Consider the following 71,822-nt stretch of genomic DNA (forward strand, 5'->3'; position numbering starts at 1 on the left):
TGGTTTTGTAAACACTAAGTAAACCTCAACTGCAATAAAATCGAATGACAAACACGACCAGTGCTGCGTCTGACTGTTACTCTTCTGCCCGCTGTGTTCGGCTGTTCCGTGTGGCCACATAATGGCCTCAGTGGTCGCAGAGCTGCACTTCATTAATATATGGAATCACAATGTTGTATATTTCTTTTATTATGCTGCCGCGACAGATGTGTCTGTAGGCACGTTTTCAGATGTTCCGTCCGTTCGTCTGTCCCATTCTCGTGAACTCTTCCGAACACGTTGAGCTAATTTCTTTGAATTTGGCACAAACTTGGACTCAAGGATGAACTGATTAGAATGATGCTTGACCTCACAAATCACATTTTTGGCTAAGTATTCATGTGCTAATCATGATAAATTCACACAAAATGAAAGCGATGACATTTTGAACAGACATTGATACAAACTCAAACTTGACTGTTTTGTGGAGGCAAAAGTAAAGCATTTTATTTTTCCAAAGCTATTTTTATCAAATCATTTTTAATTATCCAACAATCTGAGGAACAACTGCAATGGATAGGGGAACTAAGCAGGGAAGTTGTCTTGATTACAACAATACATGTAGTTCTGTCTGTTTTCCTCTCTGCTTTGCTTTTCAGTGTAGGACTTGGAAGTGAAATCCCCAACATCTGTACGATGCACTTCCTGCCAGGGTCACACCAAAGGCACTTTGATAACAGTCCCCACAGTGGGGCCCTTGCCTCCAACAATATCTTTCTTGAGAACTGTTCAGGACCTCGTAGCAGCTCCAGGCCCCCCTGAATCATTCAGATTCAAGCTATCCTCGCTGGCTATTCCACTATGCATTGCTGTATTCCGCAGGTAGAGGCAACCATCAATGAGCACAACACTAGACCCATTGGAATCACTAAATCAGAAGATGTGGTCGTCAGTTCAGAGGTCTGTCACCAGGCTAAAGAGATTGAGGTTCACAATATAACTGTTCAACTATTTTTTTAAGTTACGGCCGGGCTCATTCGCCTGTACAGTAAACAAAGAAATTAGGTTTTCCATTACTCAAATCATCAAAGTTTGTTTATCGAAGGTGGGATTCCCTTTTTATTTTTGCTCTAACAAGGAAACAAGTAATGCAATAGCAAGTAATGTTTCGCTAAATACACTCCGTTGTCTACAAAATGTCACTCAAAGAGAAAAACGTGCCAACTGGGAAGAGACTCAAAATGACCACAAAGATACATAAAACAACTTTGAAGAGACAAAACAACTGCAGAGACACAATATGACTACAAAGAGATAAAAAACAAACCAAAAGAGACACAAAATAACTACAAAGACACACAAAACAACCACAAAGAGACACAAAAGCACTAAAAAGAGACAAAACAACTACAATGAGACAATACGACTTAAAAAACAAAACAAAACAAATGTAAAGTTAAACTACATAAACTACAAAGAGGCAAAAAGCTGCAAAGAGACGCAAACAACTACGAAAAGGGGCAAAACAACACAACATGAATAAAGACAGACAAAACAAACACAAAGAGAAAAATTAACCACAAAAAGACGCAGAATGACTACAAAGAGAGACAACACAACTACAAAAAGATACAAAACTACTACAAAAAGACCAAAAGAATTACAAAGTGACACAAATTGTCCACAAAAAAGAGGCTACGTTTGTGTGTCTTGCTCTTATTTAGGTGAGGTGGTGGAGCCTTTTAAACCTGTGCCATGGGGCCCTATCTCATAGTGATGTCAGTTGCCACTTTATCAAGGTTCACCTAACTAATGTAATGGTAAAACAACTATAAATCCTACTAAATGTTCAGTTTTAGACTGACAGATTTAGAGAGATGTTGATTCCATTGTATGGTTTGTGGTGCTGCTGTCTCGTGCAGAACTTCATGTCTTTCTATATAGACAGAGCTTTCCCAATATGAGGCTTGCAGCAGCTGAGCTCTTTTCATTGAAAATGAATCGTTTAAATCGGCCACTTGGTAAAATGCTCTCAGATGTGACTCTGCCACAACCCTGCTGGTGGTGGAGATGAAAGGCACATGAAGTGAGCACCCATGATGTGACTCCATTGGAGGGCCGAACTGTGAATGTGCAGGAGTGTGTATCTCTGCAACGCAGCTTGGTGCTACATTTAAAATGACTCTCAGAGTGCAGATCTCCGCCAAGTGTGTCTGAAACGACCACTGCTGCTGTTGAGTTTTGATTGAATGAATACAAGTCTATTTTTTACAAAACACATGTCCAATAAAAAGGCACAGAATAATTGCATCTCTGGCCACGGATCAGCAGCTGAGTTTCTGCGATGCGCATGTAGTTCCATTAGCTGTTAGCTCGTAGCCAAACACACCGTCCAAAACAATAAAAGTGAGCAAAATTGTTTCCTCCACTGTGTCTCTGGCCATAGAGCAGCGGCTGGGCAGCCGCAATGAAGCATGGGACAATATAAAAAATCATGTCACAATTATCCTAGCAAAAATCATTGAGATTTACAATATTATTTGTGATAATAATCAAAATATGCTTAGAACTTTTAGAATAAAACTAAAACATAGTGGAATCACTTTCTTATATTTTGTAAAGAAATAAATGTTTTGATTGCATTACAGATGGAACTCATCTTTTTTTGTGTCAAACAATCTTAAATAAGGTCATCATAAATCATAAGGTCCCCCTCATAAATAAAGGAGAAATACATCTAAAAAATAAAAGCAACATTGTGTGAGTCTGTTCTTTTTTGACATGATAATTCCTGTATTTTTAAAATCAGGCTCTATTTTTCACCCCATTACCATAATAGCGAGCTCGGCAGCTTTTTCGTGTCACTCTGGAGAATATTTACGATTATCACAATTATGGAAATTCCCCACGATCAACTTATTGTTAGTGTTTTTATCGTGATCTGTGATAAAATCCTTTATCGCCCCATAGCAGCGATGCACTCAGCTGTTTCATCACCATCTGCCCCTACTGGCTGGGGGCCGGTTAGGAGTAGTGAGTTAGGAGTCAGCAGGCAGTCAATGGCAGTATAAAACAGGTAATAAAAGGTGTTTTGAAAAAGTGTGAGTCACTGCAACAACGAGAGGCCCTTGAGCATGCAGCCATGACTGACCATCTAAAATAGTTTGCATTTTGGTGCAGCAGAATGCGAGATTGGCCGTGGACAGACACAGAAATGCACACACAAATGACCGATCTCATTATCTCCTGGCAGAGATAATAAATGGAAGATCACCTATATTTTACTCAGCTTGTCCAGAATCTTAGCTAAGTAACACCTGGTGATCATCTACATAAGGCTACCTAATCTGCATAGATAAATTGTTTTAAATACAAGAACTTCCTCATATTATTCCCAAAATATTTCATGAGTCAGTCTTGAGATCACATCATTAATAATTTGTGGACTCAACAAAAGACTTTTTCCTCGTCATGTTATTTTGTGATCAAAGGGAAAGTGAAAGCAGGCATGTCAGTCTGATATGGAAAGGCCAGACATGACACACTTGTGGGAATATTTTGTCACAGCCTTACTTTTCACCATGACTATTAAAGAGTTGTTCCGCAATAGATTGGTTTTGACAGAATGAAAAGACAAGTTTTCTAATGTGGACACAGAGTGACCGAATTGCCAATACTTACAACTTGAAAGTTTTGCTTCATGAGAGGGATAACAACGGGACAGTTCTATTGACTTACTATTTTGGGGAATGGTATTAAAACCTACAGCATATGAAAAAACAACGGTTATAGTAGGCAGCAGTATCCATTACTAGAGGCAACACAGTGAGTGAACTTAAGTAGGCTTTGGCCCCAGTCAGTGGATCCATAATGCGTCGATGGACGCCCCGCCCCTTTCAGCATGAATAAATAATCTACAGGTCGACGTATCTATTGGCTGTCTCCGTCTGTCATCCGGCTCTGAGTTCACTCTTCAGCAAGACAAGCTGCGTAAAGATAGAATGAATGAAATAGACTGAAACGGGAAGTTATGAGATTATTCTTTCAAAATAAAAGCGTGAGATGTAACAAATTAAAATGGTTTCGTCATTAACTTTTTATTACGTTTTATGTGTCCATTAAAGGAAGATACCCCAGGCAAAAACTGTTTTTTCATGCACTGGTCAATTTTGAGATTGGACTATTTGGCTTCCATAACATGTTGTATTTTAGACTAGCAGAAGGAAACATCCTATACAATTATTCTTTGCTAGTTTGTCTATTTGTATATGTAGCTTCTCCTGTAGCCTATTCACCAAACTTGTAATACAGACATCTTTTTTAATGGAAATAATTAAATGGGGAAGTTTCCTGGTGATATTTATTAAGAGTTTCTTACCCGATTCTCCTGTAGTGTCTTCAAAATGTAATTTTACAAAACATATCTTTTAAGCCATTTTCTTTAAAATTAGTTTTTCCTCAGACTGATCCAGAAATCTCCACTTCAGTAGCTCTTACATACATCAAACTTTACAGTTTCATCCCTCTCTATGTTGTGAAGGTTGTTGCAGAGGGGTTTGTTTGTATATCATTCATAGCCTGAACTACATTTTATTCCAAAAAACATGGCAAACATTTTTTTAATGACCGTTGACAGTATTTTCAGATTTATGGAGTTATACAAATGTGATATCCAAAATGCACTCTGTAAAAATGTGTGACTCTAAGATGTCAACAAAAACAAGACATTTGAACCCTGCGTTATCCAATCTTCAAATTTATGTTCTGGGACTTTATGCAAATAGCATATTTTCAAACATAAATCTGTACAGTTGATCCAGCTACTTCACTCCAAAATTTGACCCTAAAACAAATTTCGTGCGCATATATTTTATTTAGAACTATTTTACCGGATATGCTGTAGTTTTGTTTTCGCTAACTTTCCAGTGGAAGTCGGACAGCTTTAGAGCTTGAACTCATCAACAAGCCGTCTCAGGCTGGCCCATCACGGCCAGTTGTTCTTTTCTCTTTCCTCTCCCTCGTTTTTTTTGGGGAGTCCTTCTGTTTTTTCTCGCTCTCTGCCTGCAGTCACAGTGGGAGTGGGTGTGTCGATGCGGGCCAGTGCAGCCTAGTCGCTGCTTGTGCGCACTCTGAAAAAGAGGAAAAAGTTGATGATGACTTTAGTGTGAAAGCGGCCCGCCTCGGAGCAGGCTAACCGTCTAGGAATGGCAGTTTGGACCAGAGCGGACAAAAACGGTCAACTCGACCTTCTGCTCCGCGACCGCTGGATGCGAGTGGCCGCCGAACTCACCCGAGAAACGCTGACTTTAACGGCCGAGGCGGAGGCACCCGGACAGGGGGGAAATCACTGGGACTACAACAACTCTTCGACAGGCCTACGAAATGGCATGTCGAACGGAAATGACCCGGGAACGAGTCCGGGGAACCCTGGCCGCGGTCCGTCCTCGGGTCCAGACCAACTCCAGAACCAGAACCACGGAGGTAGGGGGCGCAGTGGCAGCCCGGGGCGCGGGGGTGTCAGTCGAGGTCAATACGACGCGAACTACGGTCCGAACAGCCCTGGAAAGTACCAGAATAATGGCACAAACTCTGAATTTGGAAGCCCTGGATCCAGCTACGGCAGTCCCGGGTCCAGCTTCGGGTCGAAACAAGGCGACATTCCCCTCAACCTGGACGGCTCCTCGGAAGCTGTGCGGAAAGTCAGAGTTGTCAAACAGGAGTCTGGCGGGCTGGGGATCAGTATCAAAGGTGGGCGCGAGAACCGGATGCCCATCCTCATCTCCAAGATCTTCCCGGGTCTCGCCGCCGACCAGAGCCGGGCTCTCCGGGTGGGGGACGCGATCCTGTCGGTGAATGGGAACGACCTCCGGGAGGCAACGCACGACCTGGCGGTCCAGGCGCTGAAGAAGGCGGGGAAAGAAGTAACGCTGGAGGGTAAGTTGGCCCACGCGAGGGCGAGGACTTGCAAAGGCCGAGATTAGACTCCTGTGGTTCCGGCTACACACCTCTGTACATTACTATCTTTTTATAGAAGTTATTGGCGGGTGCGTCATTTGGGTTTGGTACTTTTACTTTTATAATTAATATATATATAAATTCATATCTGCACGAGTCTAGTCTAGCCTGAACCTGAACCTCAGACTCAGAATTCAGTCTGACTCAAACTTTAAAAAAAAGAAAAATATTATATACATATACATATACTAGTTGCTTTGTCCCCAGAACTGTATGTGTAAAAGTACTTTAAATAAAAGAATAGCTGAAGGGGCTATACTAACAAGAGAAGGTATTCATCAGCACCACTCCATTGGTTCCTTATAAATAAGACTAGTACACTGCCATCTCTAAAGCTTTGTGAACTTCCTAGATTCTCCACATTTTCTGTGGGTTTTAACTTTCACCACACAAAATAACCATTACTGCAAGACCTTCATGATTCAACAGCATCCATACTGCCATAAACCAAAGAGCTCCCAGCTGATCTATGACTAGAGGAGGGGGGGGCAGGGCCTGAAATCAAATCAACTGAACAGAAAGCCTTTGATTCGTGTAAACAGGAGAGTAACCACAGTTGTGGTCACAGTCCGGGGTTAGATACATTGTACTCTGTCTGTTTGAATGGCTGCGGGTTGCTGAAGATAAGAGGTCACTGTAAACGGACGCAGATGAGATTTGTCTCCGTGAGACAACACTGATTCTGTCCAGGAGAGACACAGAGGGAGCCAAAAACATGCAAATGATCTGTGGGGAAATCCTCATGTTGCACCAACATAGAACAGAATATACAACCAATTATAGTATAATGCAGAAGTGAGTTAAAGTTAAACTGTATGAGCATGTCCAAAACAGTAGCATGTAAGGACATGAATAATCAGACCACGTAATGATGTGTTGAATATTTGAAAAGATAAGTTTATTATTGTGGGCTTTTAAATTAAAACCACTTAATGATCTTAAATCATTGGCGGCCAAACTATGGCTCGGGGGCCAACTGCGGGCAGCTTCCCGTGTTCAAATGGCCAGCGGTGATTGTTTTTTAAGATAAACTAGGATATGGTTTGAGCATATTTCTGATATATTTCTATTGAACTCTAGTGTTCGCTTCCATTTTGAACAACGACTCGACCTACATTGATTACTTGTCGGTGAAAATATTTACCTCAGTTAATCAGGTGGAGCCGAAAAGATGAAGGATAGCGAGCGAGTGCCGAGAATTTCAGAAACGTTGGGAAAGTTAGTCGTTTTTTTACAGACGTAATGGGGAAGTTTGTTTGCTTAATTTGCGAGGAATCCGTTGGGGTGATGAATGAGTATAATGTTTGAACATCTGTCCCACACTTTGTCTACTGGCACGTTAGGTTATCTGGTCTAGAAACACAGATTGCAAACTCCGCATTCACTATTGTTTGGCCCTGTGACTCCTGCTATTTTTCTGCATATGGCAAACCCGATTAAACCCTGCCTGAAATAGATCCAAGCATCCAGGCTTTGAATCAAATGACAGTGTGTGACGTGAAAGCAGCCAGCAGGTGAAGAACACCGAACATCTAGCTGCTAAAGAGCCAGATGTTTTTCTCAGGAGTTGGTGGAGACCAAAGCGGAGCTGAAAGGAGGGTTGATATTGGACTTCCGTTTGTCACGTCACCACAAACTTCAAGTGAATGCTGCTCTGTATCTGCTGCATGTGAGAAGTGGCGGCATATTTCTTTTATGTTTTCTGACAGACAATGAATTAATGCAGCTCATAAACTTTATACACTTAAAAAACAATAACTGTTATCATTTGATATGAGAGGTAGATTACTTATTTATTGTCACCGTCAAAAAGCTTTAGAGTGTGCTAAACTTTAGATGGAAGGACCATAATATAGAGAGTGACATATAGGTGCTGTAGATGGAGGTAGATTAATATGTTAGCTAGGAGTACTGGCTTCGTTCTGAGACTGCACAGAGCTCCATAGAAATGAGTTGGGATCCTAAACTGCGCCGATTTATAGAACAGTTCCATCTTTAGAAAAGTGGTTAAAAGAGTGAATCTGAGGGAGAGAGTTGCACAGAGCCCTTGGGGGGGTTTCGGAAACTTCAGGCCAGGAACAGCTAAATGCAGCGTTTAATGGTTCGGAAAGGAACGCCGGATGAATACTGACAAGCAGGAATTGTAGTAACGAATCAATGTATGGCACATTTACGCTCGAGTCAAAAACAGGGCCTGTTTCTGCACCTTCAAAGATACACCAAGGTGAAATGTCCTAGAATCTTTAAGCCCTCCACTGTGCTGAGAAGCTCTGCATAAAATGTTCAGGTTTTCACCCAACCAGAAATGACCCAAAATATTGTGTTGTTACAGTTTTTCAGCAGCTTGTTGATGGAGTTCTCTAGATATGCAGACACGAACACATCATGTTTCACAGTAGAAGTGTATCATTTTAAAACTGCTGGAGGAATTTGTCCTTTTGAAACTGACATCGGTACGGAACACAAACATTCACAGCGACTCTCAGGCGCAGACGGGAGGACGGGGCCCTCCGTTTCGGAAGAATGTGTCAGCTGCCTGTCACTGTTTGTCAGTTTGAGACAGGAGGCGAGCTCTGCTGTTTGTGGACCGGCTCTCCCTCCCAGTCCCTCCCCTCTCCCCCATCTGTCTCTGCCTCCGCTCCCACAGCTCTGAGAAGAGCTACAACAGAACGAGGCTGGAGGTTTTCCAGACCGCTGTGCCGCGTACACGACACATAACCCCCCCCCCCCCCCCCCCCCCCCCGCAGATATTCTCACAATTAGCTTAGGTGCCCCACATTCCTGACCTTCGCTTGCATGTGCATATTTAGGGCAAAGGTCAACAGCGGCGGCTTGGATGGTTCCACACTTGCAACATACTTTCAGGGATTTTTATTGCTGGTTCTTGCATGAGGGGAGAGAGAAACACATAAGTGAGAAGGTGATGGATGCACTGAACATTTCATTAAGAAGCATGTGCCTGAATAGGTTGTCAATGTAGTTCTGTCCCAAATATACTGTGTATATATACGGCTAAAGACAAATATCCAGCATAAGATCATTTGTCTTTTTCGACACTGTAAATCAACTTCCTGGTCTCATGTCTGATTATTCTCAGTTAAAGCTACACGACACAAAGCTCGATTCCAGAGATTCACGTTATCTTCTTTAGTTTGATTCAATCTTATTTGTTTGTACCCAAGATGGATATTCTTATCAAGCCCCTCTAGATTATTAAGCTTGTTTCAAGAAAGTTTTACTAATATCTGAGACGTTCATAAAGAGAAAACTAGATCAATAAATCATTCAATCAAGTTTGATTTATATAGTCAAATGCCATTCAAAGTGCTTTACAAATGATTGACAATACGACAACATGACCAAAACAGAGGGAACATTTTGTCTAATACACACTAAATTAAGTTCAGAAAAATAATTAAATAAATATAATACAACACTGAGTAAAAGATTAGAGCCAAATAAAATCTAATAAATATACGTCTTGGTTCAAGTTCAGTCATTCTAGTACTGACTCGTACTAGAAAAGTGCTCAAACAAATGGTCCCATTTTACTTATAGTTAATCAAAGATGATGGATCATGATGATGGATTATATATATTATTTTTCTTGCCATAGATGAACTTTTCTTGCATTGAAAGCATGTAGGCTTAATCTTGTGGCTGTCAGAGTTAAGGCTGAACAATATATCAATATTATAGTGATATGGGACCAGATACCGTTTTAAAATTTGGATATCGTAATATGGCGTAAGTGTGTTTTTCCCCCCCTGGTTTTAAAGGCTGAATTACAGTATAATCATGTTATTTATTTATTTTTATGTTATTTATTTATATATCAAAAATCTCATTGTGACCACTCTACAATAATCCCTGCAATATCAATATTGAGGTAGCTGGTCAAAAATATCATCATCGCATCGCCCGGCCCTAGTTAGAATTAAGGTTTGTTGGCTAAAGGAATGATGGAATATTAGTTCTTCTGCCCGATTAACACATGACATATCCCAGACTGGCACGGCTGGTTAATCCCCCATCCCCCCCCTCCCATGCCAGCTGACTGACATAATATCACATATGTCCAAATGATTAGTTGTAAGCTTGTGTCTTATTGGGTTAACCCGGGCGGTCAGTGGAAGGAGCCCTTTTGTGTGGGTAATTGGACAAACAGCACATACCAGCTATTGATGAAAACAGGGACAGTTCTGATGAGGAACGCGTCGTTTCTTTTGTTGCGAGGCCAACACCGGCCCACCGTCCACTCACCATGTCGCTGGCTGTCCTCGCAGGGCGAGATCCCCGTGAGTCTGCACAGCCTGAAATGGGCCACTTCAGCTCTGTATGAGCTCCGATGCCTATGATGTTCATCTGCTGATATTTTCTCTGGTGTCCAGCCAGATAATTCTAAATGGACTCCTGAAATGTGACAGACACTGACTAGTTTGCACTAGTTTTGCTGACACCAAAACAATTAGCTTTTTAGATGTTAGTACTAAATATATTCACTCATGTAAAGACATAGTTATTGCTCCATGGATTCAGCTAATGAGAGACATTTTAATGCTGTCTGAGGATGGCAACAAAAATACCCACACAAATTCAACAGCATTAAAATATGCTAAATTGAAATGATTTCAAACAACAATTATCTTTAAACACAAGTCTTACTTAAAGGGTCTCTTCACCAATTTACATAAACACTGAGGTTGTGTTTAAAGTCGTATACTAACGTACTGCATACTCAATGAGTATGTATTGTAAACAGCCTGTTAAATGAAGTATGCCATTACCAGCAGACTGCTCAATACGTCTTGTCTGCATCACGTGACTGTATCGATTACCGGTTTAAGCTAACGTTGAATGTAAATTATTTATCACAAATGTAAAGCAACATGGACTCTAACACTCAGTATAATATCTTCCAGTATTATTTAAGGGAAATTTTAATTCTTAAATACTTTAGTGTTAAATATAAAGTCTATTTTCTGCAGTACATTATATATGTGACCTCCTTAGTTTTAACTTTGAATTGTGCTCTAACGTTGCTCGCTATCATTTGCAATTCTTTTATTCAATGGGTTAATTATTTTAACTGTCTGCCTCGAGAGCCGCAATGGATTTTGGTGCAGTTAAATATGTCAAGTAAGCTCACAATCTCATAATTACAACTGAAAAGACTGTCTCCCATAGACTAACATTGGAAAAGAGACATCTTTAACTTAGCAGATTTTTTTTCCTTCTTTTTATTGAATCAACTTCCCAGCACAACAACTTAAATAGCCTTTACTTTATTATCGCCGGGTGATCTGGGTAATTTTATACTTAGGTGTCGGGATTGTTTTGTTTTTCACCACTGAGCAACTTTCATAGAAATGAAATAAGCTGAATCCAGTTCTCTTAATACAGCCATGCTTAGATATTCTTGCAAATCTAGTACACATCTGGCCATTTCACACGTATACAAAATCTACATACTATGCAGCGTGGATGCACTACATACTCAATTTGGCATCATACTTAGTGAGTATTGTAAAGTGACTATATATTTGTTGGCAAAAACACAACTCCAAATGCTAATGTTCCTCTGTATCTGCTTTAGATGTATTGTTTGCGAACACAACATGTCAAACAAGCTTGTTGTGGAGTTATACTTCCACCTAGAAAAGAAACAAACTTATCAGAACTGTTTATTTTGCCAGAGTATGTTGCACATACAAGGAATTTTACTTGGTGGATGGTGCATAACATCAAAACAGTCAACACAGTGCCCTGTTAACTTTGTGTATAAGGTCTGTTAACCTTAGTCCCCACGTCCTGTGTCAGGTAGGAAGGTGAGTCTAATCGAGTCTCCTGGTTTGTAAAACCTGACAGGGCTTGACATTAAGGATCTTCCGGCAAGGAGCTGACATGTTTTACCGGCCAGATAGCAAAACTTACTTGCCCAAAATGGAAAACGCACAATTCAATAGAGTAGCAATGTAGTAGTTAGTTAGGTACCATTAGTCTTATAAGCTGCTTATAGCTTGTGTTAGGAAGTTAAACAGGTCATAATTACCTTTCTAATATCAATTGTATTTTGCTGAGACTTGTCCAAAACTACATTTTACAGGATTACATTTGAAAACCTCAAGATAACATTAACCATCGCCCAATACTCACTTAACTGTTTGGAGCGTGAAGACCATAATATAACTAAAAGGAACCTCCGTACTTTAGCTTTTAGCTCCATTATAGGCAGAGAAGAGACTCTGTGCTGTCTGCAGAAGAGCTGGTCACTGCGGAAACTCTGTGCAGCACGATGGGAATGAATTACAATATAATACGTGTCTGATTAAGTTAGTTGTCCGAAATGCTGCTATCTCGGTTATTTAGCCAAGTATGACCGTGCTGCCAACCAGCTGCTAACAGCTATCGCTTACTAACTATCGTTAGCTCTCCTTTTGCCGTTTTAAACGGATTTGTTGTTCACAATGTAGCATTATGGAGGAATGGGCTACTAGAAAGCATTAATGCCAATCTCTTGATTGCGTATTTTTAGTGAAGCCCTGCTCCACCATAGCAGAAAGCATCCAGCTTTTCCTCCCTGTGGGGACATTTGTAATCTTTAACAGCCACTACAGTAGAGAATGATGATTGTGATTATTTTTGGTCCATAATCTCTTTTATCCTTTGTAGAAAGTTGGCACACATATTCAAATACACATACACTGAATGCGCTGGCCGTTAGAAAACTGACTTATGTAATTTCATGGTGTTGCAGATAAACACACTCTTGTGTTTACACTTCAACAGCGTGATTTCCCAAAAGCTTTTCCTCTGATCCAGGTGAGAGGACAACAAAGAGGAGGGGGCAGGTGTGACTCTGTGTTTGAGGGATCAAGGGAATACTTCCTCTTGCTGTGATCTGTGTGTCTATAATAGAGTGCTGCAGGGTGATGTATTTTTGGAGGCCAACCAGGAAGTCAGCATCACACTCGTTCCCTTCACAAGCAGCCAGTGAGATTCTTCCATTGGATTTTGGACTATTGCAGAAAATAAGCTCTGTGGCAAATAAACGTTTATGAAACTTACCCAATTTGTTCTGCGAGATAATCTTCACAATTCAACACTACTTTTCTGATTTTTGAAGCGTGAATGCAATCGGCAGAATTCAAGAACTAACGTTAGGCTATAAAGGAACTCCACCACGGTCACATGACTTCACGTCACCACCACTAAGCTAAACTTAGACGTGTTCTAGTGATGACGTTTAGTCGTCTCATTTAACTATAAGGATATATACTGACGTATTTTGTATAGTAGAACAAAATGTTAAAATCTCTTCAGTTTGTTAACCACAGACTTTAATCCAGGTATCTAACCAAAAGCACATTGGCTTTGAGACATGCGAACAGGAAGTGCCAAAAGTCTGGCTCATGTCCAGGTTTTAGGACTCATGTGTGCGATTATACTGCGCAACAAATTTTGAGAGATCCAGATTACCATTGTTGTCCTGATTATCTGAATCCAATTATATTAAGGATTTCTCAATACAGAAGTTTATATTTAATCTGAAGTAGGCTCTCATTAAAATGTGTGTAAAATAAAAATGTAATATAAATATAATTTTATTTTTGATACCAGTAATAGTGATAGTTGTTGCCGGGCAAAGCGGTAGGAAGGAGATATATGACTCTAAAATGTTCCGTTTGTACTTAAAAACATGTGGAACTAACATTACTAGAGCATGTTAGCACATCATTAACTAGCGTTAGCACGTCTATGCTACGCTAGAATCTCTACACATACTGCTTTAGACTTTTAATGATTGAAAGAGTGAATAAAGGCCTACGTAGCTTTACACTGCTGTTCCTTCATTTCATTGTCCTCTGTCTCGATCACCAGGTGATGTGGTGGTTCACTTTTACACTGTGATCTGTAGCTTTAGCTTCTAGCTTTATCTTTTGAACCTGTTTTCACTGCTACTCAGTTTGACATCCTGGATTTATCTTTCAAACACATTGTAGACCAAAGGTAGCCAACACGGTGCCCACGGGCATGGACCAGCCGCGAGCGCACCCCGTCGTCAGGTCCGTCAGTCAGTCCTCGGAACAAGCCGCGGGGCAACAACTCGTGGGTGGCGGGGGTATAGGCGAGGCATCGCAATCCGACCTAAAAGGCCCAGACTTGAGGTTTGAACGCGGGCGCCTGAAGATGTGCGGGCGCCTCGGAGGGTTGGATCACCCCTCGGCTATAGACAATAGTTTTTACTAGTTTCTTCGTGGAGAAAAAGGTACCATTAGAAAAGCTGGTGTCGGTGACAACAGACGGGGCTCCTGCCATGACAGGCCGGCATTCAGGATTTATTGCGCAATGCAAAGGTGACCCAAACTTCCCAACATTTTGTGATTAGTACTAGTACAAGTAATAGGATTCATTTAAAAATGTGAAATTTTTATTTTACATAACTGATAATTTGTATAAACATGGGACAGAGTTCATGATTTGTTCAAAAATGTTACAAAGATAGTGGTTAGTACAAATGAGACATGATGTGAAGATATGACAGTTAATGATTTCTTAAAAAAATGTTAGAAGTGATAATTTGTACAAAGATATAGTAAGGTGATCTGTGCAACTGTTATTCAGGAAGTTTGTATCAAACAAGTAGCCCTTCGTACGACTCAGTACCCTTGAAGTAGCTCTCAGTTTCAAAAAGGTTGGTGACCTAGACCCTCCTGTCTGCTTCTCTCTGAAATCGCTTTCGTTTTCCAAAAATGAGAGATATTTATACAGGGGGTGCAGTTAGTGACAGTATGGGCAACGTAGCTCTGACAGCTTGAGGGAGTATCAGCAAGGAGCGGGACTTAGCCATGGCTCAATTTGACCGTACTCCAAGCCCTTCTGACTGTTGACACTGATCACTTTTGCATTGTGCTATCGATCCGCCCCCTATCATTGTCTTTGATAGGTAGACTTTTTTGTCTTTGGTAGTATCAAAAAGTTAGATAAATAAAAGTCCTTTTAACTCAATAGCTAACTATAAAGTACAACTATTTCATTGTTTAAACCAGCGAAATGAACAGTAAAAGCCTTAAACATGTTCACAATGCTATTGTGAATGTGGATACCGGAGGAGGGACCCCATGAGGACATCTATTCCACCACACACACACACATTCTGACACATTGTTCTCATTAGGTTTCTGGCACAAAAGGACTTCGAGAGAGGGAGGGAGGGAGGGAGAAAGAAAGAAAGAAAGAAAGAAAGAAAGAACGAAAGAACGAAAGAGAGAGAGGGAGCAGACAAGATTAAGAAGGAAAAGACAGAGGTAAGACTTTATGAGAGGTAAGGGAAAGGATGGAGGACAGGGATGAAGAACAGGAGGGAGTGGGAGACAGCTAAAGAGACGGAGGCCTGTAAATAGAGAGAGGAGGGATGGAAGAGAAGAAAGGAGGGAGGAGATCGAGAGAAGAGTGAGAGAGAAGCGAGCGAGGAGAGAGCAGCAGGCCAAACCACAGGGGAATTTCTTTTGGGGGGGAAATACAGAGGCTGGGGTCTGACTGCCTTACTCGCTGCTCTGCAAGCTATTATTTTGTTATTTCGGCCATACCGTGAGGTAGGTGTGTGTGTGTGTGTGTGTGTGTGTGTGTGTGTGTGTGTGTGTGTGTGTGTGTGTGTGTGTGTGTGTGTGTGTGTGTGTGTGTGTGTGTGTGTGTGTGTGTGTGTGTGTGTGTGTGTGTGTGTGTGTGTGTGTGTGCGCGCGCGCGCGTGTGCGCGCGCGCGTGCGTGCGTGCGTGCGCGCGCGCCTGTGTGTGGTGAGAAAGAAGAGTGAAAGGCGGGTAGTTTCACGGATAGCTTTTCGCCACAACTAACGCCACAACCAAATATGTGTCGAGTCAGACTCTTCTGCCTTTTGCACTCCTCCTCGTCTACGTATTATCCTTTTTTTTTCTGTCCATCCTCTTACTGGTTTTCCTCTCCCCTTGTGTTGCTGCAGGCGGAGAGGTGTGAAGGGTATTGGGTCTTTATTATGCAGTCAAGCAGAACATTTTTGAGAGTTAAACTTTCCAAACTGCAATGACATTTTTTTCTAATTGCAAGCGAAATAAATTTGTCATTAAAATGTATTAAAGCGAATCCAAAGTTTTAGTTTGCTGTCACTCGTGGGCGGGACCTACGCTGAAAGATGCAAGACACATTGGCCAGTCTAAATTGGAGTGACAGCTTGGCTCTCCACTGCCATTGCGCAGCTTGGTTGAATGCTCGATTCTGATTGGTCAATTATGACAGTCTACCGTTAATATGGATGCAGGTCTGATCATGGACTCTGGAGGATCACGCCAGCTTCATTAAAAAAATTAATTAAAATCATTTTTTTATTCAGAAAATCATTGTAAATATATATATATTGCGTGAAATTATTGATTTATTTAGCAATTATTTTTTGGCAACTTTTAGATTTGCAAGCAAAAAAATGTTTTTTTTATAAATTTAGAATAAAATGGTGATTGAAATGTATTAATGCTAATCCAAAAGTTTTGTTGTTGAGCTGAATCCCATGGGCGGTGTGGGACATCTCACTATTGGCCAGTCATTTTTACGTTAGTAAAATCATTTTAAAATCAATATTTTAATTTCTTTTACATGTAACTTCTGTCCACTTTTGGATTCGCATTAATACATTTTTAGCACATACGTATATTCTCTACTTGTAATACAATGTTATTTTGATTGCAGTGTTGATAATTTTACTATACAAACTTTTACTTCAGTGTGGAATGTTTTGCACTCAAACCTATTGTTTGGTTGCATAATAAAGACACAGAGGTAAAGAAGGGAGGCGGTTGAGCTGGCCTCATGGGATGTTGGTTGGCATGTCTGGGGAATCTCCTTTTCACACATTTTTGTAGATGCATACACAGAGGCAAAAGTGTGTGAACACACACACACACAGGTTGAGCTGGTAGTCCTCTGTGTACAGACCTAATTAGAAGCAGAAGTGGAGCTGACAGAACTGAGTTCCTTTTACAGCACCAAAGTAGAAAGAGATAGACTAACAGACATGTGATGCAATCAGAAAGCACTAAATCTGTCTCTAATGATGGAAATATCAAAAAAACATTTGACAGAAAAGCCCCAAATGCCACTGTAAACGTCCTCTAATGAGCTGCTGGTATTTCTTATATTCCCATAATTGTTTTCTAGGGCTTGGTAGGGCTGAAGAATCACTTCTGGAAGCGACAATGTAGCTGGTAGAAATGGCACAATGGATAAACCTGTGGTGTGTGGAGCATCTCAGCTGTTTAGAGAGGCTACATCCCATGACCAAGGATCTAATTTCTGTGGCATCATCAAAGACTGCGACCGCTCACAGCCCTTTTCATTTAGCCAAACAAAAACTTGAATAGGAGCAGATATACAGTGGTCCACACTGCCAGCATATTACACAACGGAGCATTCACGTGCTTCACGGCAGCAGAGCGTTTTCTCAACCGAGATTCAAGAAGCGTTGGTCGTGAAGTTATCTGACAACTTAATCTGAAAGATGTGTCAATACATTTATTATACATATTGTATTACAATCAAAGAGCCAGATAAATGGAGAATATTATGGACAAGTTTGTCAGCACCTTATTTATGGCGTCACATTTAGAGATGTTCCAATACCCTTTTTTCCTTCCTGATTCCAATTCCAATACCTGAACTTGCTAACCAGCCCATAATGAGTACCGTTCTGATACCAGTGTATTAAGAAACAAACAATTTAAAGGGGTCATAATTAACTCTCTTAATTAAATCTATTTTATATTACTGTGAATACTTCTTAAAAAATGAATGGATTTATTCAGGTTTTCCACCAAAAACTAAATTTTACAAGATTACATTTGAACACATGATAACGTTATAAAGTACTTTGCCAAATGGAGCTTGAATGCATCTTAATGTAACTCAGTGGAATCAACGTTAGCTGTTAGCTCCGTTATTTAGCCAAGCAGGACTGTGCTGCTCACCAACTGCTAACAGCTAACGCAAACTAGCTCTCCTGATTGTTTGTTCACAATGTAGCATTATCAAGGAAAAATTACATTGCATGAGAGTGTTTAACCATATATGTGTAGCAAGCGACCAAGTAGCAAATGATACCGTTGTTGTTGTTGTTGTTGTTCCTGTTTAGCTTAAATGGGGATAAATTATATATAGTGATATCGGATCGATACAGCATTTTAGACTTTATCAGTGGCATTTCATTCTGATACTGGTACCAGAATTAAAACAAGTCTTGTCTATGAAGGCAAATCACTGTCAAAATCCGAGAGCGCAAATAAGATCCATGCGTGCGCGTTTTTTACTTTGACTAGCGCTTTTATATCACTCCGCGAGCAAAAGTCGCTCGAGAAGCTTAAACCTGTTCGCTCGCGAAACTTTATTCTGCTCGCTCGTGAGTCTTTTTTCTGCTCGCTCGCGAGTAGATTTTCTTTTTGACAGTAAGTGGGCGGAACCAGTCTCCATTGTATCTCTACATCTAATTGGTTACAATCCTTGTCTTTGGATAAACCGGATATCACTGACACAGACGCCAGGGGGAGATTTTCAGATTGCACTACAGGTCAGGGGCAAATAATGTACATTTTACTGCACGGGTACTTTTACTTTCAACTTAAAGTACATTTTGCTGATAATAACATACTTGACTAAGGTTTTAATGCAGGTATTTTACTCGTAGTGGATTATTGTTTCATCAGTATGGTATTAGTACGTTTACTGCAGTGAGGATCTGAATACTTTTTCATCCACTAACTACTTGAGCAGGTCCAAATTGTTGCTCATATTATATACAACTACATTATATCTCTTCTGTAAACACAACAGTATGATTAAATATGATCGCATCATGTTTTAATCAATTAAGATCAAAGAGTGTCTTTGAGCTGTTTGTCACAGTTTGACTGTCAAACACACATTGTCTGTAATAGAATGATGGAGTGAATTCAAAGCAAATGTAGTGGAGTAGTGTTTAGTGGTGGATTGATAACCACCTCTAACAGACCTGGCGTCTGTGTCAGAGTGATATCCGGTTTATCCAAAGACGAGCATTGTAACCAATTAGATGTAGAGATACAATGGAGACTGGTTCCGCCCACTTACTGACAAAAAGAAAAACTACTCGCGAGCGAGCAGCTAAAAGACTCACGAGCGAGCAGAATAAAGTTTCGCGAGCGAACAGGTTTAAGCTTCTCGAGTGAATTTTGCTCGCGGAGTGATATAAAAGCCCTCGTCAAAGTAAAATACGCGAGCACATGGATCTCATTTGCGCTCTCGGATTTTGACAGTGATTTGCCTTCATACTTGTTGCATTGTTACTATCTGCTTCTCTAACTATTGTTTATTGGAGGGACATCATCAGCTGGAGGTTGCCAACAGTTTCATCAAATCCAGTGGCAAGATTTAAGAATTCTGAAAAACTAACCAACTCTTCATATGAAGTTTGTCAGTGCTCACTCATAACAATGATGATAACCTGCTTTCACGTTCCCCTTTACAGAGAACAACCATCATTGTGAAACTCCCTGCCAGTGCTGGGAAATGAATTGTTCTCATATCCTCTTTCCCTGTGCCTCTGATTAAAAGGCTTGTTCTGTAAAACATTAACACATATAGCTTTCTGTACAGCTACCCTATTTTTCTCAAATCAGTCTGACATTGAATAGATATAGCTACAGAGAGTGTAGGTGATGCAGCGTGTATGGGTTTTGTCTAACTCAGACTTTCCTGACATGTGTGGGAGAGCTTTTGATATTTATATACACAAATAGTGTGTTGGCTTGTGCCTCTTCCTCAGATGGAGCTGATTTACCTGTCACAGATGTTAGAAATGAAGCCGAGAACTTTTAAAGGTTTGTTTTGAGCTTAATTTCTTTCACATTTATACAGCGACTTTTAGACCCACAAGCCTGCAATTGATTTCATATGTCAAGAGATCATTTTACTGCACTGGGGTCCCCCAAGGCTCCACTCTGGGTCCCTTACCTTTTGTCATGGCTTCTTGCTGTATCATCACTTCTGTCAATTGCCTGGTGCATGTTGGTCATCATGCTCATAATCACAGAATCACATATGCCGAATCTGAATTTGAATATGCACGACTCGATCTCAATTTAATGTGAATGAGGTCTGTACATCGCAACACACCATGGCTCGCGAAACTCAGACAGACCAAACTAGGCTGCAGTGATGGATTGCGAATCAAGATTTGGTTACTGCTTTGCCTAATTTTCGCCTCAAATGTTTGCAGAAAGATATTTTAGTGTGCTGTTTAGCTGTAAAATGAGAAAGATTGCGACCCAGTTTGTGTCAAAACCGCCTCGTCCTTCCTTTTGTTTGCCGGATTTTTTGTGTATCTCCACCATCATAACAGACTGGATCTGACGATGAGTCGGGGCCGCCCAGGATCATTAAAATACCCCCCGGCTGTTGAAAAATTCCAAGAGGAAACTATGCCAATGTATTTCATAAATAAAATTGACATATTACATACAAATATTTAATTCTCTAAAAACAAAATCTTCTTCTGCTTCCCTTAAATAGATCACATGCTACTCACTGCCAAATATTGGACCTGGGGACTAGCATTAAGAATGTATCTTCATTCCCTGTAAACTACATCCTAGTTCTTTATATACTGTGGTCATTAGAGTAGTGACCATTTTATTAAGTGCAGGATCATAACTACAATCGCATATAACTGCTGAACTGCGAACAGATGACTCGAACGATGATGCTCAGTGAGCTATATATATATATATTTTTTTTTTTTTTTTGCAGCTTTATATATATATATATAGCTATATCTTCTGATATGTGAAGATGTAAACATGCACAACCACAGAGAGCCCCGGGTCTGCTTCGCGGACGGAAAATATCTTGGCTGAACATCTCTGTGGCAAATCCGATTATTAAGCTGAAAGCGGAGCTTTGCAGCAGAGACATCCTCTTCCGTACGACCCTCAGACATAAACATGGGCATTCGGGAATGCTCTCACACTCACTCACTCACTTACCCCGAACCACTTACGTCTGCAGAAATGATCCCAGACCCTGTTGGTGTGGTTGTGAGAGCCGCTGAGATGAGCCTTCGGTTTGTTGGCTGGGTGCCTCGGCGTTACTACCAGCCCCGCCTTGTAACTGAGTCATACACGGCGTAATGTACACACACACAAAGCATGCAGGGACTCATGCATCGTGCAGCTCTCTCTGGCCTCTACGGCTCAGTCATGAACTGTTTGCTGAGCTCATTTCAGAGACTTTATCTTTCTGCAGCTCTCGTGAGATGAAATGGGCACCACGTGCAAGGGAGGATAAGAGATCGCAACGAGGGCCGCGGAACCGTATTTGGAAAGGGAATCCATCACTTAGGAGCCGACCACAACTGTACAGCCAATTCCACTCATATTTGTTCAAGATAATTTCACAAAGGGGACCACTATGTCCTTTTTAAGACCTATTGAGAGATAGCAGGAACTGTTTACATTACAAGTTCTTGGCCGTAATGTGACCAGTGTCCTTCCCATTTGAATAACTCGCCGAATGAATAATCAGGTATGTTTTAAACTCGGGCTTGGACAAAACACGGGGAGCAATATGTTTTCCGTCCCACATGAATTTACAAGCTGAGCGTTGACAGAATCGAGCCAAAGCTTTCTGCGACTGTTTGAAAAGTCTCACCCTAACCGGGGCCCCAAAGTGTATTTAAGAGCAGATTAAGTGCGGACTTCTTCCAGAAAACCTCCCAGAGTGTTTCCTTATGGCCTGGTTTTACGACCGGCCGCACCATATATCCTGAGTGACTGGGTGTTATTGGGCGGAATCCCACTGACGGTCAAAAATATCAACACTGTTTTCCTTCGAGATCTGTGGATGTGTAACAACTGTTCTAACAAACTCCGGCAACCTGGCGTGTTTATTCTATTACGATAAGACGTATCTGTCGATCTCACATATTTTTAAAAGATTTTTGCTTGATTTGGCCAATTCAGGGGAGGATGGTTGTACCTGGGAAAACTTGAAGGGAATGCTGTTTGGCTCTTGATGTTGCTTTGCGAGAAGACAGCGGGTGGAATAGATTATAAAGCATTTGATGCTACATTTTAAGAGTTATTGGATGCTTATTAGAAACTTCATTTTTTTGCAGCTTTACAAAATTAGGCTGGTTCCAATTAGGCTTGGGACTTTATAGACAATTTCATATCCCGATCATTCTGGCCAAAATAATTATGATGAACAATGTTATCCCGATAATCTTTATAATATGCTTTAAATTCTTAAAATGGCACTAAAACCTACTGGAATCACTTTACCTCACATTTTGTTTAAAAAATAAATATCTACCTATAAATATTACTTAAATAAGGTAATCATAGATCATTGGGTCTCCCTGCATAAATAAAGGATGAATGCAAAGAAAAAATAGCAACATTGTCTGAGTCTGTTCACCATGATCAACTTTTCATTTATCGTCCTATCATTCTATATGAGATATGTTTTGTTGTATCTTTAGCTCCCCCCAAGTGGCAAAAAACTATTTATTGCTGCTTTCAAATTGAAGCTATTAACATTAGAGACGTTCCGATACAATTTTTTCCTTCCCAATACCGATATAGTGCTTCAAAAACAAAACTCTGTAATATTACTTCTTTTTTTAACAGCTGAATAACTATAGATCCTGCGTGGATGTGAGATGATTGGTTCAGGTGAAACCCTCAGCAAAACATTTCGAGAATGAAAACTTTCTTTTATTATTTGGTTTGACAGATTTTCCAAGTGTAAATTATTGCTATACGTACATGTTACACTTTCCGTAAGCACCTGTCTGATCAGTACTGAGCATGTGCAACCATAGACTGTATATAAGAAGTGGATGTAGTCATCGTGACGTCACCCATTGGTTTGTGGACTGATGTTATGAAGCCTCGAGTTCGCCATGTTGTTTTTTGTTGCAACCAATGAACAGAAGTGACCATATTTGGAATGCGGAGGAGTGACGTAGAGACGTCTCATACTGCTCTGGCATCGACCTGTCAATAACCGTAACCCCGCCCTAAAGCATACCTGCTTTATGGTCTATTTGAATCTAAATGTACCATAATATAATGCCCATAACATAAATGGGTTCACTGTGATTGACAGGTCTCTGCCACTACCAGAGACGTATACTCTAGTCTACGTAACAGCCGTAATCCAAGATGGCGACGGCGAAATCGCCAAACTCAAGGCTTCTAAATGGCAGTTCACATACCAATGGGTGATGTCATGATGACTACTTTCATTTCTTCGATACAGTCTATGGTTGTTCCTGTGTAATGTAAATGAGCCGATAAATATGATAACGTGATATCAGATCAGTGCATAGACTTGCGTTCTTGCTGATTCAGCATTTTAGGCATTATCAGAGAAATTTCTGATACTGGTATCGTTGTCAAACATCAAATGTAGCATACAGTACCAACGTGAAGCTTGTTTGTCCTCCACAGTGAAATACATCCGCGAGGTTTCTCCACTCTTCAAGAAGCCGTCCCTGGTGGCCGACCTGCCGTGGGACGGCGTCCGCCCACAGTCGCCCAGCTACAGCGGCAGCGAGGACTCCGGGTCGCCCAAACACTGCGGCTCCTCCTCCTCCAAAGACAGAAAAGTCATTAGTCTGAAGATGTGCTTCATCAGCAGGAACCTCACCATGCCTGATCTGGAGAACAGGTACGATGTGAAAGAAGTTGTTGAGAAGCAGCAGAGTTTAGGTGTAATCGTTTTTTCTTCCCCCTGTATTTTAACTTCTGTAAGACATAATGATGGTGATGAATTGCTGTTTGTGTTTGTCATAAAAAAAAAAGATCATGGAATAAAGAGTAAAAATGATGCATGAGCGGCTTAATAACATAAGCATTGATTCATAATGGCGGGTTTTGCGCCCAAATTATTTGATCAGTTTGGATGAACGGTCGGATGAACAGTCAAGTCAAGCAGTGCGGCAGAGAGGAGAGACAGAGAGAACGAGATGCCTCAATATTAACCGATTTACGCGTCATCAATTTTGATTGGTTAAGTATTATGGAACCTTTTATAGGAGTAGCCGGTAAGACTCAACCTTACACTTTATTACTATTTGTTTACAAAAGCACTACTTCACTTGTAATGTATTTTCATTTAAAAATAAAACATTACGTTAACACAAACTAATATCCGTCACACAGTTAAGATGGAAAAAATATGAATGTAGAATGTCAATTAGTGCTCCTAACGTTTGTGCTGTTTCTGACATTGTTCCCGCTCCTAGTGGAAAAAGTTGAATATATATCGATTCCATGAGAAAAAGGAAAAAACAAAAGCAGTGACAACTTTCGTGAAAATTAGCTTTTTCTCAATCTTTTTCTTACCTTATTGTTTTTTTTAAAACAGAAAATTTGTTCCACTGTCATAGAACATGCACAGTACCACTCACATGCAAAATGATGGCATCTCTGGGTAACTTCTGAAAATAATATCTGGCATCCCGATCCTGTTTTTGGGCCCTAAAATAATCTTTAAACCTGTCAAGTTTCAATATTCCATGATTTCCTTTCATTGGTCTAGAATATGGACACGGCTCAAAGGAGCATACATAGAACAATTATTTATTTAATAGCTTGTTTCAAGTAAATTTCAAAGAATAAAATGTATTTTCAACGGAAATGTACCCAAAGAAAATCTTTCAGAAAGCTGATTCATTCTGACCTTAATAGTCCCCTTTTTGGCTTGTGGTTGGTTCTTTTCCGTGAGAACTTGAAATGTATTTTTGTTTCATTCCTGTGTGGGGTTGCTGATACGTGTCCTATTCAGACTTTTGGAGCTCCATTCCCCGGACGGCCAGCACACGGTGGTGCTGCGCTGCAAAGACGGCCCCACCGCCAACTCCTGGTTCACCGCCGTCCACACCAACATTGCCGCTCTGCTGCCGCACACCCTGGCTCACATCAACGCCTACCTGGGGGCCTCGTCTTCGGCCGCCACCCACCCCCATCTCAAACACATCGGCTGGCTGGCCGAACAGGTATCTTGGTTTAGCGGCTTGGAGAAAAAAATGCATTGCTAGTCAACGTCTTGGGTCCGTGTTTACTTCCTGTCAGCTGATGTCATTCACATACAGGAAATAAACTGGGACACATTTGGATTGTTTACGTTGACAACGGTGAAGTGGTCTATACAGGGGATAAGCAGTTGCATAGAGTTTTAATAATTAATAATTTAATAACACAAATGGGATAACACTCAGACATATAGATGATAATAATAATACAGCGAATAACTACATAAATAGACTAAAACTATTTGTTTAAAGATTCCACTATACCTATAGAAATGTTATCTCTGAACATCGAGTTCGTGCGCATGCTTAGCCTAGCCTAGCCTAGCTTATCACAAATGATGGAAGCAGGGGAAAACTGCTAAGCTAGCTCTGTTAAAAGTGAAGAAACATGCCTTCCAACAGCTGCAGTACTGCCTATTGTATTGTACCATCTAAAGTTGTTGTATGGAAAGCTATTCATTGATACGGCCACAACTACGGTTGGGCTCCAGCAACTTGTTTCTTTTTGGATCTGGTTGAAGGTCGGCATCTGCATGTGATGGCTCTGAGGCTAACAAATCTCTAATCAAATATTGTTTCTTCAGTGAAACTATCCATCTTATCGTGTTCTGATGGTGCTCCAACCGTTTGAAATGCTAAACATAGCCATGATCCCAGTTTGAAATACTGTTGCTCCAACACAAAGATGTTCCTACAACCAAAACCACCACATTTTTATATTTTTTGTTTCAAAATTAAATACATAAGAAATGTTGCATTATGGTATATTTAAATTAAAAACTTGTTATTTATACATATCAAGGTAGACTTTTGGCCAAGATAATTACACTATAAGTATTTTTTTTTTATCAGCACATGCTTTGATGCTAGTGTGGGAACACAGTGCATTTTCAGGTTGGATAAATATAAAGTTCAAACACAGGTTGCTTTCAACAGGAAATGGTATCAGTGGTTTTTCAGTTTAGTTTGCCACAGTACCTATTTCATTTCTTCTAAATCACTGTACATACACAGATCTCAAACATATACGCTGGCATTTCCTCTTTGCAGCAACACACAGGAAGAGTGTGTTTTCTTGAATTAGCTGTAGTCCATTCCCTCTGAATAATATCTTTTCACTTTGATGAAGTGTCCATTCAAGGCCATGTTGAATGCATAGATGTCTGGCTGTGTTTATCTTGACCAGGCTCAGACAGGAAACACATATGCAGGTTTCCGTTGCATTGCACCATTTCTTGTAGAGCCCACCTACTCACCATGGCTGCACCCACAAACGCACTGTCTGGTTTTGATGTCATTGCTTTTCACTGTAACTCCACCAGTACTCCAGTCACTCAGCCATGACTCAGACAAACACACACCGCCTTGTTTTTATCACAATGCTGTCAAAATTCAGGTCAGACTGTCAGGATGAGCTGCTTAAGTCCTCTGTCGCTGTACCCTGTAAAAACGACATCACTATTAGGGGTGTAACGGTTCACAGAATTCTCTTAATACAGCAAAAAAACAGAAATGCCATTATAAAGTACGTTCTTTTTTTACTTTGAACAATGATGGATTAATTTGTGTACAGGAAGCTGCAGCAACTCCTGTTTTGTCTTGAACACGTGGACTGCTGTTGTGCTTCTGTATAAGAAGGTCACAATCTCTCTGATCTTTGGAGGAGGCCAGAGATCCGCTGCACTGCCGTTGCTTTCTGAGATGCTAGATTAATGACATCGGCCTATTTATGTCGTTTCAGTCAGATAGCTTTGTGTAGTCCGTGACGTCCGGCCGTCTGTTGTCAGAGCATGTTTGTACAGCCTGGTTTTCCAGTCCGGAGTAGCGTCTCATATCTGCGGCTATAAATATACCTTGAGCCCTGTTTGAATCGGTAGGTAGTAGCTACCTAAACGCTGCGGGGAGAGTTTGTAGTGTGTGTGCTGCTGCTGCTTTTCCTGGTAAGCTAGTTTAGCATAGCATGTAGAATGTTGTTCTTCCGTGGTGGGAGTGTCAGACGTCTGTTACGTCGGGTGGGTTGCCATGTTGAGCGCAGTGGCACCACCAAGAGAACATTATATTTCCCACAATTTAAATGCAATAGTATTATTCAAAAGTATTGTTCGGTTCGTAATGCGTACCGAACCGTGAGCCTCGTACCGAACAGTTTAATACAAATACGTGTATTGTTACACCCCCAATGTCCAAGAACATCACCACACCGCTACACTGTCAATCTACATCCCTATACCTGTACCCCATCGTAGTTTAATCGCCAGACTGCATCACTATACCTGTACCCATCAAACTACTTCACTATACCTGTACCTATAGTAGTTTCTCCTTTCCCCATCAAACTAAATCCCTCCACCCCAATGTAGTTCATACCATGTCAAACTACATCACGATACCTGTACCTCCTCATAGTTTATACCCCATCAAACTACTTCACTAAACCTGTACCTTATCAAACTACATCACTTTACTGTACCCTTTACTAGTTTTTACCCCGTCAAACTGTATCACTTTACCCTCTACCCATACGCCATAGTGATATGTCAAACTACATCACGATGCTTTTACCTGTCCAACTACATCACTATATCTGTAAGCCATTATAGTTTATACCCCGTTAAACTACGTCACTTTACCTGTACCTCATCAGACTACATACCTACCTGCACCCTTTCAAACTACATTAAATATCATTAGACCTGTACTGTGTCTATTCAGTAATGTTGTAATATTTTACAAATAAAGTTGATAGTGAGATCTATAGCTATGGAAATGGAGAACACATCTGCTTACTTCTCTAACATAGCCAGGCTTACCTGTAATGATTCGTAGGGTTGGAGACTATTTCATGCAAGTTGACTAGTGGTTGGTTTTGCAGTAAACCTAATTGTAGAATTACTGGACGATACATGTAGTACAAAATGTAATTTGGAGATTTGGAGAGTATGGACATCTCCACCTGACTCTCTTCTTTAGGTCCAGCTGGAAGGTGGACGGCAGCAGTACAAGCCAGTGGTCATGGCACTGACGGAGAAGGACATCCTGCTATTCGAATCGGTGCCATGGAGCAGAGAGTCCTGGTCCATGCCTCTGCTCACACACCCGCTGCTAGCCACAAGGTGAGGACAACAGACAGCAGGGTCATTCGGCTGTAGCCAGAATGCACATATCTTAGGAATCAGGAAACATTTCAGACCAGAGATCAAACATTACTCGTTTACAGATTTGACCTTTTTGCTCAGAACAGTTCACTGTCATCATAATTCTAATATGGGTTTATCATTTCTTCATGGTACAGATAATAATATTTATGTTAAAATGCTTTTGGATTGGCCATTTTTGCCAGGCATCAGCTGACCAGGAACAATTTAGCAGGCTTTCAGTACTGTACTGTACTTAAAATCTACTGCCAACATACGGTCCACAAATTCATGGTATGTACCTGGAAGTTTAAAGTTGCTTACATTAAACTTACAGTGAAACATTTTGCTAGGTCAGGAGAAGGGTTTTGTAATGCAAATATGATGTTTGCCCTGGGGACCCCCGCCTGAAAGAAGCAACCCTAATGGCATCACCCAGTTCATCCCCTCGCCAACTTTAATAAACAGATGAAACAAATCAATTTAATTTGCCAATGTTCATCCATGCAACAATAAAGGGGTGTTGTATTTTCATGTCTCTCCCTCCAGACTGGTTCATTCTGGCAGCGCCCGGGGTTCTCCTGCCCAGGGTTCGGACATGGTGTTCGCCACTCGGACGGGCACAGGGCGGGGCATTGAGTCCCACATCTTCCGAGTGGAGACCCACTGGGATCTGTCGTCATGGACGCGAGCCCTCGTGCAGGGGGCACACGCTGCCGCTGAGCTCATCAAAGAAGTCTCCATTGGTGTGTGTGTGTGTGTGTGTGTGTGTGTGTGTGTGTGTGTGTGTGTGTGTGTGTGTGTGTGTGTGTGTGTGTGTGTGTGTGTGTGTGTGTGTGTGTAATGGGTGATTAGTCTGTAGTAAGAATTTAAAGTCGGTTCCATTTGAATTGCATATATTCATATTGCATATGGCCACTCCCTTTATCCTGAACTCTGATTGGCTCTACCAGCTCAGAGGCGGGACTTTAGAATAAACCGGAGCTGAAGTGGTGCCTATTCTGCCAAAAACTTAGAGTAAGAATAAGATTTTGTTTGGATTACAAAATGTTAAAATCAGGAATGTAAGATACTGTAATGTCAGTAATTAGTGTAGATATGATTAACTAATGCTATGCAATATCTCACTTTGGATTCCCAGTCGGAGTTTTTACACAAAACATGACCAGTTTATAGAATATGATGCACAGACTTAACTACCATGCAGTATTATACAGTAGTTCAATTGTCCCCACCTTGACGGGCTCCAGCATATAAATGCCTGCGGCTCACACAGTAACAATCAAAAAAGTAGTAATGATCAATAGTTGTCGTCTAGTCACATGATCAAATAGAGACATTGGACAACATACATATTACCCAGCAATCATCACTGCATATCTGTATATGACAAAAATACCAAACAAAGTAAGTGAATAATTTGTTATTGTTTATTTATAGTTTATGTAGAATAAGCATTTCAATTTGTTTTAGATTGCTATTGCGTATTTAATCCCCATAAAATAAAAACCATGACGGAGATGTGCTTGCCTTTTCAAGGGTATATATATATATATATATATATATATATAAACCTAGCTGATTATAGCATGATACATCTTAAAATCTTGCTTGATTTAGGTGCAAGGTCATTCCAGGTGTTAGTGTTTTTTGTCCACAGGAAACACTTCATTATGTAGTGCAATAGCTTACAACACCACAGGCTAGAAGGTTGTGTGCACACATTAGGACAAATGCGTGTGTGCGAGTCTGTACACAGGTTGGCAGCAGTGAGTCACAGCCCTTTAACCAGAGGATGTGGGTTCACCTTTATACATAAAGCAAGTGCCAGCAAGTGAATGTTAAGTGGAAGTTAGTTTTCTAGAGAAAATATTTGTTCACAAAGTGAACCCCATATATAAAGGATTTTTTTGAACAGATACAAATGTTTAATGTATATAGGCCTTTAAATGTCAGAGTACTTTGACTGTGACAGGAAGCTCCAGACACCAACTGGCTGGCTGGCCGTGTGCAGCAGCTCAGAGAGAGCAGCTCTGTGTAGGAGAAGCAGAAGCTGGAGCCAGCAGAGGGGAATGTTTCCACTCTGTGCAGAACAATGGTTGGCTGCCGTAACAGCACTGGAAAGCTTTTTTTCTCCCTCCTGTCCTTAGTTGTGCTGAAACATTCAAAGCCAGTCGCGTAACAGTAACACACATTGAAATATGCTTCGGGATCAAATGACGTGACTGTTTAAGCTGCGTAAGGCACGTTTTTACATGGCAGATAGGCTTGTGTTTATACGCTGTGGATTAAGTTTGTCTAAGTAAGGTATTCAGGTGACAGACAGTGTCACTGCTGGAACTTTAGTTCATAAAGGGAGTTCACAACATACCTATCAGACATTGTCAACACATGGTATGACTTCATAGTTATTTAAAAGGGTTGTGTGTACAATTTGGTGACATCTAGTGGTATGGTTGCAGAACGCAACCAGCTGAATATCCCTTCTCCCTTTCCAAGACTGCGGTAATGTGAGCCGCGAAGCGCAAAACCGTGGTAACGACATTTGCCTCACTTAGAGGTCGTCCATACCATAATAACAGTACTTTAGGAGAGTTGGTAAGTCAGACGGCGGCTGGCCATACTGCAGTACCTCAGTTTCACAAGCATGTCAGAGAACTACGGTGGCCTTCAGGTAAAATTAAAAACGTGAAAGGCTCTCTCTGTAAGCTGTGGTTGGTTTGTCCCTTGTGGGCTACCATAGAAACATGGTGGTGTAACACGGCCTGCTCCTCATTCTAAGCTAACATAGTTAAGAAAACTGTTTTCCGTTCATGCTAATAGATCCCTCAAATAAACTACACACTGGCCCTTTAAGTTAGTATTTATATATATAGAGGTAGATTTCATAGTCTGAATTGGACGTAGTCATCATGACATCACCCATTGGTTTGTAGACTGCCATTTTGAAGCCTCGAGTCGCCATCTGGGAATACAGTCGTCACCATGTTGTTGTTTTTCGCAACGAGTCTGGCAGCCACAGTGACCTGTCAATCAGCGAGGTAGCCCCGCCCTAAAGCATACTTTGCTCTTTAAATAGACCATCATTTACTAATTGAACGTCATGCTGTATTGAAGAAGACTTGAAACTAGAGATTGAGACCTTAAACTCATGTTTACAATGTTTACTGAGGTAATAAATCAAGAGAGAAGTAGTCATTTTCTCATAGACTTCTATACAACCAGAGGAGTCGCCCCCTGGTGGACATTAGAGAGAATGCAAGTTTTAAGACACTTCTGCATTAGCTTCTCTCGGCAGAAATGGAGGTTGCCGCCTGGTAGATTTAGTCACCACACACATTGCACTCACCCACTGGGGCATCCCTCACCCCCACTGACCCGTACTCCTGCTATAACATAAATCTCATTCCTCTCTCGCTCTCTTCCAGGTTGCACGTTAAACAGGCAGGACGTCCGGCTCACGCTGCACTACGAGAAGGGCTTCACGGTGACGAGGGAGCCAGCAGAGCCAGCGGGGGGCGCCGTGCTGTATAGATACCCCTACGAGAAGCTCAAGATGTCCGCCGACGATGGGATACGCAACCTCTACCTTGACTTTGGGGGTCCAGAGGGAGAGATGGTGAGCTGAGACAATGGAATAAAAGACACTATAATATTTGATATTTTCACCACTACCATTGCTTTTCTCTCCTGCCAGAATCGTTTTTTATCATTGATTCATCACATATTTTTTATTTTAGGTTTTCGTTGCATTGTGGGTAATGTAGCAGCCAGGTTATGACAGGGAAGAAGAGAGCATCAGGGGGGAAAAATATAACATACAAAAACAACTAGAGACCAACTTGCGATGGGATCATATGACCAGTGGCTTAAAGTGGGCAATGGCCCCATTCCCACTTCCTACCCCCGATGCTCTTCTGGTAAAACTGGTAAAGTTTGCTCGCAGTATCGCAGTGACAAATCTGCCCACAGACAGACAGACAGACAAACGGACATATAAACACTTGTCCACTGTGGTAGTTCCCTCTGCGGTAGTTGTCTCCAAGACCACATTTTGCATGATAACAGGTTGTAAACAAAACCAGCGTTCCGGCTGGTAAAAATACATTCAAATTCACAGCCTCTCTCTCTTTTCACATAACAACCCCTGACAAGAGTTACCTATGTAACTACAGTTCTATGCATTTTACGTGACTGTCACTGACGGTGTGTAATACCTGGATTTCCACAAGGAAACAACACAGATTTGTTTTGCTTTGCACAGAATTACTAAATTTTCTATGTAAAATGGCAAATAACTGTTGCAATGAACACTTTAGATTGAAACCAGAGCAGTTGATAGTAGAATAAAGTGATTGTACTTATGCAAGGGGGTCATTTACCTCAGAATATACTTTTTTTTGTACTCTGCCATTGACCCCCTTAACTCCTCTCTCCGTCCTCCAGGTATTTGACCTCCACTCGGGTCCAAAGCCGGTGGTGTTCGTCCTCCACTCCTTCCTGTCAGCCAAGCTCACCCGAATGGGCCTTCTGACGTAAAACAACCGACTACGGGACCTCTGTTTTGGGAAGACGCTCCCAAAACGCTGATACCGGGGTGTTAATTTTCAATTTCCTTTTGTTCTTTTTTTTGTTTTCCAATTTCTCCATTCACAACTGAAGCTGCGGGGCAGATTTGACCCCCTGAAACTGTTGATTGTCTGAAAATTGTGCCTCCTCTTCTGACTTCTCCTCGGCCTATTGTAATCATTTGTATTGCGAGGTCGGGAATAAGGAAGTGGCGCTTTGCTTGAAGTCATGAGGTGTCGGGAGACGGTTACACACACAAAAAAAGTGTTCAAAAATAAAAGAACATCCCATATATTATGTATGATTATCTGATACGATGTCAAAGACTCCATGACCCGTGCAATTCTAGCAAAGTGTTACTGAAATACATGAGGGAAAGGAAGGATTTTAAGACAATGAATACACAGCCAAGCTCAGATCAGTGAATGTTCCCTGTTTTGAACTCTATGCCTATCATTCCACGACAGCCTTCCAATGTAGTTTGGGCTCCTCTTAATGCATTTGTGTGGCCGCTGTTTCACCGTCAGAATGTGTGTGTGTGTGTGTGTGTGTGTGTGTGTGTGTGTGTGTGTGTGCGCGCTACGCTGTCCGACAGACTCACCTTTCTAGCACATTATCCCAAACTACTGTCGTAATCAGGAGTGCCAACTGTGCCTTTTTACATGCAGTCAAGACACTCTTTGTATCGTTTCCTTTCTTTTAAAATTCCGCACAATAAGAGAATTTTAAGCTTTCAACATGTGCAAGCAATAGTATTACTCTTATAGTGTAAACCATGTTACTTTTTTTTTTTTTTTTAAGTGTGTATCTCAAGATAGCATGACTTCCTGACATCTGTATCTGATGATGATATATGACATGACCTTATGTTACCTCCCCCACCTTGACCCACACTACCACGTCGTCTCCGTGTCGCTATCGTCTCAATCCACTTTACTTGAGGTTACTGGTGTCTTGTTACTATTCCTGCGGCAGCATTTCTCTGGTTAAGGACTGTTTAACGGGCTTGTTTCAGGGTGGGCCAAAACACAAAACAGAAGTACCATTGTGTTTGAATGGTCAACAATATCAAATACGTCTCACCTCCTATGAACCCCCTGCAGTAGGGAGGTTACAGAACAGTATTTTGGTCTTTTACTTCCATGTAAGTCTAAGTAAGCCAGTGAAAGTTTAAGAAAATGACCTTTACTCAATCGAGTTACTTCCTTTTGGAGCTTTCAGCCGCATCTCATGGTCTCTGTTGTCATGGAGATGGTTTGGCTGTCATCACGTGACCTAAGTAGAGAACGTAACTTCCATAATAGGTGTTCGTGTATTGGGAGAGGTGGTGTTTGGTAGAAGATGTCTTTGGCCCGATCCCAAAGTCCACATTCAAGGACTTTTGAAGCGCGTTCCCGCCAAATTCGTGCTGGTTTAGAACTGTCCCGCTGTCAAATCATCAAGTGCTTGAGGTCTCTCCCGCGGACATTTTTAGCACCTTTATGAAAACTTTCTAAGTCTACATTTCAAAATCAGGCAGTAAAAAATAATGTAGGAGTAACCTTTCATGATCAGTTCTCACATGATCACCTGATGGATCACATATGTGCACAGAGCAGATGTAGCCGACAAGGATTCATCTTATATCATCCATATTGTTCAGTCCTTTACAAAACGTCTTGTTTGCAATGATTTGTATGTCCTTCTGCAAAAAAATACTATTTCATTTTAAAAGTTCATTTTATTTGTGCGAAATGATTAACATTTCCAGCAGCAATTAACTTTAAAACATTTTTACAAATAATAAATTTTTTTATGTTAAAAGATAAGAAATTTGCTGAAATGTAGATACATTTAAAACACACTTGAGCAGGAAAGGAAAAGTTAGTATTGTGCAAAATAAATATTGTGCATTTTCTTGCCGTTTACACCCCTGAGAAAAAGAAAGAAAAAGTTTTGAAATGCAAACAGGCTAAAAGAACCATGCGTGCCTACATACATGTTGCTAAAATATAATGATGCTTCTGAAAAAGAGTTCTGTTTCTGTGCTGCAGCCGTCTATTATTCACTTTAAACCAACTGAGATCTCTAGAGCTCTCACCGATTTAAGAGTAAGTTTACCTGTAGGAGTAAGAGTGAAGGACTTTTATCTTTCACTTTTAGCAATTTGATCAATTGGTGCCCGGGTGTTAGAGACAGGCGACATCTGTTCCTGGTGTTCGTTCAGGCGTCGCTGTTTTAACGATCTAGCGAGCACGAGGTCATGTGAAGACAACCGAGCTAACACCATCCACCGATGAGATGCAGTTGAAAATGCCAGTAAATGGACCCTAGAGTTAAGATTATATGTCAAACTACAGTTTCTCGAGCTCAAGAAGAATGTTTTATGCTCTTAAGAAATACCATTACAGATCTTGTGATTTCTGTCAAAAGAAAATACCATCAATACGGCCATTTGTTTATCTATTTCACACTCTGCTTTATGTACAGTAACCCATAAATAATTTGAGCTGTCACTTATATTGAGGTGGGTTGAGGTCAGCTAACTAATTACAATCTTCCCTTCAGTTCCTCCGTTCTGTCCAGTGCCTCGTGTTGAGACTTGACTCGTTAACGAGTTCAACATGACTGGAATCAACACATTTTCAGAACCGTCAGTTGGCTCATGGTACATGTTGCTAAGGCAATCCTTCCCTTCAGTAGAGCCTCTGTTGGACACAATGGTGCATTGTGTCCACTGACTGTGCAACACAGGAGAACAAGATATCCCCTCTGTCCTCGGATCAGGAACACAATCGCCAGGCTGAATGACCTTCATTCTGTTTTGGACTCTGATGTCCTTGTGAGGGTTTGAACAACTTATTTTGCCTTCTTTTTTTTCGCGAGAGCAAAAATGTGTACCCTTATAGTTGCTACAGTTAATAGAGCTCCAAAAGGAGAGGCTGACTTTACTTCCTTCATTGTGCGTTTGAGTTACATTTGGTAAGTCTTGTTCCTGTGTTGCACTCCACCATCCTACTTTTTCACCCAACTTTTCTTTTTATGTCAATCTAACCCACTGCACAGATCTGATTGTCTGAAGTTGATCAACCCTCTACAAGCTGCAGGCCGTCCCTTTTTGAGCTTGATGCACTAACCAATCAAACCCCCTTTTAAATCTGTGAATGTACACCTCTCCTCCTCTTCTTCTCGATGATTATTTTTCATCTCCTTATGATCTGAGGCTATCCTGTCTATGCAAAGCAATGCGTCAAAGAGTTTGTTTTTTTAACCAAAGGTAATATCTGTGGCAGCTTGCGTCACACAATCATTGAACTGATAAGTCACAACGGGATAAAGCGCTGCTGCAACAACCTGTCATATGCAAAATATTTTAGACTTCCTTCCAAGATACCATATACAATGTATGATAATATAATAATCTCATATGTAAATACCTACCAATAAAACTTACAGATCACATAAAATGATGTGTGGTTTGTTTTGAAGTGAAGTGTTTGTTAGATTAAGACTTGATGTTTATAATGTAGACAATATTTACTTTTGATCTTATGTATTCTAGACATACGTGTCTTTTTCAATTATGGTAGTACTACTCAAACATCCATGGTACTACTGCTATAGCGCCAATAGGACTGCTAGGTGGGAGCAGCAGCTGTCACTTGATGCATCTCCCACTTTACCATTGGTCAAGGTTAACCGAAAATATCAGTAAAAACTAGAATATTCAACTGTCTTTTAAGACGCTGCGGTGATAATGCTGGCTGTTGAAAGGCTGATTGCTGGCTTTAATTTGGAAAGAGAAGCAGCTGAAGGAGTATGAATGAGTTGGAAAAGTGGGAATAATTGGGTCAAATTAGAAAATCTCAATCAGTTCTGTTGAATATTTTCAAAAAGTTAAAAATGGAATTTCAAAATTTTATAAAACTAATGTATGAAAGCTGCAGAACATTTTAACTCTTGAAAGGCGTATGAATCAGTAGATAAGAGGTTAAAAAGCAGCTAAAGGATTATGAATAGTTGGAAAAGTGGGAAAGGGATAGAGGATGCAAAATTTCAAGTAAGCAATGTAAGTGGTTGGAAGGAGGAATTTAATTTAAGGCCTTAAACATGCTTAAGTCTAAGGAGTTGAGGTTTACTCTGTCTTTATTAGAATAATCATAAAATATCAGAAAAAATAGGTCCATCTCAAGTTACCTGCTTCCTGTTGTGGTTTTGAAACGGGAACTAGCTCTCCTGCCAATTTCAACAAGTATTTGTTGTTCACAATGTAGCATCATCAGGGAGAAAATATAGTCCACAAGAGTATTTAACCACAGGTGTGTCTGTCAAATAAAGCCATAGTATATCTAAAAGGTCATAAACATGCCATTGTATGGTATGTTGAAAATAGTCATGAAACAGCCATAGTTGGCTCTTGACTCTTGGACATGTCAAAAACATACTAAAGTAGAAATCGAAAAAAAGGGTTTTAAAAAGCCATATTATAGTATGTCGAAAAATGTCAAAACCATAATATGTCAAAAAAAGACAAGAAAAGCGCTAGTTTATTTCTAAAAAAAACAGCATAGTATATCCAAAAAGTAAAATGGTAATTTATGTAGTAAATTTATAGTATAGTTTGTCCAACAAATTCAACAAAAGCCATCGTATAGTATGTCCAAAAAAGTCATAATAAAGGACATAGTGTCGTGTGTTGAAATTCTAAATCTAATCTGTCATCTCTACTGTGTGGGAAGTATTCAGTGATGACCATGGGGAGGACATTGACAATCTCACTCACTGCATCCTCATACACTGCACTCCATGACCAGCGCCCGACCCCCCCTCCAACAACCCACGGCACACAGCCCCCATCCCCCAACTTGTCCCTCACAACTGACCAGGTGAGGAAAGAACTGAGAAGGATCAAGGTGAGAAAGGCCACGGGTCCAGACGGCATCAGCTCAAGGCTCCTCAGGTCCAGTGCAGACCAGCTGTGCGGGATAGTGGAGCACGTCTTTAACTTGAGCTTGAAGCTGGGGAGAGTACCACAGCTGGAAAACATCCTGCGTGGTACCAGTTCCAAAGACCCCGCGACCCAAGGACTTCAACAGCTTCAGGCCGGTGGCGTTAACATCCCACCTGATGAAGACGTTGGAGAGGCTGGTCCTCGTACATCTCTGCCCCCTAGTGAGCTCATGTTTGGACCCACTTCAGTTCGCCTACCAATCTGGCATCGGGGTCATCTACCTGCTACACAGATGCCTTTGTCACCTGAAAAAGGCTGGAAACACTGTGAGAATCATGTTTTTTGATTTCTCCAGTGCCTTGAACACCACCCAGCCTTTGCTTCTGAGGGGTGGACCACCACCTCACTGCATGGATCTTGGACTACCTCACCAACCGTCCACAGTATGTGTGGATACAGGAGTGTGAGTCCGACCTGGTGTCCTGCAGCACGAGGGCCCCACAAGGAACCGTTCTAGCTCCATTCCTCTTCACCATCCATACCTCAGACTTAAAATACGACTCTGCTAACTGCCACCTGCAAAATACCCCCAATTGTACATAACATGATGACGTGATATGTCGCAGCAAAGTACTGTCCCATTCATATTTACACCATTTTAGGCCCACATTCAAACATTTACCAAGTGACGTCAGTTAAGTCCCTGAGGGTTCAAGTTTAAGGCTTTAGGCCCAATCCCAATCTCCACCCTTACGGACTCACGGACTTTGAGGTGCGCTCCCGCAAAGGGTTTAGTTCTGTCCCACTGTGAAATCATCGAGTGTTTGAGGGCTCTCTGGCAGACATTTTGAGCCCTTTATGAACCCTTTCCGTAAATCATCATTAGATGCAGACTTTGCCTAAGGGAATTACCCACAAATCATTGCAATGTGACGTTAAATATGGGGTAACCAGTGGAAAAATGGAGACGTAAAAAAAAAGAAAAGGTGAACAAAGGGGACAATACAAATGTACTCCGAAACATTGAGGGTTAAAGATGAAACAAAAAAACACATGAAATCAGAGAATATTTATTTATTTATTCATCAAATATTTGATTTTGTAATTTAAGCTGTTCGGACAAAAGCGAGTAAGTAGATTATCTGAAATTACCTCTCATCTTGTGAGGAAAGAGCCTGGAAGACTTTCAAATCAGGGAGTAAAAAGTATAAATGAATTACCCACAATTATACATCTTATTTGTTGTCATTGTCATGGTAACATGATATGTTGCAGCAAAGTGCTGTCCCATTCGTATTTACACCATTTAAAGCCCTCACAGTCTCTCACACTCAACCACTTAACAGGTGACGTCAGTGAGTCGTTGAGGGTTCAGGGTTTGAAGCTTTAGGGGGGACATTGGGGTTGGGCCCTGGTTTAGGGGGACACATCCATTTTGGGCCCGCTCACACTACATACTCCGGTACAGTAGATGGCGGTGTACAAATTATAATCATAAGTAACGGTTGCAAGCTGCCATTAAAATAAAAGAAAGAAGAAGAAGAAGAAGAAGAAGAAGAAGAAGAAGAAGAAGAAGAAGAAGAAGAAGAAGAAGAAGAAGAAGAAGAAGAAGAAGAAGAAGAAGAAGAAGAAGAAGAAGAAGAAGAAGAAGAAGAAGAAGAAGAAGAAGAAGAAGAAGAAGAAGAAGAAGAAGAAGAAGAAGAAGAAGAAGAAGAAGGAAGCCGCAGCCGCAGCCTCCTTGTTGCTGTGGTTTTGTTGGGTCGAGGCAGAGCTGTCATATTAGCTAGCGGTTCGCCAATGCACTGTTTTGTCATGTCAAGAGCAACACAGGGCTGCTAACGGGTTCATTTCTTCACATATCCGCCTTTGGGTTGAGTCAGGGGATAGAAATCTGAGCGCGAGAGTACAAGAGTGAGATGAAATGACAACGTCAACATTACAGGTAGGCTACTGTTAGCTAGCCACCGTTAGCTCGCTACAACTGGACACAACTTGGCTTTGCTGAGCTAACGTGTTAGCAGAACAGCTGACGCTAAAGCGCGCTAATGTTGTGAGCAAGCCAGTTTAGTTTAACTGAGCCTTCAGATAGTGCACTGCCTTAAAAATAAAATGAGCGAAAACGATCTATTCCTAACATTACTGTACTAGCTAACTATAAACAATAAAAACAATAATATTAACTCATTCTGGTGTGGGTTATGAATCTGTATTGCTAACTACTGTCAGAATGTTTATAACGGTAGCAGCCGCTCCACCGTTAGCTTACAGATAACATGGAAAGAACAAAACCAGATTTACGTTGTGGAGCATTTGACTCTGCTAACTATAACTGACTTAAGCCACAGCACAGTGAATTTTGTTGTAGAATCGGTGGAACTTTTAGGATCCCTTTGTACAACATGCTATTTGTGTAATTTGTGTTTTGTTTTTAATTGATGCTCCAGTGTTGACGTGCGCAGACCCATGTGAGGATCACTAACGTGTACATTCCCTGCCTTTTTTTTCTCCACCCTCAATGCATCTCACATCTACATCGCATTACATCCTCATCTGTCCTCTGACTGTATTTATCTGCATCTCTGCTGCAGAAAGCAATTGATCTTGTGACAAAAGCCACAGAGGAAGACAAGGCGAAGAATTATGAGGAGGCCTTGCGTCTGTACCAGCACGCTGTGGAGTATTTCCTACATGCCATCAAATGTGAGTGCCGTAGCCTAACGGGCAGTCAAATTAGTTCTGTAACCCTCCCGTCGGTGCAAACGTTGTTGGGTATTCATTCACGTTGTTGTTTGGAATTTCGTCTTTCCCCTTCAGATGAGGCCCACAGCGACAAGGCCAAGGAGAGCATACGAGCAAAGTGCATGCAGTACCTGGACCGGGCGGAGAAGCTGAAAGACTATCTGAAGAATAAAGACAAACAGGGCAAGAAGCCTGTGAAGGAGGCGCAGAGCAATGACAAGTACGCCGTCTCTTCTGCCCTCTCTGGGAAACATGTTCATAGTCTGTGAGCTCTGCTGTATTTGTGTCAACCTCTGTGTTTGTGTTCCGGTGTAGGAGTGATAGCGACAGCGAGGGTGAAAATCCAGAGAAGAAGAAGCTGCAGGAGCAACTTATGGGTGAGTAAACATGTACTTTTGAATAACACCACGCTTCTTTATATCTTCACCTGAAGTGATTGTATTAAAAGTGTTGATCAAATGCATCATTTTTGTATTCATTGGTAGTACTCTGGGGGTCAGTGGGGTTGTGTTTGTGCCAGGTCTACAGGTGTTCAATCACCTTGAAAGAAGTTTTCTTCCGTCTGTATTGTCAATCTTCATCATGCGCTGCCTGTGTGTCCAGGTGCCATTGTAATGGAGAAGCCCAATGTGAGTTGGAACGATGTGGCCGGACTGGAAGGAGCTAAGGAAGCTCTGAAGGAAGCTGTCATCCTGCCCATCAAATTCCCTCACCTCTTTACAGGTACAGTTGGGCGTTCCCCGCTCTAATTCTGTTTACAGCTAAAAATGTTTATCAACAATTGTATAATTTTGTGACAATGAAGGGGAAATACACAGCTGAAACTGAAATGTTATTTGGAAAGACATTTTTATATTCAATGTATCATTTAGAATCAGATCAGAATCAGAAATGGGTTGTGGCCAAGTACGTTGCACACACAATGAATTTGGTAAGGGGATTGGTGCATAACAATAAACACAGTGCAATAGTATAAGACATAAAAAATATGAAAATGTACAATCAAATATGGTAAACAAAAAAATAAGAGTACGTTAAAACAAGTATATTATTAAAGTGTCAAGTGTATATTAATAGAGAAAAGATGTGCAAGGGTGTGTAACTGTAAGAAATTGTCCTGGGGATGTAAGTGTCTGAGTCCGTGGGGGTCCTGAGCTTTATCAGCTCCCACTGGAGGTCCTGGGTTATGGTGGAGCCCAGGAAGCAGAAGGATTCCACAGAGCTGAGGGAGTCACACGGGCCCACAACCATCTCCACTGTCCAGCGTTAAGCTCAAGTTGTTTAGTCTGCACTCCGCACCAGGTCGATCTCCCACCTGTAGGCGGACTCATCCCCACCAGAGTCATGTGTCATCTGCAAAACTTTTAATTTTAATTAATAATTTGTTGTTATTACTTTATTAATTCATTTTCTACTTCGAGGCTATCAAATATGATTTGAAAAAGGATTTGCTACTTTGTTACTTTACTTTGATACATTTCTGTGTTTTATGTCATTGTAAATTTAATCTTTTTGAATTCTGGACTATAGGTCAGACAAAACAATGTGATCGTAGGATGTCAGCTGGATCTCTGGAAATATTGGATGACCATTTCTCAGTGTTTTCTTTGATTTTATAGATAAATAAAAAATGAATAGATAATCCTTTTGTTGTAGCCTCATTTCAATATCACTAGAAAAAAAAAGTCACTTTAGATGTTTTGTCAAATAGCATTTGAGCATTATCTCTTTTGGACTGTACCCTGGAGCATTTGTACCCTAGTATGTCCTCATGTGACATCACAACATCACTTCTGGTCCCTTGTGTTCTCAGGCAAGCGGACTCCGTGGAGAGGCATCCTGCTGTTTGGCCCTCCAGGGACGGGGAAGTCGTACCTGGCTAAGGCCGTGGCCACCGAGGCCAATAACTCCACCTTCTTCTCTGTCTCCTCCTCGGACCTCATGTCCAAGTGGCTCGGAGAGAGTGAGAAGTAAGTCTTTCCTGTAGTCTTAAGCTGTACTCTACAAGTGTATTGTAGTGAAAAAATATAGCAGAATGAACAAAAGTAAATCATGATAAAATGCATTCAGCAGTTATCACTCAGAAGCTGCTATTGTAAGTTGGGCCCCTTGGGCCTGAACCCCTCCCTTCGCAATAGGATCCTGGACCTTCTCACACAGACACAGAGACGGTGTGACAGAAGCGAAGTAAAATTGATACTAGATCTAAATCGATGATAGTTGACTTCTCATCACTGGATCCTGTGTGAAGCAAGTCGGGAGCACCAAGTTTCTTGATGTGCACATCGCTCATGACCTCGGCTGGTCATGCAACAGCACCGCCCTGACCAACAAGGCACAACAAGAAACTCAACTGCCTCTCCGACTGAAGAGAGCCAGCTTCCCTCCACCTGTCAGAGCACAAGTCCCTACAGAGGATGGTGAAGTCAACAGAGTCCTTCTTTGGACCCTCTCTCACCTTCGTCCATGGCATCTACTCTAAATGCTGGCCTCCAAGTTTATAAAAGACCCCTCCCATGGAACCTTCACTCTGCTGGAGGAAGATCCTCCAGACTCAGCAACAGCTTCATCCCCCAAGCTGTCCCACTCACAACAAAAGATGCCTACAACTCCCCGTTAATCCATTCCCAATCCAGACTGGCAGCGCTCTGTCTGTGCCACTTTTCACCTCTTTCACTCGCAGTCGCCACTATGGAGCCTCCTTTAAGAATGCTCTCCACGTGTCTCTGTGTCTCCCAGGCTGGTGAAGAACTTGTTCGACCTGGCTCGCCAGCACAAACCCTCGATCATCTTCATTGACGAGGTGGACTCGCTGTGCGGCTCCAGGAACGAGAACGAGAGCGAGGCCGCCCGCCGCATCAAGACGGAGTTCCTGGTCCAGATGCAGGGTGAGCCAAATGAAATGAGAACAATACAAAAGCGACAATAGAAACTACAAAATCATCTTAAATATGCTAATACATAACCCTGTATGGACACAGAAGCAGGAAGTGCTGACTGAAGCGCTCTGGTTTTGTAGGTGTGGGAAACAACAACGATGGTGTCTTGGTTCTGGGAGCCACCAACATCCCCTGGGTGCTAGACGCTGCCATCCGCAGGAGGTCAGAGGTCACTTCAATACTCCTCTTTTTATTTTGTTGGTGTTTGTCTCACCCTGACTTTGTTTTAATGTCATTCAAATAAGCTCATTGTTTCCCTAGGAGGAGTAAATTCTTCTGTCAGTCAGAAGAGACTTTTCACTGTACCCTAAGTAAATACATTTTGATTCAGGGCAACAGGAGCATGGTTTTCTTTAGTGTATAATCCCCTGTAAAGAAGAGTCCTTTTTATATCTACATATGGAGCGGGTCCTCTTCACGGAGTCCACCATGTTGCTACGGTAGCCCAGAACGGACAAACAAAACACCGGCTCTAAATAGAGCCATTCACGTTTTTGCGTCGGCCACCGTAGTTCTGCTACACGCTTCCGGTGTGGGATTTGGTGGTATCTAGCAACTGTAGTGGTGTTACGGACTATTGTTGATCCGTGATCCATACGGATCCGCCCTCCTCTTTAAAGTTAACCATCACAGTGTGAAATAAAGTTTTACTGACTATCGTTATCGGCCAATATTTAGTAAAAATATGCGATTTATGCTTTTCTAGTTTCTTGATAATGTTACATTCTAAACCAATCCGTGTTTGCATTCAACAGAAGGAAAGCTAGTAACATTAGCAGCATCGCTAACGAACAAATGTTCCATTGAGTTACATTATGATGCGTTCAGGCTCAGTTCAGTTTTTTAGCATGAAAAAAAAACAATCTTTTGTTCTCTAATCATTTGAATTTTGAGTTTTTATGCAAAAACAATAGATGACTATAAGAAAGTAAAAGGATAACATTCAGAATTACAAATGGTTTGAACTGACTTCAGAGCAGTTGAAATGTCTTGTAGACCAGCTGCTATAATCCAACAAAACAACAAACAAAACCGATCTGGATCTGCCAATATGGATCATCAATGATCGACAATTGGTATCGGCAGCAAAAACTGTGGTCAGGGATCTGTAAAAGTTAGATTTCCTCCCTCTTTTCTTTTGTGCTGATCTGATCCGTGATCCGAACCGTGACTTTTATGATCTGTTGCACCCCTATCTAGCAGTGAGGTTACAGATTCCACCTAACTGAATACCCCGCCGCTCTTTCCTCCCTTTCCAAGAGTAACGTGAGCCGCAGAGTGCAAAAACGGGATAACGTCGTTGGCCTCGCTCAGAGGCCATCCATACCATAATAACACTATTACTAGGAGCAACGGGTGCCTTGGTTTTGCACTCTGCAGCTCATGATACCACGGCTTCACAAGTGTGTCGGAGAACTATGGTGGCCTTTAAGTAGCGTAAAAATGCAAAGTCAGTGTTTGGTGAAGAGTACCAGCTCTTTTTGTAGATATGAAGGTCTCATTCTAAGCTAACGAAAATGCAGGTGATTCATGAAAACATAGTTATAAATATTATATTCCATTTTTGCTAATGGATCCCCCTATATGCTACACACTGGCCCTTTAAATCATGTATCGCCTTTAAATGATTACAATCTGTTAAATGCTTAAAAAAGAAGTTGATGGAGGCATTGTAAGGCAGATAAAAAAAAAACCAAAGCTGGTGAATGTGTGATTGAATGGATCTTGTCAGATTTGAGAAGCGTATCTACATCCCTCTGCCGGAGGAGCCGGCTCGGTCTCAGATGTTTCGTCTTCACCTGGGCAACACTCCACACAGCCTGAGCGAGGCTGACCTGCGGCAGCTCGCCCACAAAACAGAAGGCTACTCCGGCGCCGACATCAGCATCATCGTCCGGGATGCTCTCATGCAGCCGGTCAGGAAGGTCCAGTCTGCTACCCACTTCAAAAAGGTGAGCTCATTAGAAATCCTTGGGGGCATGTTAAATGTCAGTGGAATTCCTGTTATTGTCAACTATTTTCCAGTTACTATTGAGCTTTGTTTTTCTTGTTCTTCCTCCTGCAGGTTCACGGTCCATCCCGAAGCAACAACCAGCTGATGGTGGACGACCTCTTGACTCCTTGTTCCCCTGGTGACCCTGCTGCCATAGAGCTGACCTGGATGGATGTGCCTAGTGATAAGCTACTAGAGCCCATAGTCTGCATGGTGAGACACACACACACACACACACACACACACGAAGGAACGTCACAGAAATGGCCAATGCTGCAGCTTGTTGTTTTGTTTTTAGTTGTTCAGAAATGCCTCTGATACAGCTCTAAATACTGGATCGGGTATCTGCGAGTACATAAGTCCATGCACCGATCTGATAGCACCTTATTTCTTTCCTGATGATGCTACATTGTGAACAACAAATCAGCAGGATGAGAGCTAGTTAGCGTTAGCTGTTGGCATCCGGTGGGCAGCACAGTCCTGGGGTCTCATTTATAACCGTTGAGTACGCACAAAACGCCAACGCTCTCCTCAGCTCAGAGGAGAGACCAAACTACCACGCTCGTGGTCAGATGATGAAATTATTATCAGCTGTAAAATACCGACAATTAGGGTTAAGGAACTGCACAACAGAGCAATAACCTTCTAGTACTGGGCATATATCACCAAATAATAATAATAATAATATATTTTATTTATATAGCGCTTTTCATGGTACTCAAAGACACTTTACATTAAAATTATCATATATAAAAGCTATAAATTAAAAACATAAAAACACAAAAATGGTCACACATTAAAAGCAGTTCTATAAAGGTGGGTTATGATTTGTGATTTGAATGTGGAAAGGTCAGTGCAGTCTCGGATGTGTTTGGGGAGTGAGTTCCAGAGGGAGGGGGCAGCTATGGAGAAGGCTCTGTCGCCCCATGTCCGGTGCTTGGTCCTGAGTGGAAGAGAGAGGAGGTTGGCATCAGAGGAGCGGAGCCGACGGGATGGAGTGTGGTGGTGGATCAGGTCGGTGAGGTAGGAGGGGGCCTGATTATGGAGGGCTTTGTGAGTGAGGAGAAGGATTTTATATTCGATTAGTTGTGGGACGGGGAGCCAGTGGAGGTTCTGGAGAACAGGGGTGATGTGGTCACGGGAGCGGGTGAGCAGGCGAGCAGCAGAGTTCTGGATGTACTGGAGTTTATTTAGGATTTTGGATGCTGTGCCGTGATAAATACTGTTGCAGTAGTCGATTCTGGAAGTGATGAAGGCGTGGATCAAAGTTTCAGCAGCAGATGAGGAGAGTGATGGGCGGAGACGGGCTATGTTTTTTAAGTGAAAAAAGGCAGTTCTGGTGATTTGGTTGACGTGGTGTTCAAAGGAGAGGTTGCTGTCAAACATGACTCCGAGGTTGCGGATGTGTAGGGAGGGAGACAGAGTGGAGTTGTCGATGGTGAGGCAGAAGTTGTGACTGGTTTTAGTGAGAGATTTGGGACCGATGATGATCATGTCAGATTTATCACAGTTGAGTTTGAGGAAGTTGGTTTGCATCCATGATTTAATGTCAGTGAGGCAGCTGGTCAGAGTGGAGTGAGTAGCAGTGGTAATGGCCTTTGTGGAGATGTAGAGCTGGACATCATCAGCGTAGCAGTGGAAGTGGAGACTATGTTGATGTATGATATTACCAAGAAGGAGAAAGTAGAGGATGAACAGAAGGATAAACGTTTTGTGAGTGAAATCGCTGCAGTGAACACGACACGAGCAGAGGAGTCCCCTTGGTGATGTCACCTTCTCCAGTCACCTCACCTTCATCTTCACCACAGGCTGCACATTAGGATTGTGTGAATCAGTCTGGAAATAAAGCCACAGCTCTCGTACGCTCACTCCATATCCTCATTATCAGTCCTTATCATAATGCCACAAGAAAACACTAGTCAATAAATACACTGTGTTCACCTATCAAACTTCCTTTTGGAATACCACCGATTGTTGTGATCATTGTGGAAGTAATCAGTCTGATTGCTGTGAACATAAATACTTCGGTGAGACTCGTGATGTACTGCGCTGCACGTTAGATACTCTGGCACTGTTAGGACCGAGTCAATGGAAGAATTAATTAGGAGTTTCCTCGCAAGTTGCCGTGATTCACCGTAAAGTCCCACTGATCAGCAACTAATTCTATTCATAAGGGGCTTTGCATTGACCGTTTATGGTTGGACGTTGACGTGTAGAGGGCGGGATGTGATGCTGAACCAGCTGCACACACTTACAGGGTGATTTGGGATTTATATTTTTTGGCGTACATGTATTTAGTGGGGATCCTACGCTGTTTCAGAAATGAGACCCCTGGTGGGCTAAATAACGGCGCTAACATCTAGCGTTAACGGAGGTTGCATTGAGTTATTATTATAGTTATTATTGAGTAACTATGATGCGTTCAAGCTCTAATCAGTACAAAATAGTATTGGGCAAAGGACAATTTAAAACGTTATCGTGATACAAATGTAAAATTTAGTTTTGCAGAGAAATGCAGTTGTTATAGCAATATACAAATGATATTAGAGAGGGAATAATGACCTGCTAACCTTTTTTATTTTCAACACACTGTTATTGGATCAACAATAAGCAAGTTCAGGTATTGGAATCAGTTATTGGTGAGGAACCTCTAGTCATTTCAGATCGCCATAGCAACAACAAGAGAAAAAACCCATACATTTGAAATGAATGGTTGATGAGGTCTGTCCGTCTGTTTTATTTGGCACTTATTGACGATACCTGTTATTTAAAAAGTTTCACAAAGTCACATCTTTTCCACACGAGTGTGCTCCTGATTACATGTGAAACCATGCTGCTCATCTAAACGTTGTTCCACAGCGTGTTTATACTGTATCCACAGCAACACAAGAGTCCACACTCGGACCCTGGCTGGAGGAGAAATTGAATATAAAACACTAACGTAAACCAAAAATGTCTTGTATGTCCTATTCCTTTGCAGTCGGACATGCTGCGCTCTCTGTCCACCACCCGTCCCACAGTCAACACTGAAGATCTCCTGAAGGTCAAGAAGTTCACAGATGACTTTGGGATGGAGGGCTAAGAGACAGAGCCCCACCTCTCCCCGGGCCACGAGAAGGGTCAAACCGCTCCCAACAACACTCATCAACACCCCCACCTGCTGTACCGTTCTGTAGGCTTTCATCTCTCAGCTGAGCACTTGGTTCACTGCCTCTCATGGATTTCAAAATAAAGGACCGGTCTGTTTGACTTCTTATCACCCGGGCCAGAGTTTTTGAATTCTTGGAGGAAGTTGACCAAATGCTACAATAGAAAATGTTGGTGTGATTTGGTATGATGGACAATAGAGTCCACGTCTTTCCCCCATTTCAGACAATGTTGCGTTACAAAGCAGCCGCTACAGCGTATTCACTACAAGAACGTTTCATCTAACCTGCATTGACGTGAGGAAAGCTGCATTAGAATCTAAATGCATTAAGTTTGTCCCGCTCTGAGTCCATTCTATCTGACTGAAGGACTGTACTTTTTTTTTGGTTTTGCCTTTTTGCACTTTGCTTTGGATCGCAATGAAGGACAGTGACGTTTGATGAAGGAACAAAAGAAGACAATAATTCTCCTGCCAGGCATGTGAGTGTGTGTGAATGCATCTTGTGTTTTTATGAAACTTGTTTCTTAATTTATTTTGTGTCTATGTTGACAACCCTGTTATTTTATTATTTTTATGAAGAGTTAAATGAATGAATCCTCACTGCCTCTGTGTCCCTCCACAGCTATGTGTGTCTGCATCAGGCCTGTACCTCATGTTTCATATTTATAATAAAAGAGATGCGCTTGATTTAGAGCCACACAAGATATTTCCTCAATCCAAAAACTTTATTGAAAAACTCAATTGTAAACCTCAAGTTGCTCCTAAGAAAAACAATCTCACCACAAGGTTAATTGTGTAGCTTTTCTGGAGCTTTTGTCATATCACATGATCTTCCTCAGCTGTACGTCTGTAAGTTTTCCAATTTGTCATGGTGTGAATGTCATAAGAACTTCTCATACACTTTGTCTTAACATTTGAGGTTGAGAAACAACATTTTGTAGCTGTTCCGAAGCATTCGATTTTATCACATGACCTTCTTCACCACAGCTCTTAAACCAGCACGGATGAGACGTTCATGAACTGCAAACTCCATCTGCTGATGAAAACCATGTGATGTGATTGAAAAAGCTCAGGGATTGTTTCCTCAAGAATGAACTTTGAAACTCAGCTCCTGTTACTCTATTTAAATCAGCTTTCTGCACTCCATTTCCCAGAATACACTTGTCTTGACTGTGACGTCTTGCCCTCTTTTATTGAAGTTTGTTGCAGTCTGTTCACATCTTTACTTTAAGAGAATCGATCAAACGCATCTCTTTAAATCTGAGCGGTTAGTTTAGTTTGCCCTGCCGTAAATCGTTGAACAGTGTTACAGAACACTATCTCTACAACTTGACTGACTATACTAGAGATACAGTATGTTTACATTTGCAGTATTTATGTTGTTTCAGGATCATGTTTATTTTTTGTTCTTTTGGGATGTAAATGTACACACCAAGTTCTACTCTGAGGCAGACGCCATATTGTTTCAAACCTGTGTTCGGGGCTGGCTTTCCTTCTCGAACGTAAATGGTATTTGTCCCGTTGTCAGCTAACAGACGATAAGGAAAGCTAGCCCCGCTGGCTATCAACAAGCAGGACGACACAGTTAGTCAGGTTAAAATAATCTTTTTAATCAGCACCAACTCTGACCTCTCACTGTCACACCAGAACTGCAAGCATGTCTGCTAAAGCGTTACTGTAGCGCTACTAGTGTGTGTGTGTGTGTGTGTGTGTGTGTGTGTGTGTGTGTGTGTGTGTGTGTGTGTGTGTGTGTGTGTGTGTGTGTGTGTGTGTGTGTGTGTGTGTGTGTGTGTGTGTGTGTGTGTGTGTGTGTGTGTGTGTGTGTGTGTGTGTGTGTGTGTGTGTGTGTGTGTGTGTGTGTGTGTGTGTGTGTGTGTGTGTGTGTGTGTGTGTGTGTGTGGAGGTACGCACTGGTTCAGTGGAGGTCCGTTATCAACGTCCCTGTAACCATTACTACTAATTTAACCTGCATTAATAAAAAACTGACAGTTCAAATGAAAATTTTTTTTTTACATAATTTATTACGTTCATTAGCTGATGGTTTAAACATATTTAGCCCAGTCAAGTATCAGAAACTATGCTGAAACAAGTCTCGTCGTATGATAGCAGTGTTTGGTTAGCATGCTTGGTTCACTTGCTAAAGGTTGACGCTAGCTCGTTTTGCCAGCAAAGGTTTGTGATAATTTATTTTAGCTTGGAGCAATAGGTTCCAAAAAATGAATGTGAGCCCAAAAATTCGGCTAACGGTACTTTTTCACTTTGCTAGCATTGTTAAGGTAAAATGGACCATGACATTAAATGTTTAACTTTAGTAGCGGCAGCTCACAGTGGGTGTGAATAGTCTTCTTAAAGACTCTTAATATTGCTAGTAAAGGGGCTAAAGTATGGTGTGATGAACTTTGAATGGTACATTTGGGTATTTTTCAGTCTAGATTTGCCATTAAGCTAAATTGTAGGCTACCGTTTGTGTTACTAGTGTTCAGGCATAAATGGTTACTATAATTCATAAGAGAAAAAGGAGATTCATTAGTGTATGGCGCGATTTCTGTCTGTCATACCAGCTAGATCATCACTGATCATGTCCTGGAAAATGATCTCTGAGAAAAGAGTGGGAACCCTGAATCTTCTCATGTAACTCTTAATAAAATAAAATAAAGGGAATAAGCATATTTCCGAAAAAGTCAAACTCCTGTATCAACTAACAATAAGCGAGCATGTTCAGGGGTTCAGTATCTCACCTCAAGGACACTTTGACAGGGCACGCAGCCGGTTGTAAACACACTCACTTATGGCTGCGAGGACCAAACCTAAGATCTTAACAAGGCTGCCTTTTCATTTCATTTTGCCACAAACTCTGGTTTTCTTTGAGTCGTAAAGGCAGAATTTTCGCCAATGCGGTTTAAAAAAACCTCTTCAAGAGAGGCCGTCACACAGACCTAGTGGAACTGTGGGCAGAGCTCAAGCAAGTGGGTAGAGTTTCTACTCTACATGCCTTTTTACAGTCTTATCGTTTTGATGTTAGGAATCCAAAATTATCACAGATTCTTATAGAACATCTAAAATGTGACAAATGCTCGACACAAAGGGACATTTGTCAAGGCAACTTTGTCCTCGTTACTTTCATTTATTAGTGCGCAGACCTTGGCAGCAATACGAATATTAAGAAATCTGACAACCTCTAAATACTGGATCTGCATTAGAGAAGGTGCAATTACAGCCTTTTTTAAATGACCTCTAATTGGAGTTTGTTGGCTTTAGCTGTGTTGAAACGGATGCTAATTGAACAGGTCCTGATTTGCTCAACATTCCAGAGTCAAACGTCCTCGTGAGCAGAAACCAACATCCATTCCTGAGAATGTCGCCACCGCCACGGGGGTCGAGTCTCACCGTTGCCATCTTTGTCACACTTTCATTCGTTTCGGGTGGCAGTCTGCTGAAGCAGCGGCCCGCTTGTTGCGATGGTGGGGGAAGGTTGGCATCAGGTCTGGTTCACAGGCTGCACGGAGAAGCAGAGGGTCAAGACGAGTGATTCATCAGAGGGCAGGGTGGGATTACAGCTGATGCAGATCCAAAAACATTTATTTTACTCACGTAGAGGTTTCTCTTTGAAGTAGGAACTCTCCAAGGAATCTTTGGCATTGGCTCTGGATCAGGAAAACAAGACGATAATCAATTATTGATGAAAAAATACAGATACTGTTAAATCCACCCGATATGGGATCCAGGGAAATAAAGCACTGGCCCTCAACAGTCTTAGGGTGAGTCATACTGTAGGTCACCTTTATATGTGACACAGGGTCTAATGTGTTCTATTCAATCTAAGCACGGGGAGGGGGGGGGGGCTAGACCCGAGCTACACCCGTTAGCTGGCCATCGCGTGGAAAGAAGGGCATCAATATTTTCGGTTCATATTATGAAACTGTGGCGGGCCACATTTGACTGTGAAACTGAAGCAGCTACATGGGATTCAGTCATCGTTCATTACTTGCACCTGTGCTTTTCTCACTGTGACATGTTCAAACGTCTGTGAAAAAGGATAGTGTTTGTGTGTCTGTACCTGCGCTGTGGGTTGTACATGAAGAGCAGGTTGAGCAGTCTGTGTCCAGCATCAGACAGCCAGGTGAATTTATTCTTCAGGTTGTTGTACGGCTGCTTCCTCAGACTGTACTGACCAATGAGGGGCAGCTGAGAAAAACCCTGTGGGCGACCACGCACATAAACAAACTCAATTTGACCTGTTCCTTTAACATCACCAGACATCAGAGTGTTTAATTCATGCTGGAGACATATAGGGAGCTGAAGTACTCACCGGCCAGATGTTTTCATTGGGTGTTCCTAGCAGCTGAACTATCAGGTCGACCTGCTGGATCTCGGAGGTTCCAGGCAGCAGAGGTTTGTGAGCCAGCAGCTCAGCCAGGATGCAGCCGACAGCCCTTTGAAAAAACAAAAGAACATCATGGAAATGTCTGTTATCAACAATTCCTGCCATCTTTTCCCATTGTGGTTATGTGGTTGGAGAGAGAGTCTGCAATATCTGTGATTGTGATAAAACATAGACTGTATGTAAGATGTGGACGTAGTAGTCATGACATCATTAAATTGGTTTGTGGTTTTGAAGCATTGAGTTTGGCATTTTGGCCGTTTTTGCAACCAGTGAACCTAAGTAACCTTATTTGGTTTGCGGAGGAGTTACGCCTTGGTAGAGACGCCATATACGTCTCTAGTAGGCAACCTATCAATTATAAGGTAGCCCCGCCCTAAAGCATATTTCTTTATGGTCTGTTTGACTCTAAATGGACCATCATTTACTAAATGAACATCATGCTGTATTGAAGAAGACTTGAAACTAGAGATTGAGACCATAAACTCATGTTTACAATGTTTACTGAGGTAATAAATCAAGAGAGAAGTAGAGTCATTTTCTCATAGACTTCTATACAATCTGACTTTGCCCCGTGATGGCCATTAAAGAGAATGCAAGTTTAAAACACTTCAGCACTGGCTTCACTTTTCAGAACTGGAGGTGCAATAAGAGCATAAAGTTGACATGCGTGTGTGTTGGTGTCTCATAATGCCAGAGGTTGGAGCCTCACCACATGTCCAAAGCTGTAGTCTGGGTCTTGGTCCCTAGGAGGAGCTCTGGAGCTCTGTACCTGCAAACAGATGAAGGAGGGGGGCATGAAGGAGCAGACTATCGTGACAGTCGAGTCCTGGTCACCCCGAGTAAACGGGGCCAATGAAGGGGGAGGATTACTGAGAGAGATTAAAAGGAGGACTTTCCACTGAGGCTGCACAAGGACAAAGTAAGCAGCACAAGGGTTACCTCCAGTGCACAACGCACACATCCACATATATACATGAGGGGAATTAGGCCAACACCGTATTTACAGTAAACATGCCGAGAGGCCTGGCAGACACTCACCACAGTGTGACCACTCTGGGCGTCATGGGCTGCTGGGGGATGCCGTACATCCTGGCCAGCCCAAAATCAGCTGTATACATTAGAAACAAGAAACAGATCCATGAAAGTACTACCACTAATACTTCATTTATAAACATATATGGATGATCTTCCTAAGAAGTGTAAGACAGGATGTAAGGTGGGGGAATGTCTCATTAACCATCTGATGTGCACCGATGACTCAGTCGTCCGGTCTCCTTGTAGCGCTGGTTTACTGCTCAGTCTGCTCACGTCAAAAAGTTATTTTTTTCTGCAGTAAATCCAACTCTTAAAGAGGGTTATCATTACAGCTAAAACCAAGGAGGATCAAAAGCATAAGTTTTCTTTGTTTTTTTTATGGCAGACCAAGAGCTAATTGTGGTAAACAAAGGAAGATCGTGTTGCAAACTGTACGCACAATCCGATATGCTGGCATGTCAATTTCATGTGTACAGATGTTGAAACAGCTCTTTTTAAAGCCTACTGTACTCCACACAGCGCACTTGTGCTGCAGTTACAGTTAATGATGCATTCAGAGTCTTGCTCCGGCTCCCAAGACGAGTGATGTTCCCACCCTTCATGCTGCGTTGAGTTTTATGTGCAAATTGAAATGTTGATTGATTGAATGAAATGTTTTCATCATAACGGCTTTAACTGAGGCAACACAAGCTATTCCTCTTGTTTTTGGAAACATTGGAACAAATGTCTCCATGTCTTTTAACTACTGTTGACTTTTGAACTGCAATAATACTTGTCTTGGTGTCCTCGTATTGTATTTATTTGTTGTTGTTTTTCTTTCTATATGGACTCCTATGTCTGAAATAAAGTTATAAATATACATATATATATATATGTATATTCATTAAAGAAATTACTGAAAGAATGATGATATATATTTTTTTTTTTTCTGTAATTCTTTTTAATTAATCAGTCGATCAAATGTCAGAAAATAGTGAAAAATTACGCCAGACAGAATATTTGGCCTGATTGTTTAATAAATGACAATCAATCAATTATGAATTTAGCTTTGGATTCATTTTGTCTATCCATCAACTGATCAACAACACTTTTTGCCATAAAACTACCTACAAACTTAACGAACCTATAACCCTGACAAGTTTTAAATATAAAGGGATAAATGACACAGAAACCATGTCAAACTAGAAAGTATTACACAAAATGGCAAAAGAAAAAGATACTGTAAAAAGCAAAAAAGAGAGCGAGGTCAAAGGTCAGTTCTGGCAATAGTCTGGGATGTATGTCAGTGCAGGAATTATGGGAATGTTGTGAGAGCTGCAGAGGTGGTTATGGTTATAAGTGATGACTCACCAATCTTAACGCAGCCATTGTCTGTCATCAGCAGATTAGACACCTTCAGGTCCCTGATAACGAGATTAAAGAGGATAATTAATCGGCTCCCAGAGCATACCACGCTCCTCTGCGCACAACACAGCCCTCCACTTAGTCGTACTTTGTAGGGCTGTGTGCAGAAACTGCTTCAGAACCTTCTTTCAGCCACAGCTCGAACTGTGTTCTGCAGCAGCGAATCTTTTATTTTGGCGAGTTTGTTTTTCAAGCTCGGTTTAGACTTTGTCAACAAGACAGTTAGCTGACCAGCAAAGAACATGTATTATGATCCTGTTATTGGGTCAGATCTTTCTTTCCTGTGTATATTTATATAAAAAAAGATGGAGAGTTTGTTTTGGGGTTTCCAGCGAATGCCTGGGACTGACCTGTGTATGATAAAGTTGTGGTGGAGATACTCCAGGCCTCTGAGCAACTGAAGGACGATACACTTCACCTGGAAGAGGATAGCAGAGGGAAAACACATTTTTAATGGAGACGACACAACCGGACGAACACAAGGGGATTTCAATGTGCCCTCGTGCTGCAGGAATGAGTCCTAAAACATGGAAATGAGTCGCCGTTTTCTCACTTCCTGGTCTCAAAGTCAAAGGTTTATTTTGAATGGGTTTTTGGTGCGATGTTTGTTATAAGTTCTGTTAACACAAGCTGATTTTACTGTTTTGTTCTACGATGTAAAATAGGTCATAAATACCCCTCTGGTCAATTTAAAAGCGTGTACGCGTCTTAAAAAAGGGGGTTGCTGAGAATTGTCTCAATGACACAACTACATCACCAGAAAATGAGTCCTCCTTTAGCTTAGTGGTGGTGACGTGTGGTCCTACCTGAGCCTCAGAGAACGGCGTCTGCATGTTCTCCAGCAGGCTGGCCAGATCCTGTTCACAGTAGCTCATCACCAGAAACAAGCTGAACGACAAACACAATTACAGGAAAAAAGATGTTAGGTTTACAGGCTGCCACGAATATGACAGATTTTGAATAGTTACATGTAGAATATCTCTTTTTATTGCTAGTGAATCCACTGATGTTCCATCATGGCGGTGTGCGTACGCAATCCACTACCTCTCCAGGTGACTGCCGACAACCACTTCTTTTAGCTCCACTATGTTGGGGTGTCTCAGCCTCAGCAGCAGGGTGATCTCCCTGAGGCTACTGATGGGGATCCCTGATAGAAGGAGAAGGGTATCGACAGGTTCAACAGGTTTTACAGGTCATTTTTAACACGAAACTACAGAAACAATAAGAAAAAACAGGAATTAGACTGTAAAGAAATCTGTCAACAAACTGTGGATTCATATCAATAATAGATTAGGGAAACACATGGGAATCCGCTTTAGAGCAGTTATCTCACCATCTTTCTCTTTGTCCATCCGGACTTTCTTCAACGCTACAATCTCATCTGACTTGGTGTCGCGGGCTCGGTCTATATCAAGGACAGGGGACAGTTTATCCACTGAGCAGTTCAGATGATCTATTCTTTCATTTCCTAGTCAAACCAATCTGTGGTCGCGAATGACTTACATACGATGCCGTAAGTTCCTTCTCCGATGCGGTTAAATTTCTCGAACTCTCTAACACTTCTGCAGCTCCCAAACTAGAAAAAAAGAGTGAAAAGGTGGAGGTGACACAGAGGTTATATACTGTACTTTATGCGTCATCCTCGTCTCCAGTAATAGTTTAGAAGATGTAACGGTGCAGTTTGAACACAACGATACCTACATCCTGGATAAATATGACAGAATAAATGAACAGACACTTGGAAGTTGCACTATTTCCCTGGATAGCTCCATGTGGCATGTTTTATGTTTTCAGAACCACTTAAGTGATAATTTAGTGAAGTTGAAGTAAAAATGATGAACGACAATAAATCAATAGAGGGATCTAATGGGGATTAATCAAACAAAACAGGCGCCTTGAGCCACCAGGAAGAATTGGCTCAGAGAGGAATTTGCCATTACCTAAATGGAGAAAAAAAAGAAAACACTTCGATGCAAATCAGATAACCAATCTGGGACAATGTGTGATTACTTTGGCAATGAAGTTCACTCAATCCTAAAAAGGTACCTTGAAGGAAGAGAGGACACACTAAAAGAGTTCACCAAGGAATCACTGGATGACGTAGAGAGTTGGGTGCTTTAAAGTGTGCCGGCTTAGGTGCTGGTGGAAGCCAGTAATTAGATTGGATGCTGCTTGAGACGATGACTGAAGTAGTGAAGTGCACAGTCAGACCTTAATTTTAAAACTAAGTACTTTGACACAATGTGCTTTCATTAGCCCAGGTAGTTTATTAAATCATGTAAACACAAGCTCTTTTAGATGGCAGGGCTCCCTTAGATGGAGACAATGCCAAACTCCATTTAAAAATCAGCAATTTTAAGTACTTTGCTTATCAACACTCACAGCGACTTGCTTGAGATTGGCCCATTGCTGATAGCTTTTAACCCTACTAGAGATGCAATTTTAACTGTTACAGTAGTAGATAATGTTCTTGTTTGCTATTAACATTAGCTTTACACAGTTTTGTATGTGGACTGTGTTTAATATATATTGAGGGGAAGACATCTACACAGTGAGATTTTTCTATGACATTTAATGTTTCCTGTATCAAACATATGCCGAATTTCAGACTAGGTCATATGGAGTTTTGATAAGTGTTACCTTGTGATCTATGAGTTATGTATAGCTGCTGATAACGAGGGCATCATTTAACTATAAGAGTTCTAAATGGAGTTTGGCGTCCCTCCCTCCCCACTACACGGAGCTAATTCTCTTACCCTATCGCTTTGAGGCACTGTGAATGTGTTATTGTTCTTGATAGACTTGAGCTTTATGGGATCCAGTTCGTCGTCTGCTACGGCTTCCATTCTCCCATTAAAGATCGTTTTCAACCCTTTAGAAGACCCGCTATGATTCTGACTAGACGGGCCGCAGCTCAGTTAACAAGGGCGCCGCCATTATGTTTTGGTTTGGGCCACCGATAGGACAACTAAGAGCTTTCCCGGAGTTTGAACCGCCATGGTCCGTATGTCGACCAGTGGGTGGTATTTGTGAAGTCCATCATGAGTCCTTCTGTAATGCAAAAAATTATAAGTAAAGTAGGTTAACATTTTTGTGAAATTTTTGTGCAAAGTATTTAAATTCTACATAGCGTGTATATATATGCATAGAGACTGGTTAAAAACGAGCTAAAAAAATTTAATTTGTGCTATTGGCTGATCTGAATCAGCTAATGCTAATCGCTAGCATACACATAGTTTGGGCTAATGCTAATCGCTTGCAAGCATACACATATCTCAGCCTTGTTTTTTAAGTGTTTATACTGTAAAGTTATTTTTTTCACCATATTAGACCCTTCACAGCACTTATCTAATCATAACAAATCAGCATGCTATTAATGTTTATCAAGAACAATCATTTAAAAACAAAAAATCTGGCTAAATCTTAAAGTAACATAGACCAAGCCCAGCAGTTCACATGGTGCTTCTTAATGTGTTATAATTGTAGCATGAAAGCATGGTGGAATTAGCAAGCTAGCTAGCAACTTAATGCTTCATCCAAACACTCTTGTCACAGCACATTAATATGACAATGAATTTACTGCTAATTCTGCTGGACTTTTAATCATGTCCATTTAAAAAAGGAAGAGGGGAAAAGCATTTCTACTCCTACTAAAGCAGAGGTCTTCAACAGGGGGTCCGCGGAGGTACTGCAGGGGATCTGCGAAATTGTTGGTTGATTAGACAATTCAAAAAAAAAATTATTAGATTTCTTTTTTTTCTAAACATGAATCTTTCAATTATTTTAATAGTTCAGTATTGTATGTACTGTACCTGCACATGTTTAAAATATAAACATGAATATATGAACCTGTGTATTATTTGAATAGCTTAGTATTGAATGCACAATAACAAGGTATGTTTATACATGGCACTAGGCCCAGTTTAATATAAAACACAATTTTATACAATATATATATTTGGGGGTCCCTGCTCCATCTCTCTATCAGTTTGGGGGTCCTTGGCCTGAAAAACGTTGAAGACCCCTGTACTAAAGGATCTGAATACTTGGACCACCACGGTTTTCAGAGTTGTTGCTGCTTTCTCCAACCAAAAACCTTTTTGATTCCCATTTTCACCTTCTGTGTCACGACATCTCAAGTTACTATCTGTCCATGAGGTTCTTGCCCACAACAAAGGGTGTGGAGGACGGCTGCCGCTCTTTGGTGAAATCAGCTATGGTCACGGTGGACGGTGAGGCATGGATGTCCTCTCGCGACGGAGCTGTGACGATGATGGCCGGTGGGCGCGGAGAGGGGTCCGCTGAATCGGACTCGACGTTGGACTGTGACGGGCAGGGGCTCTCTGCAACTGAGAGGGGTATCAGAGGTGGAAGACACAAGCTGACTAACACCACATATATTACATGGACTGTACTTGTATTGTGCTTTTCTAGTCTTCTGACCACCCAAAGCCTCAAAGCGTTTTAACACTACATGTCATCATTCACCCATTCATACTGATAGCAGGGGCTACCATGCAAGGTACCATCAGGACTCTAACATTCATACAACATTTACACACCGTAGGGAGCAATTTGGGGTTAAGTGTGTTAAGTGGACATCGACATGAACTAGCAGAGCCGAGGATTGAAGGACTACGCTGCTACCACTGAGCCACAGTTGCCAATTATTATATTACTATAGTAATTACCCACTAAAACAGATTTGTCTTGTTCTAGGGAGGATGAATTAACCCAATAAACTCATGACCTACACTTATATGTTCTCCAGCCTACATGTGGATTCAGTCCTCACAGTGATACAAGACTGCCATTGGTCTGGGACAAGACCTGCGGGTCAGGTGAGGTAAACCTGCTGTTGATGGAGGATTTCCAGTCCAGCAGTGTGTGTGTGTGCTCAGGTGTGTGTGGTCAGTTTCTCTTTGGTATGAAGAGCATTGGCACCTTTTAAATTGGATTGTGCTAATTTCTTAAGAGCGTTAGCGCTGTGGCTACACAATATTTGCATTTATTGTTGTTAACAACAACAATAATTAAGCATCTTGATATATTCAACTGCTCTGGAATTTTACAAATAGCACCGTGGTAGATAAGGGAGCAGAGGCATAGTAAAGTATGTTGGCATGGTTGTTGCTAAAACTGTATAGCATTCATTCTACAAAAATAAAGACAAGTGGTGATCTGCATCTCAAAAGACACTTTAGGAAACTCATATCAAAACCAAATAAAAAGCAGTACAAGTAAGCGGAAAAATATGTATGTTAGTTTTATGGGGCGAACTGCCCCTTTAAGATAAACACAAACAGAATACTGTGAACAATTGAACATATTCATAAAGCAGCAATACCGATTCTACTGAGGCCATTTGAGTTCCTGTGTCACTTTGCCCCCATACCTGAATATTCCTTCTGGCTTGCTCCAGCCCCCATTCGGGCTTCAGTCGGCTGTTTTTACAGTCCTCACATGTCCACATGCACTGCGCTCACATTGTGCCCAGTCTACACTACGGCACATTCTAGAGTGTGCATTTAAGTATGTGCTATCTGAGGCCACTGCTTTTTTAGTCCCTCCCTCCCAATTCTCCGTCACCGGCTCGGTCGGGGTGACGGCGTTAATCCTGTGCGGTTGCTCACAGCAGTGGGTGCAGAGAGACACTGCAGTTTAATTAAAGGCAAATGAGGAGAAGTAAACTCTTGTTTTATTGTGAAAAGAAATACTGTATAATACTGTATTCACATTTGATGACCTCTGGACTAAAATAGAAAAATGTATGCAAAAAGATTTAAACTGAATTATAATATTTCTACTTTGTTTTACCGTTTCAAAAGCAAGGAGAAACTCAGATTACAACACACACTTCATGGTCTGCTCAGGTAGACATTACTCCACAATATCTGTATTTAGCTACTAGCAGTCTGCTGCTATATTAATGCTCTGAATCCTGTATATTGCACCTTTCATGCATTTCTTTACATGTATTTGCATCAGGGCTGTGTATATTTACCAGAGGCCTTTATTGAGTACTTCTACATTTCTTTACAATAACAACTTATCTTCTTGCTGATATTTCAAATTTGAATGATTTGAACAGGTGTGGTATGTCACGTTGTAGATGCATTATGGGTATTTAACAGCGTGGTCCTCGCTAACTTTAAATAACAATAAAGATCCCTCTAACAGGAGTTACTTAATGTTCAGATCTATTTGTTTAATTAATTGTTTTGCTGTCTCTTTTGTTTATTGTGTCTATTTTTATATTTAATGTATCTATTTGTTAGATGCATTTTTATTCTATTTATGCATTTGTTAGATTTGTTCTGGAGCTCGGCATCTAAGATTTTCACTATGCGTATGTATGAATGTAATGTGACAATAAATCCCAATTTGATTACACATGTTCAATACTGATCATTATATCAGTATTGCATAAAAAAACTATCATCATCTTTGTTGATAATTCATTATTTTTAGTGTTTTTGGACATTTTACAACTGCAATTGGCAGAGTATCCAAGACCTGCTACAGGATTAAACCTTGAGCTGATTGGTACAAATTCATATATGATATACTTTCATAATTGTTTACATAATCTAGATGCATAAAACATTCTTTTTAAACATACAGTTGTTACATATGACTAAATATAATACAATTGGCCAGGTCAAAATGTATGAGTATTCTTATATAATTATAATTTTACCCATGTGCTTAATTTCCTTATATATTCTAATGTGTGGTTATAAAATGACCAAATGTGTCCAGTTTCTCGAACACTTAACTTGCATTTACAAGTTACACTTTATTTTGTCAAATACAGGATACACCTGAACTCATTTGGCTTGAATGGTATAATAATACTGCATCACAGAGCTCTTAATACTTTACTGCAATAGAAATCCTGTAGTTTTTGTTGTGCGTAATGAACAGTTTATTACTAAAACAAAAAAATGTAAATGCTTTCGCTGACACTTTGATGTGGAGAAGACAAATGTTCGTAGAAACGTGAAACACTCGAGAACAATAACGTTTCATTTCTGCTCATTTATTCCGTGTGTTGTGGGCGATAGCATGTCTGTGAGGGGTCGTTCGCCCAATGCCGCAGGTACTCAAAATCATCTTCGAACTCGTCTTCCTCATTCTTGTCTTTGGCGGGAAGAAAAAACAAAAGACATGGTAGATGGTCAAATAAGCATATACTGTGACGGCCCCTGTCTCTAATCACTGCAATTATGCTTTTGTCCCTTTGTCCCTAGAGCGCAGATTACCTAATGCAGAGCACCTGGTCCAGGAACAGGGATGGCATAAAGCCCTGCTCTAGCTTTGCTCGGGGCAGGTCTTCTCTCCGGCGTACGTGGAGTGATCCCAGCCCGGTGCTGCCGGTTATAGTGGTTTCCTTTGTATTCGCTGACAACACTCACACTTCATCACACACGCATCCACGCTGACATTACTGATGTTACTGACTGACACACTTCATGAAGTTGACTATTTCTTTATTTAGTTAAATAAACACTTTACGTTAACCGCCTGTTGTCTTTGCCGTATTTGTCATAGCCTATGAGCCGGGTTGTGACAATACATTCTTTAATTATGCCCAAGAAAGTGTTTTCTAAGGTGACCCTGACCTTTGACCACCGAAATCTATGATGACTGTTTGTCAGATATTTCATTTTATTAGTCAAAAGTTGTTTTGTCCATGAACAGTTTCACAATTTATTTGTTTTCAGAAAATGTAACTTCACCATATTATCAAGGGCTACTCACATCTATGCTTTTCCTCTGATGATGTCTTGCATTTGTTATGTAAGCTAACGTTTCACTGAATGGTAATCATATGCATCATAGCTGTGATGCATCATAGCTGTGATGAATACATGCTAATTTACTAATTTACTAATTTACTAAGTGCTAATAAACTTACGTTAGCCTATAATGGTCTGGGTTGGCTTATGTATTAGCTTAATAGCTAATGCTACATTGTCGGCTAATACTGATGTTAGCTAACGCTACCGAGTAGTAGTAGATAAATTATATATTGTGTAAATATTAATTAATATTTCTCAATAGAAAAAGTAAAGAAAAGCTAGTTAAATATACTTGAAACACCTAATTGATTTTTACTGGGGTTTTGTAATTGGATGCAAATGTGGCCTGAGTAAAGATTACTATCAAAGGCTAAGTATATTTTATGTAGAAATATTAGGAAGAAATATTCAAGTAAAGTTACTTGAATAATTTGGATAAAAAACAATTCTTACTAGTAAGTAAACTTAACTTGAGAATTCCTGAGTACAAATTACTCAGGAATTGTTACCTAGCTTTTTTCAAGTAAATGTCACTTATTTTTTTCAGTGTAGGCTAATTTTAAGTTATGCTTTAATGTTTATTAAAGAATCATACAAAGCCAATGTCAACAACACATTTTAAAATATCTATGCAGTTTTTCTTGACAAGCAGAGGCTCCTGGTCAATCTTTTTCTTCTGGAATTCTTTCTTCTTCATCAGCAGCTCCTCTTGTCTACAGGACATCTTCTCCACCTTTTCTCCTCCACGAGACAGCTTGACAAACAGAGACATACCTGACAGCTGGCTATGGCAAACACAAAAAATCACAGCTTAGTGTCAGGGTCCCGGCCAGCACATGCACTGAATAAAAAAAGGCGGTTTGTCACTAAGCTGCCTGTAACCTGGAGACCATGGCGGGCTATAAACAGCATTATATTAATACAGCTAGTACGAGACATAATTCATATCAGTATTATGAACTTTCAAACATAGACAAAACAATATACTTTTGTGAATATATATTTAAAGATAGCAATATTTGCTGATAATTTTTTTTTGAATGTATGGAGGCTGTTTGCTAGTGTTGAAAGGTATTCAGTTTAAGCAATATTTGACAATAGGTGGAGGTATTGCATTTGAAGCGGGATGTTGGCCTAACAAATGAGGAAAGAGGCTATAAGAAGCGTCATGTTTATAATATGGAATAAGACCTTCTTATATACAGTCTATGAATCAGACAAGCATAAGTTAATAGGGAAAGTCTCTACTGTTTTTAATATAGAGGACTATGACCTGATGTAGACGGAGGAATTATTAATTAAGATCAATATATTAGGGGTGAAATGTCTATTGATCATCAGCGTCTCAGGTATGTCTCATCTGTAGGTGGATCATGCTAGGACTTTTTCATTTGAAGATCAACTCAGGTTCAAGAATTGTGAAGAGCTATTCAGGAAAGGTTTTTTCCACACTCCACGCTACTTGATGGCGGTAATGCACCACTTCGTTGCTTGCCAACTGCCAAAAAACATCAAGGAGAAGAAGAAGAACGAAGACGAGAGAAATTCAAATCACGTGACTACTCTAGGACCAGGAAGTCGGATCCACCGCCTTATCAAAACAAACCAAAAGGAGACTGTTGGGAAGCCGGAAAATATTTTTCCTGTGATCCCCTGGAATCGTATTCGTCTCGCCATGGAGGGTATGTGGTGTTTAAACCGCTGAACGGTCCATTTTGATAGGCGTTGTCTCTGTGTTTAGCTATACCACCAATCTAATGACAGATAGCTAACATTAGCTTGTTAGCTTGGGTGGCTGGTTAGCTAGGTTAGCTGTCAGACCTGTTATGATTAGAAGGTTATTTGTATCATTGTCTAACTGTAGTTGCCAACCTGACTATTATTTGGCCTTTGGTTTGATTTAACATCTTATCTTAACGATGACTATCAGTGAATCATTTCCTAACAAATGACTGTAGCATTAGGAATGTCACACTCCTTTTCAAATTTGATTAGTGTAGCTTCGACAAACGTAGACACTCCTAGACACTTCTTTAGGTTTGTATAAAATCAGTAAGACTTAAAACTGAAATATACAGTAGCTTATTGAATCCTGGTGAGAAGATTGTATTTAATATACATTGTTGTATTTGTTGTAACAATATAAAAATAACATATTTGCAGTGAATAATGTTTTATCGTTTTCCCATTATTGGATAACTTTATATGACTTTTTCCTGTACTGTTTGTATTTTGTGACGGGATTTCCCCCTTAATGATTTATTGTACAACAATTTTGAGGGTTTTAGGCTGTGTAAATCTAGCAGATTTTGGACAATATTTGTTGTCATAATTGTTGTATTTTTTCAAGTGAAAATGTGCCCACCTTAAATTCTATTTATTTTGTATAATCTGTACACGTACGACATCCTCTGTCGCGGGACCCTCACATCGGTTCTTAAAGCAAAGAAAACTGTTACCATCAATCTCAGAGATTGAAAAGCTAATGTTTTAGTAATGTAAGAGTTAGCATATTGCTACGTATAAGACAATCCTTTGTGACAGTCAACATTATATACAGCGCATAACTCTCTCACTGTCCCCACAGACACACTCTTCCAGCTAAAGGTATGTATCTGTGAGAAGGTTTAATCCATATCAAACTTGTTACAACTTGCTATTATTTACTCATTTCCTGTACTTCTTTCTCTGGGGTTCACAGTTCACCTCCAAGCAGCTCGAGAGACTGTCCAAGAAGGCAGAGAAGGAGTCTGGGAAGGAGCAAGCCAAGGTCAAGAAGGTGAGCCGACTGGTCTGAGCTTAAGGCCACCGGGGCATCGTTGGGCTGAAGGGTTGACATGCGTGTCGTACGAATGCTGTGATCACAGAGTCCTACAATGTTTGATGCCGTCTATGGAAGCCCTCTGTTGCATGTCACACTCCTATCTCTCTCCCATCAACTTTTTCTGTCTTCATCTGAAAGGCAAAAAGTTCTTTTTTACTATATTTTGAATACTTTGAAACTAACGATAATATTTATTGATATATTTAGTTGTGTTTTCACCTTGTCTGATAACTTTTTCCTGCCATGGAGCTCCATGATTAGAAATCTTTTTTGTTGTTTGATCAGTAGATTATTTCTTCTTCTGGTCAAACGACAGCAGGGAGTTCCACTCATCAGTCAGCAGAGGGCAGTACAACTCTAGCATTGGCGTAGAGTGGCCTCCTTGTTTTGTGAAACTGATGCGTCACTGTTGTTATTATTGTCATGAACGGCTAATTGTTTAAACGGTAAATATTTCAGTCAGTAGGCATCGCTGTCCCTGTTTTAATGCACGTCAGATATTTCTTCACTCCACTTCTCATGTCCCGTCGAACACCCTCACATGCATGTGAAGCTGCTGTTGTTGGTTTTTATTATTTTTGAAAGTATTATGATTTTACTAACTTTATTAGCGATCCACTTTTCAAGTGTCAATCCTCACAGTAGAACCATTATGAAAAACGCCCTGTTATCAGGCAGCACAAGCTACAACACGGAGAGCGAAAACCTGATCAGTGAGTTTTTTAGATGCTTGGTTTTGGTTGATAAACTGTTTTAAATATGCATATGGTACACATACTAAACCCACAATGATAACAGCTTCACAAATACAAAGACTTGCCTGCTTTTCTCTATTTGATATCTTTACTTTTGTGTTACCTGGTTCTGTAGCATGTCTCCTTTTGGTCCACTACAGTACATCATCAGTCACTCGCATTAATATTGCACACCTCCACCAACACACCCAATGTTTGCCCACAACTTGTGCAGGAGAGTAGAACACAAGGACACAAGTCAATGTCTGCAGACCAGACGGCAGCCACCGGGTCTCAAAGGTGAAGCCAATGCCGAAGACGGCGAAGGTGGCATCACTTTAACTTCTTATACACGGTCTATAATTTCACATGGCATACGGTATATACCAACTGCAAGTGAATAAAATACAAATAGATTCCAAAGCAGCTTTTCTTTACTTGTGCAAGAAAACTATAAAAAAATAAAGAATATATATACTGTGTATGAATATGTAGTTGACTCTGTCCCTATAACATTAATTGTTTATGTTCTAACTAGACATGGGACGATATGAAAAAATCTCATGTCAGGATTGGCCACAAAAATTGCGATTCACTATATTATCCCTGTAATGATCAAAATATGCAAAAGAAATGACACTTAAACATACCGGAATTTGAAGAAACAGGACGTACATCCTTTCTTGGTGAAAAACAACTTATCTTAAATAGGATCATCATAAATCATAAGGTCCCCCTTATAGAGAAATATACATTTGAAATTTTAATTTAAAGGAGAAATATATTTTTGAAAAATCCCAACGTTGTGTTAGTCTGCTCTGTCTTACATGATAATTCCTGTATTTAAAAAAAATCAGGATCTATTTTTTTCTTCTACGTGATAGCGAGCTGGAACAGGTTTTTCATGTGAGTAAATTCACGATTATCCCAATTAAGAAAATGAATTAAAGCCCGGTTTCACCCTCCCAACCATCCACAGGTATATAGTGTCGTGTTTAGTTGTGAGCAGGACCAAACAAGTTTCTAAGTGGAATACTTTTAGCAGTTTAGATAAATCATTTGAAGACGTCACTGTGGGATCTGGTAATATTTAATGAGTGTTTGTCATCATCCTGTGACATACAAGAGACTTGGTAAAAGTCAGAATGAATCCTAACATACCTCCATAATGAAAACCCTCTTCAGGTGCAGCCTTTGTTGATGCCATTTATAAAAAGCTTCTTTACAATGTTGACACTAAAGATCACACAACTGTGATGCTGTGCATCAACATGTTTACACAATGAGGATTTTACTAAATGAGGTATACCAGCTGAATTGCGACCACAGTTTTTCAAAGTTGACAGATTCTTTGTCTCATCGCCAGGCTTTGCAGCAGAAAAACGTGGAATGTGCCAGAGTGTATGCGGAGAACGCCATCCGGAAGAAAAATGAATCCCTCAATTGGCTGCGAATGGCGTCTCGAGTGGACGCGGTGGCCTCCAAAGTCCAGACCGCCGTCACTATGAAGGGGGTAAGTTGCTGCGTTCGTTCCGCTCTACCGATGCAGGATTATAAAGCTATTTTCATATTACCACGTCATTTTCTGTCTTTCCAGAATGACACAAACGCGTCGTAAAGGCTTTTTCTTCTTTTTCCCCTCAGGTGACCAAAAACATGGCCCAGGTGACCAAATCTCTGGACAAAGCTCTGGGCTCCATGGATCTCCAGAAGGTCTCTGCGGTCATGGACAAGTTTGAAACTCAAGTCCAGAACCTCGACGTCCACACCTCAGTGAGTGGCTGCAGATGATGTGCATTTGGTCTTGTACATGTATTTGAATGCTTTTAGAAAAACCCATTCCTGCACTCCCTTGAGTTTTCTTTTCTCCTACTCCCAACTCCATCCATCCCTGTCCCACCCTACACCAGGTGATGGAGGATTCCATGAGCTCCGCGATGACACTGACCACGCCCCAGGAGCAGGTGGACGACTTGATCCACCAGATAGCAGAGGAGAGCGGCCTGGAGGTGATGGACCAGCTCAGCCAGCTGCCCGCCGGAGCCACCTCGGTGGGAGCGGAGAGCTCGCGGAGCCAGGAGAGGGAGGACCTGCTGTCTCGACGGTAAGGACTGGCGCCTGTGCTCGGTACAGGACAACGTTAGAGGCAACATCTGTGTTGCCGGCTCATTTGTCCTTAAAGATATACAATGCAGGACTTTCCTAGAAAACAATGTATAGACAAAGGTAATCCCTCTCAATCATCCCTTATGACCCACTTCAAATGTGTGGCAGGGCTTTCTTACTATTTTGTTGCGTTCAGGATAGAGCTGCAACAAGTAATCGGTTAGTTGTCAACTATTAAGTTAGTGGCCAATGATTTTGGTTGTTGGTTGATTGATCGGTTTGATTAATTTTGAAAAAAACATTAATCCATAATGAAAAAAAACATTCGTTGTGGCCAGGATGCAAGTGAAGCCAGTGCTGAAGTGCCTTAAACTTGCATTCTCTCTAATGTCCACCAGGGGGCGACTCCTCTGGTTGTATAGAAGTCTATGAGAAAATGACTCTACTTCTCTCTTGATTTATTACCTCAGTAAACATTGTAAACATGAGTTTATGGTCTCAATCTCTAGTTTCAAGTCTTCTTCAATACAGCATGATGTTCATTTAGTAAATGATGGTCCATTTAGAGTCAGACAGACCATAAACCAGAGTATGCTTTAGGGCGGGGCTCCTTGGGATTGACAGGTTGCTGCCAAAGCCGTATATGGTGTCTCAACGTCACTCCTCCGCAGTCCAAATATGGTCACTTCTGTTCACTGGTTGCAAAAAAACAAGATGGACATGGCCAAAATCCAAGATGTTAATAGCCAAAATGCCAAACTCAAGGCTTCAAAATGGCAGTCCACAAACCAATGTTTGACGTCAAGACGAATACGTCCACATCTTATCCAAGTGGAAGCAACAAATATGGGCAGCACAGCGCCGAAAAAACGCAGTTATAGCTACTCATAACGCCACGTGGACAAAAGCTCCTTCCACAACGCGAGTAGATCTGGGGTCGGCTTTCGCTGCCGTGTGTGCTGCTGCCCGCGGTACAGGGGCTTGCGCTTCTGGTGTCGTTGAGTCAGGGGGAGGGGCCAACTTTGATTGTTGTGTTTACAAACATTAAGTGTCAAATTCCTGCATAGTGTGCCTTTTAAAGCAAGACACTGAATCTTCTCCTGGTCAACACTTTTAACTCTCTGGTGCCGGTCTAAGAAGAATCACATGAACTGGCAGTTAGAATAGAGCATGAGATCAGGAAAGATTAGATTACACAGCAAGCTACCACCCCCACACTCAGAACACTGTTGCAAGAAACAATATGTTCAACTCAGATGGAGAAACTAGTCAAATGAACTGAGGTTAGACAGCGGTTTCTCATGTACAGTCAAAATGGGCTATGGCGCTTCCATAACACGTCTTCTTGAAATACACATTTAGCTGTTTATTTTTGCGTCTGTAGTTTTCTCCTAAATTCACCACAAGTTACCATTAGATAATGCAATATTAGCATGTTCAAACATAACATTTAAAAAAACTTGGAATACAAAAAGTAATAGTCTTAATGTAAGCAATAAACTGGTGAAGTTTCATGGTGATACTAATAATAATGATAGTAGCAGTGGGTGTCAGCAGCGCCATGGCCGCAGGCAAGACCAGGGTCCAGGTAGAATCATAAATATAATATAAGACCATGACCGATTCTTTAGTTGGATTATCCAAACAGTTAGTTGAACAAGCCTGAAAGAGGAAGCCTCTGCTGATGATGCCTCCGACCACCAGAGTCTACGACAAACGGTCCATGAGTTTGGTCGTGTACGGGAACCCATTTAGAAGTTCTGTGCCTTTTTGCTACAGGCCACTCCCACTGCCACACCCTCTTTTTGCCAATTGGCATGAACTCAAAAACACACCTCATCACACACACTTGACCTCCGTGTAAAGCTTCAGCCTACTCGTCCTAATGGTTTTCAAAGATTGTACTTTTTGACTGTCATTGAAACTATAGATTCATGGGTTAGTTGGGAAAGTCGATGATCAAGTCAAACATCCCTTCGTTCTTTTTACTGTTTTATTGTAAATGTAATATGTTATGGTTGAGGAAGATGTCACTGTGGGCTCTGGGATATTGTGTTGACCATTTTCTATACTAAGTGATGAATCATAAATGGTCAACAGATTGATTGATTGATAAAGAAAATAATAGTTGTTAGTTTTATTTTTGACTACCCAAGAAGAGCTGCTCAAAACAATTACACTGATGTTGATGTCAGTGAAGTTCTTTGTGGTCTGCTGTTGTGGTGGTCTTTCCGTATAATCACAAGTTATTTCCAGGAAACATAATTAGGACACGACACAGCTACCAGCTTTCACATGCCAACCTGTCAGATGCTCATTAGGCTGCGTTGTTGTTATCTCCTTATTGACAGGCTTCTGGCAGCTGTCCTCGCTTCATGCTGAAGCAGGCGGACAGCTTGAAGCTTTGAAGGCAGAGTTGATCGGGGGTTTTGAAGTGGGGTTGTGGTTTTTCCCTGTTATCATTTTTTTTACGTGTTTTTGGTTGGATGCCTTGAAATACTGTCTGTGTTTAACACAAGCTGAAGAGACTTTAAACGTTTTGGTCTACGAGATAAAATAAGTGTTGAATTTAGAAGCTTTTAGTGTCTTAAAAAAGTGTCTAAATGAGACGACTAAATGTCATCTTAGTGGTGTGGTGACGTGAGGTCATGTGACCGTGATGTAGTTCCTTTATAGTCTAACATTAGCTTTTCACTGCTGACGATTGTATTCAAGCTTCAGAAATCCTAAAGTGGCGTTCATTTGTGAAGATTATCTGCTTGAACAAAATAAGAACCATTAACGAGTTTATTTTCTACAACAATCCAAAAAGAAATGGAAAAAAGACAATCCCATTATCTTTTTGTGGAGGGAACCAGCGCGAAGCTAACTTCCTGGTTGGCAACCAACTAGAGCTTTATTCAGATCCAAGTATACATGATGTCATTTAGTTTTTGAGATAGATTTTCATTTGATTTAATGACATCTGGAGGGAAAATAGAGATGAGCAG

The 71,822-nt window shown here is 41.1% G+C and overlaps 4 protein-coding genes across 4 annotated transcripts in view; 3 read left to right on the plus strand and 1 right to left on the minus strand.

The window, feature by feature from the left end:
• The first annotated feature begins 4,873 nt into the window (after positions 1-4,873).
• On the plus strand, positions 4,874-36,225 carry sntb2 (syntrophin, beta 2). Its single transcript, XM_079163153.1, has 7 exons — positions 4,874-5,913; positions 23,503-23,722; positions 24,842-25,052; positions 28,059-28,201; positions 28,772-28,968; positions 31,651-31,841; positions 32,669-36,225. Exons 1-7 carry the CDS (start codon positions 5,184-5,186, stop codon positions 32,759-32,761), a joined length of 1,785 nt encoding a protein of 594 aa, XP_079019279.1. The 5' UTR covers positions 4,874-5,183; the 3' UTR covers positions 32,762-36,225.
• A 3,033-nt stretch (positions 36,226-39,258) lies between these two features.
• Positions 39,259-50,459, plus strand: vps4a (vacuolar protein sorting 4 homolog A). Its single transcript, XM_079162868.1, has 11 exons — positions 39,259-39,663; positions 40,310-40,421; positions 40,536-40,680; positions 40,776-40,837; positions 41,064-41,183; positions 42,274-42,430; positions 43,200-43,348; positions 43,480-43,561; positions 45,132-45,351; positions 45,465-45,605; positions 48,373-50,459. The coding sequence occupies exons 1-11, from the start codon at positions 39,643-39,645 to the stop codon at positions 48,472-48,474; spliced, it is 1,311 nt and encodes a 436-aa protein (XP_079018994.1). The 5' UTR covers positions 39,259-39,642; the 3' UTR covers positions 48,475-50,459.
• Positions 50,460-50,586: 127 nt separating this feature from the next.
• Positions 50,587-58,285, minus strand: cdk10 (cyclin dependent kinase 10). The gene is made up of 13 exons (XM_079162318.1): positions 58,120-58,285; positions 56,867-56,939; positions 56,697-56,768; positions 56,408-56,510; positions 56,170-56,251; positions 55,714-55,781; positions 55,310-55,362; positions 53,963-54,032; positions 53,634-53,693; positions 52,850-52,973; positions 52,598-52,737; positions 52,132-52,184; positions 50,587-52,036 (listed from the first exon to the last, which is right to left on the minus strand). The coding sequence occupies exons 1-13, from the start codon at positions 58,207-58,209 to the stop codon at positions 51,942-51,944; spliced, it is 1,083 nt and encodes a 360-aa protein (XP_079018444.1). The 5' UTR covers positions 58,210-58,285; the 3' UTR covers positions 50,587-51,941.
• Positions 58,286-64,734: 6,449 nt separating this feature from the next.
• chmp1a (charged multivesicular body protein 1A) overlaps positions 64,735-71,822 on the plus strand; it is an 8,633-nt gene continuing 1,545 nt past the window's right edge. Inside the window, exons 1-6 of the mRNA XM_079163349.1 lie at positions 64,735-64,850; positions 65,756-65,775; positions 65,870-65,947; positions 68,093-68,239; positions 68,371-68,499; positions 68,637-68,830. Coding sequence (XP_079019475.1) covers positions 64,844-64,850; positions 65,756-65,775; positions 65,870-65,947; positions 68,093-68,239; positions 68,371-68,499; positions 68,637-68,830 — 575 coding nt within the window. The 5' untranslated portion in view covers positions 64,735-64,843. The remainder of the gene's footprint in view (positions 64,851-65,755; positions 65,776-65,869; positions 65,948-68,092; positions 68,240-68,370; positions 68,500-68,636; positions 68,831-71,822) is intronic.

Source organism: Pholis gunnellus, assembly GCF_910591455.1.
Source record: "Pholis gunnellus genome assembly, chromosome: 7".
Lineage (NCBI taxonomy): Eukaryota > Metazoa > Chordata > Actinopteri > Perciformes > Pholidae > Pholis > Pholis gunnellus.

Bases quoted from the DNA above. Each gene is read 5' to 3' on its own strand.
- cdk10 (XM_079162318.1), bottom strand. From the start codon at position 58,209: ATGGAAGCCGTAGCAGACGACGAACTGGATCCCATAAAGCTCAAGTCT. The intron at 55,363-55,713 runs GTCAGTCCCAGG...TCTCGTTATCAG, and splicing joins CACAACTTTATCATACACAG to GGACCTGAAGGTGTCTAATC. The intron at 54,033-55,309 runs GTGAGTCATCAC...TAATGTATACAG, and splicing joins CAATGGCTGCGTTAAGATTG to CTGATTTTGGGCTGGCCAGG.
- sntb2 (XM_079163153.1), top strand. From the start codon at position 5,184: ATGGCAGTTTGGACCAGAGCGGACAAAAACGGTCAACTCGACCTTCTG. The intron at 28,202-28,771 runs GTGAGGACAACA...CTCTCCCTCCAG, and splicing joins CACCCGCTGCTAGCCACAAG to ACTGGTTCATTCTGGCAGCG. The intron at 28,969-31,650 runs GTGTGTGTGTGT...GCTCTCTTCCAG, and splicing joins CATCAAAGAAGTCTCCATTG to GTTGCACGTTAAACAGGCAG.
- vps4a (XM_079162868.1), top strand. From the start codon at position 39,643: ATGACAACGTCAACATTACAG. The intron at 40,681-40,775 runs GTACGCCGTCTC...GTTCCGGTGTAG, and splicing joins GAGGCGCAGAGCAATGACAA to GAGTGATAGCGACAGCGAGG. The intron at 43,349-43,479 runs GTGAGCCAAATG...CTGGTTTTGTAG, and splicing joins GTTCCTGGTCCAGATGCAGG to GTGTGGGAAACAACAACGAT.